The sequence below is a fragment of the Alexandromys fortis genome, unplaced genomic scaffold (assembly GCF_014885135.2).
Source record: "Alexandromys fortis isolate MF-2015 unplaced genomic scaffold, M_Fortis_MF-2015_v1.1 scaffold_27, whole genome shotgun sequence".
Taxonomy (NCBI): domain Eukaryota; kingdom Metazoa; phylum Chordata; class Mammalia; order Rodentia; family Cricetidae; genus Alexandromys; species Alexandromys fortis.
Window position 1 is genome coordinate 1,704,675 of NW_026067952.1, and position 72,089 is coordinate 1,776,763.

A 72,089-nucleotide genomic window follows, 5' to 3' on the forward strand; every position below is an offset into this window, starting at 1 on the left:
TCAGATTCAACTGCCAGGGCTGCACTTTCCCTCTTGTCTCTAGCTTCCAGGGCCAGCTTTGTTTCCCGAGCTCTAAAGCCTGGCACACAACTCGTAACTGACTCAGCGGCACTCACATGCTGTTGAGTAGGTCAAGGAACAGAGTGATGAGGCCACCTGTCCCATAGGACAGGTGAGAAAATCTGACAGGTGTGTACACGTGAGACACAGACTCTGCTCTCACATTTGGAAAAGCATTTGTTAAACACAACCAGCTTGCAACACAGCGTCCTCCTTTAACCTGAATCAGTCCATAGTCACTGTGTCCAAATGTCCATCTGGTCAACCTGCCTTATGCTATTTATGAGGTGCAGAAGTGGGTGGGGCCTGCTCAGGCACACAGACGACCTGGTGGATGTGAGGTGGGTGGAGGACTGGGCTTCTCTTGCGTCCTGCAGCCAGGCAGCTCCTCCCCATTGCAGGCAGGTGGAGGCTCCCTCGGACCACAGAGGATGCTGTAATTGGCTCCCAGCCCTGACTCCCTTGTAGTCATTAGCAAAGCTCCTCATGCTCTGCCCACGATGGCACCTGATACACCATCCCTCATCTAAATGTTTAATAACGCCCCATCCTCAGCTCACAAGGTAACCAAACCCAAGCCAGTGGATCCCCAAAGCCACGGACTAACGAGGCCATGAAAGGGAAGATGTTTCTGTAATGAAAATTTCATCAGTGCAGATTTCACATTGAATATCAGGGTCTCAGCGTGACGACGGCATCAGAGTGGACGCTGCTGTGACACTGACCTTCATCCCTGGAGACAAGAGCAAAGTCGGCAGCTTCCATCTTCGTGACACATAGCCACAAGGAAGGAGGCTCTGGGATGGGGGAGTCAGCGAGGCCCCGCCCCATTCCTTCTGAAGGGTGACTCCGCTGATTGGGTCTTGGCACCTCTGCTTTCCTCAGTTGTTCCTCTGGTCCCATCCCTGTCTAAGCCCCCTCTGTCCCCTCACCCATCTCTATCCTCTTGCTCCTCAGCATTGCACAGCCCAACCGGAAAAGCCACACTCCAGCTGCCTCCTCTCTCTTATTCAATTTGCTCCAGAACTTGCAAACCCCAGATCTTGTCTCAATGTCTTCTTACCCAGGAAGATTCCCTTGGTGGTCTTTTAAGAACAGCATTACAGCCGGTGTTCATGCGCACGCCTTTAATCCCAGTACTTGGCAGGGATAGAGGCAGGCAGATCTCTGTGAGTTCAAGGCCAGCCTGCTCTGTAAGAGCTAGTTCTAGGACAAGCTCAAATGCTACACAGAGAAACCCTGCCTTGAAAAAAAAAAAGGAAAGAAAGATAAAACAAGAAGAACAACATTACTAGTGCTACCCACCCCTTTCTGCTTGCATTTGCCTGTGCATGCTTACACACACACACACACACACACACACACAGAGAGAGAGAGAGAGAGAGAGAGAGAGAGAGAGAGAGAGAGAGAGAGAGAGCGCACAGTGACAGATGTATACAATGCATCGAGATCAGCTTTTCCTATGGCATCTGTATGCCTGTGAGAGCCGTGGGTCCCCTGTGAGCCAAGTGCAACCTTGGTGATTTTTACATCTCATCTTGAGATCTTATCTTGTAAGTTTAGTTTCTGGAAAGCCCTGGTTGGAACCCACGACTGTCAGAAGATCTTCCCTCCCCAACACTGTAGTCCATGGTGCCACAAGGGGTTGGGATGCTCAGGACCAGAGGCTGAGCACACACCAAGGGCAGATACACCGGTGGCTTCTGTTCACTTATTTATAGCCTGACAGGAAAGCACATAGACATTGCTCTTCCCTCTCATACAGCGCCTGTGAGGCTTCTAACAGCTAAGGAAATAAAGACACAAACAACTTTAACTCTAAGTCACCTTTCCTTAGAGAAACTCACAGACACAGAAGGAATGCACAAGAGGCCGGGCTTGCAGGTTCTGGACCTTTCTAAGGTCAAGACAGAAAAAAAAAATCTCCAAGCATCACTGGTGACCTTGACCATGCCAAGTTCTTAGACTCTGTAGTAGAGAATGGGGGTCATGAGAATTTAAATATTTAAGAGAAAATTTAAAGAATGTTTAGGCTTCTTTGAAGTCTCCAAACAAAGTTAAGATGTTTTTAAATTTTGATGTACCTCTTTCCTATTGAATTTTCACAAAGATGCATGAGCCCCTCTGTCTTTCAAGATGGCATGTGCATTTGTACATGTTTGTAAGTGCAAATGTGTTTGTACTGCAATGGATAATGGTATGATTTAAGTTTTAATTACTGCACTTGAGAGATCTATAAAATAAAATGCCTCTAACGTGCAAGGCCCAAGGACAGATAACTTCCTGAAATGCTAGAGGCTGTTGTTCACACACGATAACAAGCCCTGTGCTTTCACTTTTGATAACAAGTTTGGTTGCCCCATCTGAGAGGGTGTGTGCTGAATCCCACACAGACAGGAAGTACGCAGGCAGGAAGTACGTCAGGATGCATGCTTGCCTCTGATTGGACAAAGGCAAGAAATAAGTAGCTTAGTGAGTTTTGCCCTTATAAGCCCCTGACTAATATAATTCGGTGCCTTATTCTGAGCATAGGCGTTAGATATAGTCCTGGCCAGTATTTAATAAAGTTTGCTTCAAATTTGGCTCAAAAAATTGTGGTAGTGGTCTTATTCTTGCCTGCTGGGATTAACGTACATATGTGTGTCTAGACTCGGGCTCGTGGAAACAAGAGGAGGAAGTTAGGTGTCTTCCTTTCTTACTCTCAACCTTATTATTATTTTTTTTTTTTGAGACAAACTCTCACACAGTCGGCAGCTTGCTTGTTTCTAAGCTAGCTGGCACCCCAGAGAACCCGCCTGTCTCTACCTCCCCAGTGCTGGGGTAACAAGCACATGCCACCATGCATGACTTTTACATGAGTTCCAGAGATCTGAACTCAGGCCCTCTTGCTTGTACAGCAAGCACTTTACCAACTGAGTCACCTCCTCAACCCCAGAGGCCTGTGAGTTTTAGCGCTGGGATTATATATCAGGGCACAGTGCCAGCAGAAGCAGATGAACGCCCCCAGCCTGGCCCTGGAAAATCAGCTCTGGGCTTATCGATGAGGACGTGCTCCATGGAGTTTCATAGCCAAAGCCCTCAAATGTAGGCTCTCTTCTTTCATATGACCCACAATGCCCTCTAACGCTCTCTGTTTCTAAGGATGGTCTTGGACTTTTCCTCCTCTTGCCTCATCCTCCCAAGTGCCGGACTGGCAGCCCTGTGTCACCATTCCTGACTTCCCAGAATGTCACCTGTACCTGACGGTCTCCAGTGGGGCTCAGCCCGGCCACTCACAAGCACTCTAGTCTGCTACACAGAAATACTGCCTAGTTCACCTCAAAACTTAGTGGTGCCAGACAAGAACCTGCTGGATCTGCTTCTTTGGATCTAATCCCAGGTCAGACACGGCTGCACAGCTCCACTAGGAAGGACTGAGCCCGGAAGTCTGCCTGGAATGGCTCAGAAGTCAACCCAACTAATACCCTAAGCAGAGAGACTCCCTCATGCGGCTAGGTTTCCTCCCAGCATGGCTGCCTCGGGTTGGTCAGGTTCCTTTTGTGGCGGCTCAGGTTCTAACAAATGAGGTAGAAACTGAATGACCTCTTCTCACCAAGCCTTGGGAGTCTCAGAGCATAAGTTTCTCTAGCTGGATGTTGCAGGGATGGGCAGCAGACACAGATTCCATCTCTAGCTGGAGGCACGTCAAACATCTGTACTTGAATGATGCACCCGGAGTCAGTGGCTCCAAATGCATCCTGGGATTATCCCTGCTTTCTTTATTGGGGCAGATCCCAAGCCAAGACAATGCACGATGTCAGCCTCCAGCACCCTGGGACACACAGGAGAAACAGGGTCTACAACTAGCCCACTTCAACTGAAATTCACGATGCAGTTTGTAAGGACACTCCCCCAGGAGACATGTTCAGGCGTCGGTACGTACTGCTCTCTTCCACAGGACTGCTCACATCCCCCAGGTCCCATTTATTTCCCCCTTAGCGGTTGCCTGCTTTTGCTTCCACAGCACAATCTACCGAGAGCTTTGGAATGGGCTTTAGATTGCCACTTGATGAAGAGAAAGCAATGGTGGGATACACAAGGGTTGACAGGGGTGGCAGCTGCCCTCCTTTGACTGAGCTTCCCATGCTCCAAGACAACAGGCAGAATTTGGATAGATTCCCACTGCGCCACTGCTAAGTGGCTCCATTTAAGTAAACAGCCCCTGGGAATTCATAACCGCGCACTCTGCGGGTGATCCGTTTTTTTTTTTTTCTCCTACCCACTTCGAACATACAAAATTGAGAATATGTCAGACCTCACACGGGCTCTTTACAAAGTGTTCCCCATTAACCAGGGCCATTTCAGCCCCGTGTTCTTGCCCTCCTCTAAAGGCGGCCCATGGCATTTCCATGATAAAGAGCAGTTTATGGCTTGAAATCTTGACTGGTTGAAAAATGAATTCCAAAATCCCACTGGTTGATTAATTGCCCATATCCCTCCTTTGTTGTCATCACCATTGCTGGTTATAGATAGAAAGAATTATCTGTCAGAGCTGGAGAGATGGCTCAGCAGTTAGATGCACTGGCGGCTCTTCCAGAGGACCCAAGTTCAATTCCCAGTACCCACATAGCCCCTCAAAATCCTCTATAGCTCCAATCTAATGCTCTCTTCAGCCACCAAGAACACATGTAGTCCATAGATATACATGCAGACAAACACACATACACATAATATTTTTAAGAGAAAGTATTGTCACATCTTAACTCCTTAGTGTGAGTAATTATAATTTCAATTTCGTTGGTGGCTGTCTTAGTCAGGGTTTTTATTGCTGTGAAAGGACACCGTGACCACAGCAACTCTCAGAAAGGAAAACATTTAATTAGGGTAGGTAGCTTGCTTACACTTCAAAGGTTCTGTCCATTATCATCATGGTGGGACATGGCGGCTTGCAGGCAGACACGGTGCTAGAGAAGTGGCTGAGAGTCTACATCTTGCAGGCAACAGGAAGTGGTCTGAGCATCACACTGAGCAAAGTTTGAGCATAGATGAGACCTCAAAGCCCACCCCACATTGACACACTTCCTCCAACAAGACCACATCTCCTAATAGTGCCACTCTCTTTGGGGCCATTTTCTTTCAAACTACCATAGTGGATAATCTCTTGGAATCCTAATTTGAAACCCTTAACTGGCCCAAACCATCTGAACCCACGTAGGTGCTGTCAAGTCCACAGCAGAGGTCCTATCACGGGTCAGGGTATCTCTGAAGGTGATAAGTAGTTGCCATAGAGATCTCCATGGACGTGCATTATCTCGGTCCATGGGGAATACAATGAGTAGGATGGGTATCCAGAGTCTGTTGACCCTTAGAGTTCTCCAAGAAAGAACTGTTCTTGCAAGGGACCTGAATATTGAGTCCCCGCACCCACACTGAACTGTTCATAAACACTTGTAACTCCAGCTCCAAGTCCCAGAGCTCAGGTACATACCACCATGTAGACATATGCCTAATTTAAAGTAATAAAAATAAATCTTTAAAAGAGTGAAATCCCTCTCTGAAGGCACAACGGTGACTCCCCCTTCATGAGAGTCTGAGCCTTAGGATGCTCCCACCTCCAGTTTCACAGACACTTTCCTTCCCCCAGCAACTCAGGGCAGGCATGGTGGGTGGCCTTCCTTGCCACCTGTAAGATGGACCATAAGACCTCATATGCTTTTTCCAAAGTGAAGCAGTCAAGTTCACAGCCACCACCATGGGCCAGGCATTGTGCATGCAGTGACCAGTGTCCAGGAAGACAGAGATGAAGCCAGATCACAGGAGAGCCACCACACACCCCATTTGCCTTCTTCTCCGAGAAGAATAAATAACTCATTCGTCACTTCCATCCGTCATCTGAGGCAAAAACCAGACAACGATAACGATGTGAATATATTAATCAGCCTCCCTTGCAGATGAGTCCCCGCTTTAGTTAGAAGACAGCAATTTGGTGGCTGTGATTTTGAAAGCCAGTGAAATGCTAAATAGAAGTGTGTCAGCTGGTCTCAGACACAGCCCCGAAATAACATCCCCAGGAACAGATCCTTTGATAAAATATCCCCAAAGAATTTCAAGATATACATAATGGGTTTGGCTTTTTTTTTTTTAATAACCGATTTGGCAGATTTCTTTCCCCTAGCTTCCAGCTTTCTAAGGATGATTTCATTCCAAAATGCTTTTAAAGTTTGCAAAATGTGCCTGCCACTCACCCCCCACCCCACCACGTGCTGAATTGTCTTTTCTGCATTTTGCAGTTCATTTTAAATGGGAAATTGATGGCTTCTTTAGTGCTGAGTCACTGGAACAAGGGTGGCCCGGTTTCCAATTACACATGAGCAAAATGGAGTCTGGGGTGGGTCTGTGAGCCCCGTGGTACATACCTGAAGAGGCAAAAAAAAAAAAAAAAAAAAAAAAAAAAAGACTAAGTCTATGGCTAGAACCGGCTCCCTGATAGAGGCTCTCAGGGGTTAAGTTAGCATTGAGCTGGGAACTGTCTTCATCTCGTCTACTGTTTCTTGAGTCTAAGGACAAGATGTCCTGAGAAAATTCTGCCTGGCAGCTTGATTGATGGCTCTTGGATCCAGAGCCAGGAGGTGACTTGGTGTAAACTAAGACTGTTGAAGAAAAAGAAAAATGCCCGGCAGGTGTGGTGGCTCATGTGTGTCACCCAGACACAGCATGTGACTTTCCAGGAGTAAAACCCTGTCTCCTAAACCAAACCAAAATGGAACCCAAAACAGAGGGGCGGCTGGAAAGATGGCTTAGCAGGTACGAGTGCCCAACGCCTTTTCAGGGACCCTGCCCTGGTCACAGTACCCATGTCTGGCGGCTAACAACTCCTGTCCCACTATCTCGAAGGGATGCAGCTCTCTCCTCTGTCTTTGGCCAGTCCACACTTGCACACACCTGCACACAGTGCACACACATGATTCAAAATAAAACAGATCTTTTTAGAAAGCAACAGTAATAAAAAGGAAAGGGTTGAGATTAATCTTGGCTGGTAGGGTACTGGGCTAGTATGCACAAAGCCCTTGATCTGATTCCTTTGTACCACATAAACCCCTGTGTGGTGATGTGTACTTGTAATCCCAGAACAAGGGAGGTGGATGCAAGAGGATCAGAAGTTCAAGGTCATCCTCAGCTACTTAGCAAGTTCAGAGCAGTCTGGAATGTGTGAGATTCTGCCAAAGAGGGGAAAATATTTGTTTACTTTTTAAATGGAAAATAGATGTTATGGGGTTAGACTTTAGAGCCCCATCTCCCAATCCTCCTGCTTGTGACTTTGTTTGGAGACAGGTTCACCTTCTTTTTCAAAGTTCAATGACATAATTAGAGTGAGCCCTGGCCCTAAGCTTCTTTTCAAGAAGAGGATGGGGAACAGATGTGGGCAGAGAAAGACCACGAGAAGTGAAAGGGAACCTTCCTAATGCTGCCAGCCTTTAATCTAGTCCCTCATGCTGTGGTGACCCCCAACCACACAATGTCCATTGCTGCTTTGTAACTGTAATCTTGCTGTTATGAATGCAATATAATCTGATATGCAGGTTATCTAATATGTGACTCCTGCAAAAGGGGGTCATACCCACAGGTTGAGAACCACTGGATCAGAGGGACCCAACTCTCCCTGGGATTCTGGGAAGCCCTTAAGACCTTTTAGATACAAGGTCAACTGTAATGCCTGCATTACTCTCGGTACAGTTCGCGCGCCACTGTACCACTCGTGAGCTGGGCAAGGGCCTGGAGATTGAAAGAACACACAAGACACCTGGGTCATTTGAAAGGAGATCAGTCGAATGTCATTTATTCAAGCTTAGGAAAAGCCTTATACACCTAGCTGCTGCACAATGGAATTTCCCCCAGGCAGGTAGGAAATTACCATGCCCAAGATGGAGTAATATATAGCAATGTCCTATAGCTAATCACCAGGCAGGGCAGAGGGAGCACGGGATAGCCAGAAAATGCAACAAAATGTCTGGCCGGAAACTGTCCTCAAGATGAACCCCGGGAGGAGGGGTAGACCCGGGCCCTACAGTCAACCACAGTTAAATGTTACTGAGAATGACAGGTAAGCATTTGTTATGTCTATTTTCTGCATGCTTTGCTATTTTTCTGTGACTGAATGAAGCCATCAGGGTGGGTCATCAAACAGGCCTTTCCTGCAGTCCTGGCAGCCTTTGATGAATAACTGTCTAGAAGGGACAGCACTCCAATTACAGAGTCCAGGACATGACTCTGGTCACGGGCCTTTTCCCATCAGCACCTGTACCAGGACTAGGAAAAGGCCCAGGAGAACTTAGAAGGGCACTTGGACACCTGCTCCAGGGAGCACCATCTCGGCACTACGAACCCGGCAGTCTGTCTTCAGTCAGTCTGCAAAGCAAGGCCCCTCCTCAGCGACAGAGTCAAAGCCTTGGCAGAGAGGGACTGTGGTCTAGCTTCATTCCTGTCATGGTGTTGAAACACTCTGACCAGAACCCACACAGCAGAGGAGGGTTCCCTTGCTTATGATGGCAGGCACAGTCCATGTTGAAGGGCACAAAGGCAGGGACATAAAGGACCACTTCCCTAGTCGGGAGCAAGAGTGAACGTCCAGCCCGAGCTGCTTGTTTGCTTGTGTTAAGTCCTCCGTTGGCTGCAACATTTTCATACCGTCTGGGGCCAGCACTGCCCGCCTTCTTCCCAGCCCAGCTAACCGTCAAGACAATAGGCCACCGCCAGAGGCCAGCCTGACCTAGAAGATTCCTCAGAAGACTTTCTTCCCCATTGGACTGGAGAGACGGCTCAGTAATTCAAAGCTCTTGTTACTCTTGCAAAGGACTCAGGTTTCATTCCCAGCACCCACATGGTGGCTTGTCATCTGTAACTCCAATTCTAGCAGATCTCATACCCTTTTCTGACCTTCGCTGGTGTTTGGACCAATTAAGTCCTGGCCTTCAGCTGGATGTTGGGATTAATTGAGTCCTGGCTTTCAGCCGCTCTCCCCTGCTAGAACTTTCTAAGTGAAGTTACTAGAAGCTGTGCCTAGTTAGAGGATCAGAGGATGGGATTTTCACCTTTTGGCCATTGATTGCAGTGTATTTAAGTCTACATGGTGTTAAAAAAGGGAGGCTTTGGTATCAGTGTTGAAGGTCTGCGTGTTGGTCTGTCTCTGCGTCTGTGTTCTCAACCTCCAGCCCCTTGCCTGAAGCTCAAGAACTGGGGTCTAGCGCACAGAGTGCAGACACAGTCGCGCAGCATGCGGGCACTAAGCACACACATGGTACACAAATAAACATTCAGGTAAAATGCTTCCATATAAGACAAAATGAATACCTCTAATATTAATCTTTTAATTAAGCGACTCTATGTTGTGTCAAGTTGAATAGCAAAACTGACCAGAACAGGCTATATGCTTGGCTTTGATCAGTCTTGATAGTTTTGGAAATTAAGCTGTAACTGGTGATAGTCACAATGACCGCATTTCTCTCCCTCACTCACTCATTCTCTCTCTCTCTCTAATATATATNGAGCAGAGAAGGCAAACTGACATAGAGAATAGATATCCAATTGGGAAAGAATGAGCCACTATTTCCTTCATAACTCCCTTACCCCAGCTGACATCTTCCTCTAGTAAATTGTGCTATATGAAGGACACACACACTCACAAACACATGGCCAACTTGTCTTTCAGGCTAGACAGGAGATTGTCTTCTTTGTGGGCTCCCTGGGGTTGCAACATAGGCCACAATATCGCAGGCTCTTGGGTCGTCTTCTGCCTACCTGTGGTCCTCATCACAGTAGACTGGGCTGCACTGGTAACATGACGTGGTGACAGTGGCTGGTGCAACAGCAGAGCGGGCAAACTCCAGCATCGGTGGTGGCAAGAAGGCAGCTGGAGAGCTCCGGAGGGCACCTGGGGACAGAGGTGGTGGAGACGAAGGAGGGTGGGGGAATAACAGAGAAGAAAGGGAACAGGAAAACAGCCAAGATTGCTGAAGCCAGGAAAGGGGTTATGAAAAGCTGAAAACAAGGAGCCTGCAGAAATAGTCTCTAGAAGAGTTCAGAACTTTTGAGGTCCCAACACCCAGGGCCTGAAAGCTACAACACTCACTGAGGTCCCAACGCTCAGGCCTTGAGCGCCATAACCCTGGCCAGTAGCTACTGCTGAGTCCTGGATTGCTCGTCACGGAGGGCAGAGCTACTGACATCTAGACCCAGAGTAGAAAGCCCGCCAACCAAGTCTCTGGCCTCTACTGCTTGGACCCATAGCTTTACGTTCTCCGGATCCCAGTCATAACTCCCCGGATCTTAATCCATGCATCAAACCCTCCGTGCTCAGGAGCCTGGAGGCCACCACTTGTCTATATTGGAAATTTCCATCTGGATCTAGATAAAGAACCCTAGCCACGCAACGTCAGATGAAGATGCAGGGAGAACAGCACCCTACCAGTCAAGGACAACAGCTCGGAAGAAACCAACGCAGAATGACCTTGACTTTCCCTCCAGAACCCTGGGAACTAGATTTCTGTTATTTACCCCAGGCAGCCTGCAGAGGTTTATTACAGCCGTGGAAAGCTTACTCAGAGCTCGCTTCCCTTCCCCTGGGGTTTCAGAGTCTGGGAGCTGACACGGCTTATTTGTCTGCAGCCTGTGAGGAAGACGTGGCATGCTTCTATGTGAACTTGAGCTGTGTTCAGTCTGAAGCTGGCTAGACAGAGCTCCTGTCAAGTGCACTGTCTCTAAAGAGCTTGAAGTGATTTATGAGTTTCAATTGCACATGAAGTGGCCTTCTTAAACTAATATCTTGAACACGCCCTCTTCTCTAGCTTCCACTGAAGCCACGAGTGTTAGACCTCAGAGGTGACTCCAGCAAGAACACTCCACAGGGTGTTGTCCTCAAGGTCAGCTTGTCCATGAGGTAGCGTGCAAGAGGGCACAGGTACTTGTCACCCTCTCCCCCGTGTTCTACAAGTCTGCTAGGGGTGGGAACGTGACCCTACCATGAGACGCACAGACCAACCCAGGTTCAGCCCACTCTGTGTGGTGTCAACTTAGATCTCCTAAGTCGCCGCTCTCCTCTTCAGCTCCCGGTTCACAGCCCTCCAGGCAGCTGGCTCCCCATCAGCTTCTCCAGCTCTCCAGAGCACACTCTGCTCCTCCCCCTTGCTTCCCCTCACTTGTGCCCTTAGAGCTTGGGTTGGATGTGGAGAGGACATTATCCTCCGGGCACAAGTTGAAGGGAAAGCCATGGGTACCACAAGGGCTTCTTTTCCACCCTCCCTTCCTCTCCCAGGAATCTTCTGTGTTCTTTTTCACTCTGGGACCTGACCCTGAGGCCCTCCGAATTGCCTTTTCTCCTGCCAGTCAGTACTCACCTGGCTTCAGCAAGGAGGCACTGCTAGAGGTCAAGGAGAGGTCAAGGACAAGAGAGGAATGTTTCCAACCCTCCGCGCTGTCTGCAGTGGCCCACAACCCCACGGACAGCCAGTCTCTGCACCTTCTTTCCAACACACTACCCTCAGCTCCCAGTTGCCCTGTCCCCTGCTGCACCCCTTGCTTGATGCCCCTTAGCCTCCTTAGCCCTCGTCCTGCCTGTCCTAACTGTCAGGGTCCCTCCAGTCACATCTGTGTTCTCTCTTTCCTGGGAGCTCAGCCTCCTCGGATCTTAGTGCTACACTCACTTGGGAATGCCACGTTCTGTGGCTTCAACCCTGTGAGGACATACGGGGATCCCTGAGCAAGTGAGGTTAGCTCAATGGGGTCACTTTCTAAAACAACCCTCAGGTCCCCACGTAGTATCTAATGACCCTATCCATCCAAGTCAATGCCAAACTCCCAGATGGGTCTCCATCCCTTCTTCTCTGAAATACTATTGGACACTGGACGATTGCTTCCTCCAATGCTGTCATCCTCCTGGCTCAGGGGTTACGCTGGACTCACCTATCTTCTGAGTCACCCTCCGTAGCATACATAGTGACCTTCCCAAAGCACAATCATGTCACATCCTTGCCTTGCTTGCTGAAGCCTTAGCTTCTGAAGACACTTCCCAGTCCTTAAGATCCGTATTACCAGTCATCTTGCCCCCCCACACCACCACTAGCTCAGTCTAGAATGTTCTGCTAAGCACACCGACTGTCTCCTGTTTCTTGAGCCTGTAGTACCTTGGCCACCTGTGCACTCCCTGGCTGCCCTCCCTTTCCCAGGCTCCTTCACCTGCCAGCATCTTCTCTCATCAGATTTGGCCACTCTTCTAGAATCTCGCCCAGAACTGGCCTTCCCCCTACATCCCACATCCTGCCCTGAGCTGTCCAGACAGGCAAACCCATCCTGAGGAGTCATTGCTGGACTTCATTTTCATAAATGAAAGACAGTGACAACCTGGACACTGTCCTGGGACATGGCTTGCCCCATGGCAGGCATCAACAACCGTTAGAACTCTTTGATCATTGTATATTCCCAGTGGGATCTGGGAACACAGAACTCCAAACTCTTGGTCCCCCCCACCCCAGCTCCTGATCAGGGATGCTTGACTGAGATACTGGATCCGCCCAGCCTATGTCCTCCTGTGCCTGCTTCCTTTGAGCCAAACTGAAAGTAATTACCAAAGGCAGCCGTAGAAAATGACAGAATGGGAACGTGCCTCGGTGCCCAGCGAACGGATTAGGAGCAAAGCCCCGTGTCATCACAATGCCTGTCAGGCTTGGAAGCTACTTAACCAGCTGAGGCCTTAAAGCCAATGCTATGAGCTCAGGGTTTTCTCTTGGGACAAGGCTCCAGCAGGGGCTGTGCTGTCTCTCTTCATCGGTCTGGTCAGAGAAGACATAGCTCTTCCAGGATGTCATAGGACTTTGGAATATCTGGAAAGGATTGTCACTGCTGAGAGGAACATGGGACTATTCTACATTGGCAGAGCCCCAAAGCCGCTCTAGGTCTATCCTCACCAAAGCTGGATTGTGGGGACTTGAAGCACAGTTCAAGGGTCCGTTGAGAGCCTTTGTGCCTAATGGGAGCTGGCCTCCCTACACAGTTGCTGAAATCCAGGCCTGCAGGGGTATCCTTACACACCATAGGGGTAAGGGCTGACCAGGTGAGCACAAAGGCCATGGTGTCACGGTCATCCTGATGGTCAGGTTGCTCCATGTGGTTGGCCATCACCTGGAGTACTGGGTTCAGGCAGATCTTGAGGTCTGGGCACTCACCTGGCACCCCTTTATCTGGTGTCATCTAGAGCCTTTTCCCTCTCACTGTGATTCAGTCCTCTCACTGATGGACTCAGGGAACCTGCAGTCAGGGTGGTGGGGCAACAAGAAAGAAGGCTTCTGTTGGTCCAACTGTAAGCTAAAGAAGGGCGCTAAAAAAGAAATCCCACACTAGCTCAGAATTGAATATAATAAAAGGTTATTTATTTTATGTAGACTCACAGATCACAATCCTCTGCTGGAATGAGGAACAGCAATTGAATCCCACAGCAGGAAAAGAGGCGGATGTACACTTTACATAGGCCTATATGGTAGAAGAGACTATGCCCAAGTGGGCAGGTAACTTAAAGGCTATTGGTGGTAGGAATTCCTACAGCACCTCCTCCTTTTGTTTAAATAAGAAAGTTCTAAGCCTAATACAAAGTTATATACAATAAGAACAAGTATCAGGTATAAAAAACAATATCAAGCAAGAAATATGTGACAAATGTTTCAATAATTGTCCTATCCTAAGGAGTCTAAGTTTTGTATATAAATAACTTGGCCAAGTCATAAGAGGAAAGTAACTACAACTATCTAGTCTTCAACCCCATCAAAGACCCGAGAAGGGAAATAACCTTATTTGAGTAAGCAGGAAGTGCAATCACGCAACTTCCAAAATGTGCAACAAATGACAGAGATAACTGGCTACCTGGGCAATCACCCAAAGTCTCATTGCAACATTGGAACAACCAACTTTAGCTAAGGCCTAGAGTAACTGACAGACCATTTTCAGAGGCAGGAAATTTTTCAAAACCATCTTACCCTGCCTTGAAAAGATTTGACAGTTTTTTTTTCTTATATCCTGCTTGTCCTGTACAGACATTGTGCATTTTGTCAGTGGTTGATGCATAGGCAGTCCCTTGCCCAAAGGCCAGTTTTGCCAAGAAGAAAACAAGCTCCAAGTAGAACGTCTTCGGTGCTCAACATTCTCCCGGGAATAGATAGGTGCTGCCAGGAGCAATCATGTTTCACACCAACAGAACCCTAAGCTATTTAAATGCTGTATTCTACAGCTCTTTGGAGTGGTTGAAGAATACCTATTTATGCAGAATATAATCTCTATGTATCAAAAGAACCTGATTAGTCTAACTATAAGTATAACAAACATGGATAACAATTGACCTATAATTTTTAATAATTATATAACTTAAAGACTAAGAGGTCATATTAGAATATTAAATAATATTTAAACAACTGTGCAACAAATGAGGACAATGAACTCAAAACGTAAACAATCTATAAGTATCTTTATGAGAGGTAGAAATGTATATTGCAATATGATAAATATATCCTAAAATTGTATCAATATACAAAATGTCTTAAGCAGAGGTAGAAGCATGACTACATACAATATGATAAAATAACATTGCCTAAGTATACAAATATTGTAGATGAAAATAGGAACATATTCAATATAATTTAAGCTTGTATCAATATACAAGAATCTATACCAATATAAATTACCTATGAATAATAGCTCACAAGTATTCACTCTATTATCCACTATTATTATTAGTGTGAGTAACCCCATGCTAATCTATTAACCCATCCAATTTCCCCCTTTTTTTCAAAGAGATCCCTGATTCTACATAATTTCCCCCCCTCAATCCCCAACCCTATACCAATTATAATTAACCTCTAAATGATGTCCCTAACCCTAAGGACAAACTTTGTTGGGAGAGGGGATGTCGTCTTCTAGAATTACTTCCAGCTGTCATGGAGGTGATGTTCTTTCTATGGGATCCTGTGAAAGTAAAATGATGGTTAAGTTCCAAGATTACTGTCTGGAATTGCAATTAACTCTGAGAATTCGGTAGGGTTTTTCTGAGGTTCCTTTTTGGAGTTCTGGCCAGAACGTTGTAAAAAAAAAAAATACACCATTTTAGTACAAGTTGGAGCCATCTTGAGCAACTGGTTCCCAAAACAGGTCTTATAGTAGTGCTATCAGCATCATGACGTCATATCAACCAGGTGTTGTTGTTGTGGGACCCCATTTTCTTCCTGGAAACTTCAAAGTTTACTGCAGGAAAATTCTTTGTTCATTGTGGAAAACTTAAACATTACTTATGTAGACATATACAGGCATATATATTCAATGAAAGGTACGATAGAGACAAAAATAGGTATGAAGAGAAGTAAAATTTTTTCTAAATTCTTTCTTCTTTTTGTCCCATACCAGACGGCTCTTGACATGAGGTCTTTTCCTGCTCATCAGCTCCACTAATTTCCTCAATCGTTTCAAATCTTTTTACTGTTGTCTTTTGTAAAGCCTGAATCTCCTGGCCTGTATATATTTCTAGTGATTCCACTGAGGCACCCAGCCTCTGGTCCCCATTCTGCTCATATGATTTCAAGGTCTGAAGTTTTCCCTTTAAACATAGCATCTCATCCTTGGACATTAATTGGATAGCATGCAGACTGCCATCCTGGAGAGATACTCTATCTGCTAACCTATCATAACTTCTTAACAAATTTTGATTGTCAAATTCAACAGTATGAATTCTTTCAGATAATTTCTCAGTATTCTTTGACATAGATTCAATTTTGCCTGTCAAATTAATGTAACCATTTTCAACAGTATTAATTTTTTCAAGTAACTTTTGATTTTTTGATGGTATTAATCCTGTCAGCTAGCTGTTCATTATCAGTCTGTAACTGTATCATTTCTAAAAGTGCCTCATTCTTAGCTCTGTTATCAAACCTTTTTTTAAGATTTATTTATTTATTATGTACACAGTGTTCAGCCTCCATGTATGCCTGCAGGCCAGAAGAGGGCACCAGATCTCATTACAGATGGTTGTGAACCACCATGTGGTTGCTGGGAATTGAACTCAGGACCTCCGGAAGAGCAGTCAGTGCTCTTAACCTCTGAGCCATCTCTCCAGCCCCTCAAACCATTTTCTTCAGGAGATAATATGAAGAAAAAACTGAGTCCCAATATCCAATAAATGGATGTATTACCATAACCATATAAGCATTGCAAAATACAATCCATAGTATTAGCCAAAATGTTACTGAAATTTTTCATGGTAATATTGTCTGCCATGTTATAAATTACAAGTTTATTGATTTGTTAATTAATGAAATATTTACCTGGTGTGAGGTTCGATAAATTGTTTTAAGTGTAATAATCTTTATTGTCCAGCAGGTGTCATGGTTGCAGAGTCACAACTAGCGGCACAACTGGTGCCTCAAACAGTCCTGAGCTGCTTAGGTTTCCCTGCCTTGATGCTGGTTAAATACTAAGAAATATGCTTTGCTTGACAAATTAAAAGCAATTAAATCAATTCTGTACACAGAGCGAGAAGCCCAGAACTCAGGAGCTGGGAGTACAAACCAGAAGTTGTGCGAGTCACCATCCGGCAGGGAACATGGCAGTGGGGATGGAGGGAGTCGTGCACATGCTTGGGAGATTTCCAAGTCGCCACATGCAGTTAGCTTCGTTGTGTGTGTGTGTGGGGGGGGTGGTTACAAAAAACCGCTTAGTAGGTAAAAGCAAGTCAAGCGGGTGGGGGTGAGAGACTTTCTGGGCTGTGGACCATTTAGGCCTTTAAGGCAATTCACCTGGTAGGTGTGGAGTTTGGATCCATGTGGTAAACCAGATGAAGAAGGATGCTAATCCCACACTAGCTCAGAATTGAGTATAATAAAAGGTTATTTATTTCGGGGTAGATTCACAGATCACAATCCTCTGCTGGAACAGGGAACAACAATTGAATCCTGCAGCTGGAAAAGAGGCCAGACACACACTTTACAGGGGCATAAATAGTATAAGAGGCCACGCCCAAGTGGGCGGGTAACTTAAAGGCTGCTGGCTGTAGGGATTCCTACAGCAGCAAGCTGGTGGGTTAGGAAGTCAAATGAAGTGGAATGAGGTGCTTCATCTGCACCTTGATGTCTGGTACCATCCTGGAGAACGGGAGTCATGTCCTGCCATGACCATATTGTCATCACCTGGATGCATCTCTGCTTAGCTGGCACAGCAGGTGGCAGTCAGCTAGAGTCATAGCTCAGGCTATCGTCCTGAGCACCCACCTAGGCTTCTCACTTCCTAATGGCCTAGGGACTGAGGCCTCTGATGTGTCAGCTCAGGCTCAGACCAGTCCTTAAGGATGAATCGACAGCAGCCCTGCCTTTTCTGATCTGGCCTCAGAAAGCAAGGCCATGTCATTGTCCCCTCTGGTTTCTAGTGAGTCACACACTTGCTTGGGGTTAAGAAGAAGACACTGACCCACTTCTCAGTGGCAGGAATGTCAAGGTCATGAACCTGTGAGGTGGCAGATTATTGGAGCCACAAGTGGTGGATGATCTTGATTGTTGACTAGATTAAGAAATGTCCTGGACTGGTTAAAAGCCACACACCTCTCTGCAAAAGGATTGCACGTGAGACAGTGAGTGGAATAGAGAGATCTACCCTGGGTGTGGCAAACACCATGTAACGGTCTGGCATCCTGGATGGAAGCATGTTGGAAGAAGGTAACGTGTGTGCACACCCCTTCTCCTGAACATGTGTAGCCGCAGCCACTGTCTTACAGTTACAGAGAGGTAAATATATGATGGTGGAACAAAAAAAAAAAAATGCTGGCAGGACCAGGATGCTAAGGGCTCACAAGTTTGACCGTAAGCACAAAGTGGCAAGGATGAACTAGAAAGGCGGGTCTCTAAATTCTCGAAACCCACCTTCAGTGACACACTGCCTCCGCAAGAAGACCACCCCTCTCGGGCCTCAAACAGCAACATCAACTGGGAACCAAGTACCCCAATGCCAGAGACTATGGGGGACATTTATCACCCAAATCACCACAGTAACTCTACCCAGCATTGGGACAATTTTAGGCCATTGACATTGCTTGGAAGTCTTGGGTGACAAGCCCCTAAGAGGGATTCAGACTCACTCTGGGGTCTGGAGACATGGCAGTGGTTAAGAGCACTTTCCGGTCCCATAGAGGACCCAGATTTGGTTCCCAGCAACCACACCAGGTGGCTCACCACTGCCTCTAACTCCAGTTCCAAGGCATCTGCTGCCCTCTTCTGACCTCCACAGGCACTGCATGCACGCGGTACACATACACTCATGAACACACTAAAGTAACACTCTAGAGACCAAAGACAATTCCCTCTCTGTCTACCTTCCCTGACACTCCCCCCCCAGAATGCAGCCTTGAAGGGCCTTCGATGGGATCTTACTATACTTGTGCCAACCTATGCTTCAGAAGGCCGCTACAGATCTTCAGAGGATGCTGGGGTGGGTAGATTAATGCTAACTCCCCCCACACACAGCTGTTTCCTGTTGCTGAGGTCACAGCCCTCAGGAGCCACTGCTAAATGTCCAAGTATCTCCTTCTGTTGACCTTGTGGCTTCCTTAGAGGCTGCTCTGTGTGAGAGTCAAGAGGACACTGTTCCATTCTCAGAGGGTTGCAAACAGTCTCTCTCCCGTCCCCACATGCTTGAGTTAACAGATAAACCCATCAATTGAGAGGAAGCCCACAATCTCTCCCAGACTTTGGCACCCAGCACCTTCCCCAGCACGCTCCATTTATCCGTGAGGTTTGTCCCTGGAGGAAGTCACATCCAAGTTGGCTCCTTGGCACTCTCTTCCTTGTCTCCCTGAAGCTGTGCTACCAAATCCAATCTCAGAGCCTCTGCCATCAATTGTAACAAACATAAATTCTCATACAGTTTTAAATTGGCCATGGCCTTCTGGGATCCCAGTGTCCACATTACTGACATCACGGGGTTCCAAACTGAGCCCAGAGTTTCAAAGCCGAGCTGAGCCTCACTCTCTCAAGTGCTTGAGAGAAGCACCTCTCCCGGCTGGCCACCGCGGAGGGTACAAAGAACGCTGTGATAGTCACTTCATTATCTCCGCTGTGAGGGAGCCTCTGGGCTGATGAAACATTAAACCATTTGAAAAGTAATTTTTAACTTCTTTATGTGAAGCCCTGCTAGATGTGATCAAATGTGGGGGGGGAGAAGTGGGATAAAGTTCAAGGCTATGAAGCAGATCACCACGGCTCTCCATCCTTGCCAACAATTCTGCTGGCGCCTGAGCGATGCCAGTATGACAGAAGTCCCACCACGGCAGGTGGCAGAGTCAAGTAGGGCATTTACTAATTCCGAACTCTAATTAAGGCTCTGGACTGGGGCTCAGTTGGTAGAGCGCTTGCCTAACAGGCACGAAGCTGTGAGTTCAGTCCAAAGCACTCAGGAAACCAGACTTGGGGGGGGGGGAGTGCACGCCTGTAACCCCAGCACTCGGGAAGCTGGAGCAGGAGGATTGGGAGTTCAAGGTCATCTTCGCTCCGTAGGAAGTTGAAGGCCGCAGTTTCCCAGACTACGAATATTAACCCTGACACCTGGTTGCTTATGAATAAGACAGTGTGCATGAAGTGCTGCTGAGAGCCGGGCTCGGAGACGGCAGTGGGGGCGACTGCTACCACTGGGGAGCTCGCTGGGAATTGTGCTCTGCAGACATCAGTCGTGCCTTGGAGTCTAGGATGCCCTGCCAGCCCCAAGGACTTAGGGCCAAGCTCGCTCCCAGGCCAGCGGAGGCTTCTAAGGTGGGAGATGCACACTGCGCTGAGCTGTCCTCACAGGGTGGGGGGTCCTCAGTGGACAGCAGGTTATTGTGTCATCGTGGACACTCTCCCAGATGGCTCCTGCCCATCCCGGGGACAGGTATGTGTGTAAACGGAAACTGCTTGTTCATTTCCCAGCCACCCAGACCCAAATAATCACACAAAAATTATACTAATTACAACACTGTTTGGCCAATGGCTCGAGCGTATTCCTAACTAGCATTTATATCTTAAATTAACCCATTTATATCAATCTGTGTATCACATGAGACTGTGGCCTACTTGGTAAGGTTCCAGTGTCCTTCTCCTTTGACAGCTACATGGTGTCTGCCTGACTGCTCCTTCTTTCTCTCTCTATCTCTGCTTTCCTAACCCAAACTCCCAGAGTCCAAATTCCTCCAACAAAACCTTGGTCAGGCCTATCACAGCAATATCTCAGTCCCTGGTACCAGCTTCTGTCTTAGGATTTTTATTGGTGTGAAGAGGCACCATGACCGTGGCAACGCATATGAAGGAAAACATATAACTGAGGTGGCAGCTTACAGTTCCGAGGTTCAGTCCATTATCATCATGATGATGGTGGCATGCAGACAGACGTGTTGGAGAGGTAGCTGAGAGTCCTACATCTTGCAGGCAACAGGAAGTGAACTGAGACTCTGGGCAGCATCTTGAGTATATATGGGACCTCAAATCCTGCCTCCACGGTGATACACTTCTTCCAACAAGGCCACACCTCCTGATAGTGTCACTCCCTTTGGGGGTCATTTTCTTTCAATCACAAAAAGACCTCTTCTCCCCTTGGATCTTCGGCCCTCTGTCCACTTCCTGACTGTGGGCTTAGCCAGCTTGGGAAGGCCCTGGACTGTGTTATAGGATGAGCATCTTCCTCATGGTGCCTCCTTAACAGTGGCCTGGCTCTCCTCATCACCACTGAGCCCTGTGACAACTGCAGCCTCAGCCCCTCGTTGCTGCTGTTCCAGAAACTCCAGAGAGCTTTGGGACCACCATAGGAGAGCCTGCTGAAGCTCCATCCTGAGCCTGTGGCACATGGCTCATGAGCTTCATTTTTGTGCCCCCGCCCTGTCCCTGAGCCTGGTCACAAGTCTCCAGCTACACCGCCTACTGCTGCTTCTCCTCCCCCAAGGATCGCCAGGATCTCTCCTCTTCCAGGGCCTTTGCACAGAGGTTGTCCCCTGCTCACCTTGGTCTCTCCAGGACTCACTCACCCTCTCAGGCAGACCAGACTCTCCATGACTGCTCACACAAACTTGACCTTGACTTCTACTATCCTTTAGATCACCTGTCACCTCCGAAAGGCCCTGTGTTCAATGGCCACAGCCTGTCCTTCGTCATAGGAAGTAACTGGGCAGAGGGCAGAGCCATTATTAGGTCCCTCCTGTCTCTGCACCCAGAGCAGAGGCTGGTGAGCTAGGGCTCTGTGAACACCTGCTGGTAATGTCACAGGAGCAGAGACCATGTCCCAGGCTCTAGATCTACCTCCCCCCCTCACACATACAGACACACACAGCAACATCTTGGTGACTGTATCTCTCACTTTGCTCTTGCCAACAGCTCTCGACTAGCCTTAGAGTCACTGGGAGAGAGAGAGAGACTTGCAGGTCTTGTGGGGACTGAGCCCAACCCCATGGCATCCTGCAGGGCTATGCCTGTCTGTTCTTTTTCCTCTTCTCTGGCTCTCAGCAGGAGATGCGCCCTGCTCTTCCATTTCATCCATTAAGATGGGAAAAAAAGGAAAATGAAAGACAGGCTCTCAGAAGAGCAGCCCGAGGAGGTGGTGGCTGCCTGCAGCAAAGGGGACTCCATTCAGGGTCTTCACTGACATCAATTATTAACCAAGCCCTGATTGCGTTCCTGGCGCCACCACCAAGACAGAGAGGACACAGGGTCCCTGCTCTGGGGCTTCCCGTGGAGGGTTCCGAGTCTGAGGGGCTGCGTGTCACCCCCGGACACCTCTGCTCTTCTCTTGGGCCGTTTGCTTTCGGTGTTATCCATCTGATTCCCGACTTTAAAAGCAACAGAGTTGAGAAAATGTTTCTCGAAGAGAAAGAAAGCTGACGTCCATCTCCAATATTTTTAACACACAAATTGACGTCTACCCTGGTTATAAAAGAAGCAGCTAGAGCGGATGAGTGTCCTTCAGAGTCTGCATGGAGTTTTTCTCCACAGGACATAGATGCATTCTTTATTGATCTTCGAAAATTACCCATTGGCTCCAGAATGTTCTCCTCTGCTGCTGGATTCAGGCACTCTTCCCTTGTTTTGTTTTCTTCTGTTTCTTCTTTGCCGCGTCTGTTGTTATAAAGGCCCTGAAGTGGACCAGGATAAGGATGCTGTCTTTCTTCCGTCATCTCAACTCACGCTGGGAGGAGGGCAGAGATGACCCTACCTGTGAGACCCTGGTCCTCAGTCTTCCTGGGATCCCCACCTAACATCGTCTTTCTCAAGAGGGGAGCAGGTACAGGGCACTGCTGGGCCTGCCCAGTACACACAGTGATTCCCTGAGTCATGGGGATGCTGGATAAATGAACTGAGTTGTAAGGCTGAGTCAGCGGTTCTCAACCCACAGGGGTTGCATATCAGATATCCTGCATATCAGATACTTACATTGCAATTCATAACAATAGCAAAAATACAGTTATGAAGTAGAGGCAAAACTAATCTTATGGTTGGGGTCAGCACAACACGAGGAACTGGAAAGGGTTGAAGCATTAGGACGGTTGGGAGCCACTAGGCTAGGATTCCCCATCTTCCTCCTGCTGCATTTTAGTTCAGTACAAGACAGGGTGTTCCAGGACATATCAGGAGTACCACTGAGGCACAGTCAGCCCTGCCTCTGCTACATCCAAGAGGACGAGAGAACACAAGGCCTCTTCAGACCCTCTAGATGGAAGTGTGTCCCAAAGGTAATGGTTCTCTCCACATCTCTAGTCTCTAGCATCAGATAGAGCAATGATACTCACTGACACCTGCAGTTTTAGGGTTGATGCGTCATTGTCTCTTTGTCCTAAGGAACCAGCTACTATAGTCTTAGCTCATTTTTTAAAAATTATTATCTCTCTCTCTCTCTCTCTCTCTCTCTCTCTCTCTCTCTCTCTCTCTGTGTGTGTGTGTGTGTGTGTGTGTGTGTGTGTGTGTGTTTGCGTACACTGTGTACATGCAGATGCCCTCAGAGGCCAGAGTAGGTTAGATCCTCTGGAATTGGAGTTACTGAGAATTGTGAGCTGTAGGGCGGGGTCCCCCGAGGATATTTTTTACTTATAAAGATTGCGGGCGTGCTCCTGGCCGCCCCTTCTGCTTTCCTGTTCTCCGCTAGAACCTCTGGTTCTGTAAGTCTATTTCCCAATTAAAGCTGTATATATTTATTACAATTTCTGTCTGCATTCATTTCCGCCGGTACAGTGAGCTACCTGATGTAGGTGCTGGGAACTGAACCTGGGTCCTCTGCGAGGGCAGTAAGTGCTTTTAACTGCAGGGCCATCTCTCCAGCCTCCGGCACTCAAACACATTAACACTGAGTCACCCTGTTTCCCCACACACAATTTTCACAAGTACCTTGTTTAGTTGTTTTTGCAGGGGTGAGTGAGGGAGCATTGTTTTTGCTTTTTTTTTTTTTAAGGAAATTTTTTTTTCTCCCATAGTTCAGCCTACCCTTGAACTTGCCATGGTAGACGAGACTGGCTGGGCTCAGTCTCCTGACTCTTTAAGGTGAAACCTCCCAAGTGCTGGGGTTACCGGCATGCAATGCAACACCACACATCTCAACAAGTGCTATTTTTACCTCTTGATTTTTTTTTAAGACCCTCTGAGGGAGACCCACAGAGGTAAGCAGCTCCCAACTACTCTGGCCTGTGCATGTCCCCAAAAGCCCTGTAGTAAAGGGTTGGTCTCCATCCCATAGTGATGACTGGAAACAGTGGGACCTTTAATAGGTGTATCCCAGTTGGAAGCCCTCTGTTGATATGCAGGCAGCCCTGGAAAGGGATATTGAGGCCCCACCTTCTTCCTTCTCTCTTTGCTTCCTGATGTCAGGAGGTGAACAGTTTCCTACTCCGTGTATTCCTACCATGATGACTTTCTTGCCACAGGCCCCAAAGCGATAAGCCACCTGGCCACAGAAACCTCCAGAACTAGGAGCCAAAATAAGGTTTTCCACTTTTATAGCTGATGATCTCAAATGCATCACTGTATTTTGTCACCATGATGCAAAGTGGATTGATTGATTCTCTCTCCTTTGCCTCTGGTTAGTATGCACCAAGCAAATCTTTGTCCTCATCCTTCCCATCCTTAAGATATGCATGATAATGATCGTAATGATGATACCGATGATAGTGATGATGATGATGATGATGATGATGATGATGATGATAATGATGTTGATGATGATAATGATGTTGGTGATGATGATGTTGATGATGATGATGTTGATGATGGTGGTGATAGCAATGATGATGATGGTGATAATGATGTTGATGATGATGGTAGTAATAATAATAATGATGATAGCAATGATGATGATGATGATAATGATGATGGTGGCGGTGATGGTAATGATAACAATGGTGGTGATAATGACGATGGTAGTAATGATGATAATAATGATAGCAATGATGCTGCTGCTGCTGGTGGTGGTGATAATGATGGTGACAGTTATGCCGGTTACTTGATGGTAAGCCCCACAGATGGATGCCCTCCAGAGAAAATGTCAGAGTGAACAAAAGCACCAGAGAATCCAGAACATGCAGACCACCAACACTTTTCATCCCCAGGAAGAGGCTGACTCTTGTTTAACAAACAGAGACAGAAAGATTAGGAAGTGTGAGGTATGAGCCAACAAGCTGACATTCTCATGGGCTTTCTCCATAGCGGAGGAAAGTGGGCTGCGGGCTGTCTGGTGAGAGAAAAGCAAAGCAAACACACACAGAAACACAGGCCAGAGGAGCATGGACTGACCCCGTGGGAATGCACGCACATGGAACTGTTGCCAAGACAAACGAGTAAAGTGCGGGGACGCCATCTGGATGCGCTCAGACGCGGCTCTCACAGGAGGAGACAGGAGGATTCTCTGGGGCCCTGGCTCACAGGCCCAGGGGCCTCTGAATTTTTGTTAGTTTGAAGTTAAAAGTCCATCCCTACAGCCAAAACTTCAGCCTCTCTGCTCATGCTCTGCTCAGGCAGAGTCAGTGGTTCTGCTGAAGGCGGCATCTGTGTCAGGGCCTGCTGTACCACACTGTGTCCTGCACAAGGACAGGCCTGAGCCACAGCCGACGGCAGGGGTTTCTGCGCAGGGAATTACCTCGTCCATCTGCAGGACAAGCTTCCTCCGTATATTCCAAGCTCTTGTTAGAACTCAGGTCTCCATCAGTGGCCAGTCAGCTGTTCCTGGAGCACCTAGGAACATTATTTCCAGAGCCAACATGTCAGATATCAATGCTGAAAGAGAAATGGCAGCCTGTGTCCACATGTCACAGGTTCGGATAACCACAGACTCAGCTCTGCTCAGCAGTGGTGTGGTGTTGGGGAGAGGTGACCACGCCTCTGCCGAGTGACACGGCTGGCAAGGCATAGGTTCTGGGTGACTGTTACCGGAGGCCATGTTTAGTGGCTGAAGCTCTCTGTGTGACACACATTGACACTGACACTACATGGAGCGACCTGCACAGGCTTCCCACAGAGTCATCGTGACTCCCAGGGGACACTTGGCAATGTCCAGCAACAGTTTTATTTTCATATTAGAGGTGGGGTGCTCAGCTGTTGGGTAGGAGAGGTCATGAATGCGAACAGCCAAACCTCCTAGAGTACACAGAGTGGCCCCCAAACAGGCTCATCTTTCCTCCAGAGGTCAAGAGAATTATATCGGTTGCTTCTGCACTGTCAACAGAGTCTGCCAGATTCAGTTTAAGGCAGGAAGGATGTATGTTGGCTCCACTGCCTGGTCCCATGGGCCTGTGCTGAACCGCATGGCAGTAGGCGTGGTTATGGCAGCCAGACCATGAGACAGCGGGTGTCTTCACGTTGTAGTGAACAGCAAGCAGGAAGCAGAGAACAAGAAAGTGGGGCCAAGGACAAGATACACCCCTCAAGGACATGCTCCCGGATACCTACCAACTCCAGCTAGGCCCTGCCTCCTACAATGTCCGGTACCTCCTAAAACTGTCACCAGCTGGGACCAAACATTCTGCGCGTGAGCCTACAGGCAGATAGTCCACATTCAAACCCAAGAAGCAGCCCAGGAGGAGAGACTCACTGAGCCTTGGTGCCCATTCCCATCCATCACCTGGGCATCTCTGGGGAGCATACGGTTCTGTTGGCTTCGTGCAGAGCCAGGCCTGCTGGGGGGAGGGGAAGCCACATAGCAATTGCTCTCCCACAGCCTTCCTCCTGCAAGCATTCCACTTGGATTTTGTTTTCTGTAGCTGCAAGAATAGTGGAGAAAAATAATGACAAAGTCGTTAAAAAATGTTCTCCAGTTAAAAAAAGAAGCAACTTGAAGTAACACGTGTGGCCCCGAAATTAACAAAAACAGAAGACACGATCAGCATCCAAAAGCTGAGCAACCAAAAGTGAAACAAAGAGGGGTGTCCAGATGCGAGCTGGCTGGTGGCAGGGAAGTGCAGCTGAAACTGTGGGGCTGTGGGCCAAGGCTGCAGGGAGGCCCGGCCAACTTCCCAAACTAAACCCAGTCGGTGCCTATAACCAGCATTTTACAAAATGGAATACTGGGATTGGGTAGGAAACATCTAAAAGCAGCATTTGAAATGAAGACACGAGTTTCTCTGTAAAGTTTTATATCGTATGTACTTGGTGTGCTTACATATGTATGCCTGTGTGCATTTGCTGGGCTCTATTATTATATGCATATGTATATACATGCATGTGTATGCATGTGTGTGTATATGTGCGTGCGCACATGTATGTGTGTGTTGTAGTGATTTGAATAAGAGATATCCCCACTGTCTTGGGCATTTGAACACTTGGTCCCTAATTGGTGGCATTATTTGGGAGGTTTAGGTGGTTGCAGCCTTGCTGGAGGAAGTATGTCACTGGGGGTGGGGTTTGAGATTTAAAAGTCTCCACCAAGTCCAGTTTGCTCTCTCTTCTTCAGGCTCCAGATGGTTCAAGGTGTGAGCTCTCAGCTCCCCGCTCTTACTGCCTGGGGCTTGCTGTCATGATATCCCACCATTGTGGACTCGAACCCTTCTGGGACGGTAAGCCGAGTCAATTCTTTCTTCTGTAAGTTGCCTTGGCCATGGGGTTTTGTTCCATCAGCAGGAAAGTGACTAAGACAAAAGTGTTCCTTTGTGGTGCCCAAGATGGAAGCCAAGTTCTTTCATGAGCAAGTTAAGCACTCTACCACAGAGCACAGCAACCACCCTCTCTGAAGAGGGAATTTCTTCTGCTGGGTCATGGTTGGCACAGCGAGAGAAACACCGCAGCTGACTAAATCACGACAGGTTTAGAAAGAACTGTCGACAGATTTGCAAGGGAAGGAGCAAGGGAACAAACTGGGCCAAAGGGAAGTGACGTAAGAAAGAAAGGCTCTAGCTTCTGATGCTTACCTGGCTTTGCCGAGGAAGGCATCTCCCTGCTGTAATGACATACCCACCTCCCACCTCCAGCTGCCCACAAGCGGTCCTTTCTCCGTGGAAAGCTCAAAGCGTCCAAGACAGAGAAGTAGCCTCTGGCCTTCTACTCTGTTGGTACTGTAACTCCCTCGCCAAGCTGGTGAAATTATGTGCCAATAAATACGTGGAGCCTATTCCTTTATTTTACTGGTCATTTAATAATCATCATTTTAATAGTCTCGTAGTTTAACGTGTCCTAGGGAAAGGACCAAAGCTGTGGTTTCAGGAAGGTGGCAGATAAGGTTGTGCCATCACGAGCAGAAGAGTTCAGTGACCTAGGCCTCTTTTTAGCTGAGAACACACCAACAGAAGACAGCCGCCTGGGCTCCACCAGCCTCTGCATATCAAGAGATGGCGCTGGTAGGAACTTGGGAAATGCTGTGGCCAATAGGACTGGCCTCCTTAGAGCTCTGCAGAAGTACCATCTCCTTCACTATCCATGCCCATTCCCTAGGGAAAGGTAACACAATGCAAGATCTCAGGATTGCAAAGTTAACAGGTTGGACACACTAAAGGTCTGCCTAGAAAACACTCACGAATGATGAACAGTGCAGAACTCATGATGATTCCTCCACGGAGTCATGCTCCTGAAGTTACACACACACACACACACACACACACACACACACACACACTGGGGACCAGCAGAAGATGCTCAGATGGCCCCTGGCCGCATGAGAAGTGGGCTCTGCACACGCAGCAATTGATGTTATTTGACTCGTTATAGAGATACTTATTCCAGGGCCCTTGTACTGGGCTATGACATGACCTCTGAATTTTGCTCACTGTGGCCTGTGTAACACACAGATGGATAATCAAGTTCCTGGATCCCCACCCCTCCCCAGCTGCGGTCACACACAACCTTCCATTGTTCCTCATAAGGGGACCTAATTCTGACCTGCCCTGGCTTCCAATCTCTGTCAAAGCTTACTGCCTTCCTGAGATCAGGGGTCACTACAAGCATCCTTGACATCTGGAGTGGGTCATAGCTCAGATCCCTGGCATCCCAGCACATCCACGAAAAGCCCAGCCTAGCAGGACTAGACAGAGGAGCCTGGCGTGAGCCAGGTGCAGCCCAGATGGTATCATATTGACTCCAGTATCGCCAACAATGGAAAAAGGAAATGACCTGTTTGTGACCTGCCAGTCCCCCTCTGCCTAATTATAAGGGACCCAGTACTCCCTGGCTGTCTCTGCTCCCTGGGAATGGTCTGGAATGCATTGACTTGGAGCTTGGCTTGCCTGATCTCATGTTTTCACATCAGCCTAGAAATCTGTACAGTTCAAACTCCACCCACTCCTCAGTCACCCATGTGACCCCAGGCAGCTCCCAAGCTCGTGTCTCTCTGTGGAAAGTGGGAATAGTAACTACATGGGTCTCATGTGCTCACTGGAGCCAGACAAGTCACCACAGGGAGGCTCCACCAGATCCTGCATGGTGCCACTGTAGTCTCTAGGGAGGAAGTCACAGCTGCTGGAAGAAAGTCCAGGTCAAGAGGGAACCATGAGGGCATGCCTGTGTGGAAGGAAATGAGCTGAGTCTATGGGCAGACAGTCTCCAGAGCAAGGCCGTGGGCAGTTCACGTCTGTAGAACCAGTCCCCAGTGCAGCCCCAGGCTCTCTTGCCTGCCACAGGGCACTCAGATAATAGCCAGGACCTGAAAAGTTGAAACCCAGGGCAGATAAGATCAACTTGAGAGACATCAGCACCAGGACAGCCACCATACCACCCAGGGCACAAAGCAAGATTTGTAAGAGCCTTGGGTCAAACTGACTGCCAAAGCCAGCATGGAGCTTAAAAGAGGCCCAGACGCAAGATCTGGAACACAAGAGAAAGTGGATGTGTTGGCAAAAGGCCAGGAAGCTGTCCCAGCTCTGGTTTTGCTTCTCTCCTTCTCCTTTCTTCTTCCTTCCTGGCTGCTCCCCCAAGGTGCTGTTCCTCCCAGTCTGTGGCTGAGAGGACATCCCATCAGGTCCAATGTTAGAGCTCCCAACCACTGCCGCCACCCAGCTTCCTGTGCGTGAGCTCCACCTCCAGGAAAAACCTCCCCCAGCTCCTCCATGGTGGGTCCCAAGGTGCAAAGTGTCTTCTGCCTGTTGCAGAACCCTGGACACCTGCGCTTTTAACTTAAAAGACGTAGCTCTGATCAGGTGAAACGACTCAGAAGGGCAAAGGTGCTTCCCGCCACGCCAATTAACCCCAGGTTGTATTCCTGGGACTCACATGGTGGAAAGAGAGAACCAGCTCCTGCAAGCTGTCCTCTGACCTCCATACATGCGTGTGAAACACACACACACACACACAATGTAACAACAAAAAAGAACACTTTTATTTTTTTTTTTTTTTTAAGATTGTGTCTTAATGACAGGCCTCTAAACTGGTTTATAATGAAGGATCCAGAGGAGTTGGCCCTTCCCATTGTCTCTGTGTCACAAGAACCAGAATCCTCTGTGCTATCACGTTCCTGGTTCCTGGACTAGACAGAATGCCTCTCATGGACTCCGGCTTTGCTCAGCGTCAGAGAGCAAGAAGAGGTGCCAAGGCAGAAAAATCAGGCTGGAGCCCTAGAAACCCTGCCCATGCCTCTGCTTACTCCTTGAGTGGCTCCAGTCCTCAGGTGTTCCCTGTGGGGCAGCAAGATGGGATCCAGCCTGCAACCTCTGGGTGGAGTTCTAGAAACTTAGACCTGGCTTCCAAGGCTAACCTCAGGGCTCAGCCATCTCCAGCTCTGGGGCTGGACTGGTTTCCATGGTTCCCTGGTGTTGGGGGGGGGGGCCTCCAGGAAGCACAGGGCCTCGGGGTTGCAGCATTCCTGTGATCCAGGGGCCGAGACCTGCCTGCAACACTAAGGCGTTAAATCAGCAGCCTCAGCAACATTAACAAGCTCCTGGCTGGGCTGTGATGTTTGGTAAAGGGATCATTAGCTGCTGGCAAACACCATGCGCTGAGGAAGGGCCTCCGGCTCTGACAAATGATAAATGAGAAAATTAGAGGCTTGGAGAAAATGTAAATATCATCCTTTGTAAGTCTGTCCCTTGGCAGGGAGCGAGAAGATGTTTCCTCGGAGCGCTGAGCCGGTTCTTCTATTCTCTCCTCCAGCGGGAAGACGCGTGGATGTTTTACATGTGTTTAAATATCTTGATTTGTCTTCTAGCTCCCAGCAATAGGTGGGTAACAGGCTGCAGTGTCTCTTTCCTCTAATCCCGTGTTTCAACATCACCCTGGAAGGAAGGCATTTAGACACTTTCTTCTTCCTTGGCCCTCCTTGTGAAATTTTAACACCACAGAGATACTATACACACGTGCTTTTTTTCATAAAGCAAGATCTTGTTTTGCCACTTGCCCTGTCTCTACTCTTCCTTCAGAGCCCACTTTTTCCCATGATTTTTTCTCATTCATTCTTTCAATCAGTCATTCATGCATGCATGCATGCAACAGAATAGTGTCTGGGGACATGGCTGCACACACAGGAGGACCTGAGTCTGGATTTCCAGCACCTATGTAAACACTGAGCACGGCATCATGGGAGGCAGGGACAGGAGCATCCACGGGACTTGCTGACAGCCAGTCTAGCCAAATCAGGGCGTTCCAAGTTCAGTGAGAGACTCTGTCTCAAAATCAAGGGGAAGAGCCATTGTGGAAGGCGTTCAGTGTTGGCCTCCGGCCACCATACACTCGTGCACACAAGCATGCACACGTTTACATGAAGCATGATTAACAAAAACAGCAAAGCAACCAGCCACTGGCTCTTACCTCGACCTCAGTCCGAATTGGCAATCCTGGCTCCAAGAACCTCAGAATGAGACTAAGCCTGAGAGCCCTCCTCTCCTGATTTATATTCCTCTCTAGGCTGGGATTAAAGGCGTGCACCACTGGGATTAAAGGCATGCAACACCCGGTTTCTATGGCAACTAGTGTGGCTGCTGGGATTAAAGGTGTGTGTTACCACTGCCTGGACTGTAAGGCTGACCAGTGGAACTGTTTTACTCTCTGTTCTTCAGGCAAGTTTTATTTATTAAAATACAAATGAAATGCCACTACATTCACATATACAACACGCACAGAGAAGCAGCCATACCCGCCTAGGACAATTTCTAGGCAGTTGTGTGCAGGGCACTGATCAGGGAGCCTGGTTTCCATAGTTCTGGCACTGTTGCGAGGTCAAAGGACAGTGACAGGTCAAAGAGTGACTATGAAGTGCACCCGTGCAGATGGATGGATGCAGCTGAGGATGAAGATGCATACTAGGAGGACCGGATGTGGCCCAGAAGGGCTTTGCAGGAGGGGTGGGAGGAGGTGGGAAGCTGTCTAGGTTGTGGGGTTACGGGGGGCACAGGGCTGTAAGGAGAGAGGATGGCAGGACATCATTTGAGAGGGATGGGGAAAGCTGACTTTGAGACCAGCGTGGCTGCAGCCCAGGGGTAGAGGATAGCATGGGAAGATGACACCTGAGAGGTGATGAGTAGGGGCTGAAGCCAAGACTCAGACCTGTGTGGACTTGGGGAATGAGAGCCCTGGAGTCTGAGCAGGGAGGGGAGTCACATGACCTAGATCACTTAAACAGGATTAGCTTTCTGAGAACAGGTGGGGCGTGCCCCAAGGGCTAGTCTGGGAGACCTGCAGTGAACCCACAGTCCCGAGCCAGGGGGTGGAAGAGAGGAGGGGCCTGGTGCAGCCATCCCTGCAGGATCTGCTGAGAAGCGAAGCTTAGAGGGAAGGCATAGAGGATGCCTTCCAGACTACTGCTCGGACGCTGGGACAAGGGTGTACACGGGCACATGAAGGTGGGCAGGAGGTGATGGAATAGTTCTTCTGGCTAACTGTGCAAGGGTGGGCAGCGTGTTCAAGAGACTTTATGGTTCTACGGGCACTGCAGCTGAACACTTCTTGAATCTGTATCAATGAAAATGTGTGGTCCACATATCACAACGCAGGAAGAGAATCGCATCAAAGGGGCTGCACAGGGCTTTCTTCTGCAGTGTCTCTGGGCCTGGAATGCCTCTTGCTGTTCCTGTTTGGTGCTTGTGCCACTTCTTCATAGGCTCCGCTCACACAGCAGGACGGACCCTCACAGGCGGGGATCTATGGGGCAGAAGGGTTCTTTCTGCTGAGCTGATTCTCCAAGGTGGAGTCTTCTTTTCAGCCATGGGTTTAAAGGCATGTGTTGGTGTGTCCGGTTCAAACTTCAACAAAGGCCGACAAGGTAGCTCATTAGTTAAAGATGCTCGTTGCCTAGACTGACGATTGCCTAGATGCTTGCTGCCCAGGTGATGAGTTAATTCCTAGGACTCAGGTGGAGGAAGAACAGAACTCACTCCAAGCTGTCGCCTGACCTCCAGTCACATGCACACATATGTGTGCATGCACACACACAAACACACACTAAATTACCATTTTTAAAATGTACAAATCATAAAAAAAAAAAAAAAAGCTGTCAGGACTCTCTGTGGAGAAACTCCCCTATGGAGCAGAGCTCCTGCAGACTCAGCAGCTCAGGCCTGCACGACCCCTCCCCACTAACAGCACCTCACTAGGGTTCCTACCCTGCGTGGTCTCACCTACTCCTGGCCCCTCTCCCAGCTTGCCTTGCCTTGTCCCTGCTCTTCTTCCTCTTCTAGCTTGGAGACCCAGCCCTTCCAGGCTCCAAACCACGCAAACCAACTCGTCCCTTTCAGACCCCACTGCCACCTCTGATGTACCCTCCACTGTAGTCCAGTCTCCTAAACTGATCTTGCCCTCCTTCTCCTGGCCTCACCCCTGCTCTGGCCACGCCCTCCCTTCCTGGTGCATCACTGTGGTCTTAGCTAAGGCAGAAAGTGCAAGGTGGTTTTCTGGAAGCCTCACATCTACAGCCTAATGCACTTGGAGCCTCTGTGCTCGCTCACATCTGAAGCCTCCTGAGACTACTGTATGTGGTGTCGGGCCTAGGCTCTCATTGGTGGTGACAGACCCAGGAAGTCCCTCCCCTGAGAGGACCCTAGTGAGCTGTGCACAGGATGCCTGTGCACAGGATGCCTGTGAGACCACTCTGGGGGCTAGCCCCAACCACATAATAAGTTCCTTGAGCAGATGCAGGCTCGGTTGTGTCTGTCTGCAGGTTAGTCTATAGCCAGGTCTGTGGAGCTGGGGGATTGGTTATCAAGCAACGCCCCTTCAGTGGTTTGGGGACCAGCACCTTTGCTGACCCAGGGATGACAGACAAATCCCATGACACTCCCAGCTGCCTCCTGTCCCCGCATCTGCTATGACTACTAATCCACCTGATATTTTATTCTGATCAAAGGCGCGCACACACCTCAGTCCCTTTACTGTGAAATCAATATTGTACAACCTGAAGTGTGCACGACCCCGCCTGCGGGAACTGCAGAGTGCAGAACGGTGAAGTCAATATATGCACACGGGTGCACGCAGACCCTGTGAACGCAGAACAAAGCCCCGAGGGCCGTGCCACCTGTGTGTGAGTGTATTCAGATGCGGTTTTAGACACATGTGGATTGCCTCTTGAGTCATGGGCCCAGCTGCCGCTCCGGCCTGTGGGCTACCCTCTCAACCCCACCACCTGTTTCTCCCTATTCACGGCCCACTTCATGCTGCTCACAGCCATACCTTAACATGTTCCAGTTCGGGCCTTGGCCCCAGTACCCCTGTAGGGAACCAGTCCCACCCTCATGCCCTGTTCACACCAGCCTCTGCTGGAATCCCAGCCGGCTTCCCTGACTAGCCCCTCATCTCCCACCTTGCTTTGGATCCATCGCCCGCCCACCCCAGACAATCTGCTCCACAGAGACCAAGCCAGGTACCCAGTGGAGGTTTGGTGGGCATTTGTGCAAGGACTCGGTGTTTGTGTGTCTGGCATGAATAATGACACGGATGCTGAAGAGCTTAAGAACAGGCCTGTGCAGGGCTCCCACCCAACCGGCAGGGACTGGACAGGCAGGGACTGGAACAGGCATGGGGCAGTCTCGGGAGAGGACAAGAGGCCTCGACTCTGTCAGGCTCAGGTTTCACGGCAGGGTGATGTACTTGTGTAACAAGAACTAATTTCAGCTAAATCAGTTTCAGGCAATATCTGTTTCACAGCGAAGGAACAGCAAGTGTCTGTCCCTCGCTTGAAACGAAACAACTTCTGGAGCCTTAAAATAGCCCCAGCCATAGCCACATTGGCCCTCTGCCTCCAGGGCTCACCTCCCAGGATGCTTAGCCTCCTGCCTCATCTGACCCTCAGGACAGCAAAGAAAAATTATGGGAAGAGTGGTCATGATTCCTCCCATTTGACAGCTGAGTGACTTTCCTGCCTTGGGCACCTGTGGGCAGATGGCAGGCATCCACTCACCTGGTCCTTCTCCACCCCCCTACCCAGCAGTCCCTGGGGCTGACCCCACCTCCAGCCCCAGGATCAGGCTGTGATTGGCCAGATCCAGTGAACACACCCCATCCCCCCCACAGAGAGTGGTTCCCAGGGACTCAAAGGCAAGGGGCAAGGAGCTGCCCCTGTGTGAGCCAAGTGAGCAGGCCACAGCATGCAGCCCCTGACACCTCCTGCTGTCACTGGGAGAGATGAACCAGGGCTGACCTGAGAGAGGAGGTGGAGGCCACAGGGAGCCGATCCTACCTGATCCCACCATCCCTAATGCCCTCCACCCCTGGAATCTTGAAGGCTGGAGCCTTCGGAAGGTTGTTTACAGAGATCTCTGTCCTTTCCAGCCATCAGCCACCTGCTTCTGGCTCTGGGGTCACACAATGTGACCCGTAGACTACGGCCCAAGTCCCCCTGGTCATCTCTGGAAATTTGTACCTTTCCCAAAGCCAACCTGCCCCTTCCGTATGAACGTCTCAGTTAGACCAAAGACCACCAAGGTCATTCTCAAGTCATGCTACCTAGGACCTAAGGGGACCCATGGGACAGAGAGGCCCTGAAGGAACAATAACCCCCATGATAGGGAGGGAAGCAGGGTTACTCTGCCAGCAGCTGCCGATGCCCTAAACTATCAGAACACAAAAGAGATCTGGCAAACTGAGGCATCCGGGACTTCCCATGTTAAAGCAGAGTTCGTGTCCCCCACCTACAGCGAACTTCCACACAGGCACATAAACCAACCTTCGAGAAGCCTCCCCCGCCATCGCCCCAACAGCAGAACAGTCTCGTTGCTAATTTAACCTGAGTTTCCGGTCACCTGGAGTTTCGGCTTTTCTCCACTGAAGGAGAGGGCTTTGGGGAAATTCTATTTATTTAGTTCCAGGGCCTTCAAAGAGAGTGGTCACTCATGCCCATCGTGACAGGATCAGGCATGGAGCCAAGCTCATCAACACACATCTGACCATCTTCACTGTCCCATTCCCCAGAGTCCTGCTCTGGGTTCTCTCTGTGGTCCTCTCTCCCACCTCTAAGGAGACCTGGGCACTGGTGTCATCATCCTGGACCCATCGTTTGGCCATGAGAGACGCAGCCACAGTGGAATTTCGAAGTGTGTTGCCAGTTCAAGGCTGAGCTGGCCTGGCTCGGGGTCTGCATATAAGGAGACATTCCATCTTCAGTGGCACCTGGTAGCAGCAGGTAACAGCAAACACTTTAGGCCTGTGACACTCTCCGGCAAAGGCAATGCTGAAACCAAGAAAATAGCTGCAGTTTGAGGCCGTGTAAAGTGCTTTCTGGTTTCCGCTAGGCTATTAGCGGTAAGAGCTCGTGTGATGGACGCTTGGCATCCACTCTTTCAATAGTCACAGTTGCAGCGACAGTCTCTCACTTCAGCTCACTTCAGGACAGGCTAACACAAGGTCAGTGTTCATAGCCCAGGGTTCCTGAAGGAGAACAGACCTCATAATTAATTTTTAATAATCTTACAGCCAAGATTAATTACTGAGGCATAATGAAAAACACTAAAAAATTATTGGAAAACCATCTAGGCGGTGCTAGACTGGGGACTTTGGATCTGGGGTAGTCTGGGGTTAAAGCCTGGCTTCACCATGTGCCTGCCAGATGGCCCTGGAGATGGCTCCTACCCAAGGACATTTCACACCTGACAGTGTCACTTAGTGAACAGTCACTGACTGGAGAGTTCACTCACCCGGGAAGGGTGCAGGCCTGAGAGCGAGCTCACCTACAGAAATGACTGCCCTGAGCGGTTACTCACCCAAGAGCTCACTCACCTGAAAAGGTCACTCACCAGTGGCCAGTTTCTCTGATGCACTGGCTGCAGAGAGGACTCCAGGTGACCTCCAAAATACTCACTTCCAGCTAATGGCTTCTTCATCTCCATTGTTATAAAGGTGGTTTCAGTTACCACCCATTTCCTCCTGAGCAGAGTCTGGGATTTATCAAGAGCCATGTGGCTCTGGAGGGTGTCACAGTGTGGAAGTGCCACCGTAAGGCAAGCCCACAGTTTGGTGCTTGATGCACACATGAGGCAGGCATACATGTGGGGGGGGGCGTGTATGCACACATGGGGTAAGCATACATGAGTGTGTGTAGGGGTGTATGCACACACGAGCTAGGCATACATGAGTGTGTGTGTGTGCATGTGTGTGTAGGTGTGTATGCACACACAGGATAGGCATACATGAGTGTGGGGGGGGGGCGTGTATGCACACGTAGGCTCTCTTACCCTTGTGAGCACAGGAAAGCAGGAACCTGACTCAGACCCAGCCACTGAATATTTTTTCCCTAAACTTCCTGTGTAGAATTAGAATCAAACAGTCTTCACATTCACAATGTTGTCACGCAGATTGTGTTCATAACTGAAGAGAGGACTCTAGAGAAAATTTGATTTTGTGTTTTCCAAAGTCTGAGTCTTCCCTTGCCTGCTGCTGCTAAAGCCCTGTTAGGTTCAGGAAGCATGATCTATGCTGGTCTAACATGGGGTGGTTCTGCCTATCAGGGACCCCAGGGTGGCCTCCTTGGGTGAGTCAGGCTTCTTTCTGTACCAGGGAGTACCTTGGTCCAGATACTTCCCTCTGAGCATGGACAGCCTCACAAGGCCCAGGCTCCTATTTCACCCAGCGGGAGGCTCCCATCCACTGGGGCCGCTGGGGCTCTGGGACATGTTTATGTGGAACCATGAGGACAGGGAGAAAGGTGGGGAGTCAAAGAACCCCACTTTTAAGGGCTCTCCCTGAATGCTACAAGATCTTGCTTCTCTTTCTGTACATTGGAAAGAACAGAGTAATGTGGCCACACTGAGCAGCAAGGGAGGCCGGGAAGGGCAGGATTTATTCTGAATATAGTACGCTACGTGCGCTTAAAAACTTCAGGTCCTGAGCTGGAGAGAGCTGAGCTGACAAAGTACACACACGTGTACACACTCACATGCAGCCACACACACACACTCTCACACACAGGCGAATTTCAAGAAAAGACGAGAAGCTCATATCCTGTTAGCTAAGAAAGGCAGGGAGCTGAGCAAGCGCAGTCGCTGACACAAAGACATAGGTTCGTTAAAGCAGCCACTACCGAAAAGCTGGCTGCACCAAGGTCAATGGAACCACATAGAGGTAATTCTCCATCGCATCAGCAACAGAACCCTGATTCCACACAGACTGTTCATCTAGAACATTCTCTGTGTCATGTTGCATACCCTTTCCATTGTGAAGCTGAGGGCTTCTCCTTTGAGACCTGAGTGGTTTGTTTACAGAAAGTTTGCTTTTCCACTACTGTGATAAAACACTGACCAACAGCACCTGGGGGAGGAGAGGGCTTGTTTGGCTTACAGTCCACCATTGAGGAAAGCCAGAGCAGGCAGGAGCTTCAGCAGGGAGCTGGGCTGCAACCTGAAACAGAGACCATGGGGCAACCCTGGCTGTTCACCAACTCGCTCAAGCTTAGTTAGCTTCCTCATTCAACCCAAAAGCACCTGCCTGGGGAAGGCACCGCCCACAGTGGGCTGGGTCTTTCTACATCAATTAGCCATCCAGAAAATAACCTACAGGTGTGGCCTGGAGACAGTTTCTCAACCGGAGCTCCCTCTTCCTGGGTGTGTCAGGTTGACATAAAGCTTAGACATCATGGTACCTTTACACAGAGGTTCTGGTGTCTCACTCATGTGGAGGCCTCTTGGATGGACCGTGGGAAGGGAGCCGTGATCTTTCATTTAGAACCCGGGGCTGACTAAGCCAAGACACAGCCAAGCGGGCTCCTTCCTCAGCGGGCCTCCCGTTCTTTGCTTGTGGTATCCCAGACAGAGGCACAGGGAGTGTGGCACCATCGGGAACACCTAGGCAGGAGGCGGGGCCTCTTTCCCTGAGCAAGTGGAAGAACGGGTGACATTGAAGAGGCTGCCCTCCGTTTTGAGTCCCTCCTGGTTCTGCCCACGGGAAGCTGGCTGTTTGCCTGAGCCTCTTGTTTTCCTCTATTTGGTTTTTATACTTTCCAAATAAGATGTAAAGGCACACACAGTGCATAATTATAACACTTGCGGGATAAGGGGGAGCTGTTTTCTCTTTTAACCACATCACTGCCGTCCCCAGTGTTCTTACAATTAGAGGGCACAAAAAAGGCCTGTTCTGGGAAACGGAGGTGATGACTGCTTCCAGGATGGGGAAGACATTTGAACTCAACTGTTTATACAGGCACGTGTATGGGTGCATGCATGTGTGTGCATCTGCATGCATGTCTGTATGTGTGCATGCATGCACACGTTTGCATTTAATCAGGTCTTTTATGCTCTGTTTTCTGGTATTTCAGCATCTAAGGTCCTTGCTAACCATGGAGACCTGCTTTTGCCAGGGTGACCAGCCTCCAGACACAGGAAGCAGCTTGCCTGCAGTCTCTGTCTGAGTGCAAACCAGCCCCAGCCCAGAACGCACATTCAGCACATTCCTTGTTGGGCACCAGGTCACTGCATAACTGCCCTAACCACCCCTAAGGTCAGGGACAGCAAGGGACAGCCCAGAGTCCTGCTACACCTGCTTGGCCTGCCTCACCCTGCCCTTCCTGCAAAGGCCACCCTAGTGGCCCTTGTACACACCTAGTCCCTCTGCCTGCTCCAACCCTAGCGCTTTGCTGGAGGTCCTGTGTTGTGTGCTGGTTTCTGCTTCCAGGGATCAGTGAGAGTGACCTCTTCCCTTGTGACAGTCTTTGAATCCATGTGTATGTCTCAAACCTCAAAACACGCAGTTCCAGCTCAGCACATGATGGAAACCGTATGTTTCTAGGTCCCATTCAGCAGGCCACACAGGACAACTGCATGTCCCTTGGCCCCTGGTGTGTGTCTAGACAATGTTTGACTTTGCATCACAAAAGGCGCCCTGTGATGTCAGAGTCGCCATGAATCACAGTGGCAGCTGCCCTGGTATCCAAGAGACCTCCCCTGGCTGCTAAGTCACCATCCCCCCAATCTCCCTGTGAGAACCAGTCACTGTACTGAGCCTCAGCTGAAGGACCTGGATTCCACATGGAATGACCCACATTGTGTCCAGCTAAGAACTAGTCAGCCTCTGGCTAATTTCCTGCCTCTCGCTGCTCTGGGAACCTGTGCTGTTTGCTCCTGTCTGGAGCCTCTGTGGCTATGCTGAGCACTGGCTGCTCTGGCCAGGGTTTCCATAGCCACCTCTAGGCTCCAGGACCAAACTGCTGCAGTCTGTGAATGCAGCCTCTCCTCTGTCCTCTGTGCTCCTGCCATCTGCACGACTAAGCTCCCCCTGCCCTGCTCTTCAGATGTGTTTGTTGACATTTCCGCATCTCTAAATGGGAGTGGACAAGTGACTTGCTCACTGAGACCGAGTGAGGCTCAGGTCTGCTTCTCCTGCACATGGAGAGATGAATGGCCCTACTCTTCTTGGTAGAGACTGTACACAGTCCCAGCCAACCTATTTCATGAGAAAGGGGTGGGGGCCAGGTGTGATGGCATACATCTTTGATCCCAACAGGGGCATGTAGATGGATCTCTGGAAGACTACACAGTGAAGCCCTGTCTCAAAACAAAACAAAACAAGCAAACAAACAAAAATGGCGGTGGTGAGGTGAGGTAAGGAAGAAAACCCGGAAGTGAAAGCATAGGCTTGACCCCACCCCCACCCCACCTCCCCTCCAGTCTCCCTTTCTGCTTTCTGGCTGCCATGATGTAAATCTCTGAACCCGTGAATCAAAAGATGCCCTTCCACCTTGAAACTATTTCCCACCGGTGTTTGTCCCAGCAACAGAGATGTCTGGCTCCCACACCCGGCAACCGTAGTGGAAGCTCTCTGAAGACAGGGGCTTTCTGCCTTGTCCATCCTTATTCCCTGGTGCCTGGAATGGTTGATACCTCAGAGATGCTTCTTGAAGAACTCGGTGAAAGAGAGCGTGGGTGAGCAACAACCTCTGCCCTGCTTGGCTGTCTGACCTGGTCCCAGCAGCACAGTGCATCTCGGGCACAGGCACATCCTTGGCCATCTGCCTCTCTGGTCGGTAGGCACTTCCCTATTCCTGCACTGTGGATAGATCATTCGTTCTGTTGGCAGCAGGATCATTCTTATGGATACATACAGAAGCAGGACTTCCTAAGACAGAGAAGCCAGCTGCGCAATCCCTGGAGAAGCCAGAAGCAGACTTGGAAATGAGAAAGCCACAGGGTTTAGGAAATGGCCCAGTAGATAAAAGCACTTACCAAGCTTATGTGAGAACCTGGGTTCAAATTCCCAGAAGCCAGGAGAGAAATGGGTCTGTAATCCTGACATTTCTACAGGAAGCTTGGTGGAACAGGAGCTGAAGAGATGACTCAGCGGTTAAGAGTACTCCCTGACTGTTCTGGAAGAGGTCAGGGCTTGGTTCCTGGCACCTACACGGCAACTCATAACTATCTATAACTCCAGTTCTAGGGGACCCAACATCCTTTTCTGGCCTCTGTAGGCACATAGTTATACATGCAGGGAAAACACTCAAACACATACATAAAATAAATCTAAAAATAAAACATGGCAGGAATAGACGGGTAAATTTCTATATGGGGGTAAAAGAAGACTTAGGCCAGGTGCTGGGAGCACACGGCACCAAAACACAAAAAAGACCCTGACTCAGAGGAGAAGGGAGTCAGGAACAGAGGCCTGGATTGCATTCTGACCTGATTGCTACATATCCTTCATGGCGCAAGTGCACACACACTTTACACACACACACATATCACACATACATACATATCACACACACACATACATATCCACATCATACTCATACACACACATATATACACACATCACATACCACATGCACACACATCATTTAAAGCAGTTATACAACCAAACAGTCCAAAGCTCTCAGCCCACAAAGCTGCTCACATGGCCAGATCACTCTCTGGACACCAATACTGACACCCCATTCATTACCCAGAGCATCAACAGAGGGTGCTGACATCTGACCAAGACTCCTTCATCAACTGATCTCTGGGCCAAATGTGGGTCCTCCAGTCATGAGCCATTCCAACCTCTTATTTCATGAAGTTCCTGGTCCTAATGTCACAAGATTCTGACTGAAAAGTGTGTGTGTGTGTGTGTGTGTGTGTGTGTGTGCCCATGACTAATACCCTCAGAGCCCCTAACTGGTCCAGACATGACCAATGGTAGACAACACCTCGGACCCTATGGTTAGCGCAGCTGCTTCCATGGTGTGGAGTTAATGTAAGTTTCTATGTGGTTCCAAAGAATGGCAAAGCCAAATGTGTTGGCACCCCTGAGAATCAGCACTGCAGACGCTGAGGCAGGGAGATTACAAGGTTGAGGCAGCGTGAGCTATAGAGCAAGATTCCGTCAGAGAAAAGAGGAAAAGGAGGAGCAAGAAATGAAGGGGGGCTTACAGGAGGAAGAAGAGGAGGGGGCAAGAAAAAGAGGAAGAAGGGGAGGAAGGAGATGAGGAAGAACAGAAGGAAGAGGAAGGTGAGAGAGAAAAGGAAAGGAAGGGAGGAAGAGCAGAAGAGGTGGACAAGGAGGAGGGTGAGGAGAGAGCGGGAGGGGTGGGACACTCCCTAATCTTTAGGCAGGTGGCCGTGGTTTTAGAGCTGGCTTCTGCCTAAGTCACTAACTGCAACACCAGATGTCTGCAATCTATCCCTTTAACACCTCTGTCTCTGGTGGTGATAGACAGCATTGTGCCCACAACCACGAAGGCCTTTGGCTGAGTGCTCGCTCACAATTGGTTACTTGTTCTTGCTCAGCACAAAGTCACCTCCACGCTCAGTGCGGTTGCATGCAGAAGAGCTCTTCTGCTGTCCGAAGTTAACACGCTCTCTGCAGATGTGGGGCTCCCATTCTCAAAAGCAGACACAGGACGAGTCCTGCGTCAAGGTTAACCCTTCTTCCCCTTCCTCATCTCTGTCACCAGTGTTCATATAGCACCATCACCACACCGAGCAACGGCGAAGAAACTTATTATGGTTCCTATGTAATGGATAGTTCTTCTGAGGACAGGTTGCAGGGAGTGTATTAACCAAATAGTCACTCAAACAAATGCAGAAAGGAAATGAAGGCCAACATGACTCTAAAGACAGCAAGATCCCAATGCTTTCCCTCTCCCATCCTCAGTCACTTTCCCTCCCCACAGAGTGAAACCCAGCGTCCCACAGACTCAGAGAGATACAGGCCCTGGAGACCCCTCTGATCTTCTGACATTGCTTACTGACTCGGGCCCAGCCACACACACCTTTCTCTGTTTCCCTCTATTGAGTCAATTGTTACTTTAAGCATTGGCTCCACATAGTCAAACCCCAGGGGGGAATACATGCTCAGAGGCTGCTATGGCTTATGTAAGAAAAACGAGGCAGACAGGCAGACAGGCAGACTGACAGACTGGCAGACAGGCAGACTGGCAGACTGGCAGACAGGCAGACAGACTCGATCTCTACAGGCTGAGACTGGTGATGTATCGGAACAGGGAAGGACCCCAACCTTTCTGTGGGTAGCTACACTTCGACGTGGGGACTTACCAGGAAGTTACAGCTTTTCCTGTGTGGTTTGAGTGGAAACAGAATGAGCTGTCTTCAATACCGGGTGTATTGTTTCTGCAGTGGAGCTGAACCATCACGGTGGGGATGAGCCATTCTTTATGGCTACAGAATATTGCCTGGCTCAATTCCTCGTGGCAATTCTCCAACAGCTTGAATCTTAAATGTCCTCACAGGCTCATACATTGAACGACTGGTCCCCACCAGTAGTGCTGTTTAGGAAGGTTCTGGAACCTTTAGGAGGTAGGGCATAACCAGGAAAACAGGTCACTAACATGACCTTTGAAGACTGTTCTCATTTTCTCCCCCTTCCTGCCCCCTGCCCCCTCATTCCTATCTGCAATGATGCCCTGTCTAAGTGAGAGCCCAGAATCAACAGAATTGAGGATCGTATACTGAAACCTCTGACCATGCCAAAGCTTCTTCCCTTAGGTTCTGTGTCTGTCAGGTGTTTGTTATGGCCGTGAAAAGTCTAACGTGGGAGCAGCTGTCTGTCTTGGGGGCAGAAGTTAAGGCAGCACGTACCAGCAGGCTCCATGAGTGAATCTGGAATGTGATATGGTTCACTGACATCGCTGTTGCCAGTGGGGCACTGTCCATAGTAGGGGACACAGGACGATGGGTTTGGGGGTATTAGGAGAGGTGTGATGGAGCCTGTCAGTCCTCCCAAAGTGGGAAGGACTCCAGGATTCTCCTCCAATCTCCTTGAGACACAGAGGCTGCAAGAGGAGGGTCTGTGTGGCTGGAGGCTGAGGTCAAATGGGCCCCCAAATGTCCCCATATGGAGTCCCTGGGTTACCCACAGGGTCACATCTCCAGACCCCAGTTTCCTCATCTTGGAAATAAAACCATTAAACACTGGAGTTTCAGACTTCACAATCCACCCCACCCCAGCTCTTAAGAACTGGTACCTCTGCCCCAGGTCAAACAGCCTGAGGAGGCAAACCTGGGACACATCCATCTCTGAGTCTGGGCTTCCTCTCCAGGTTTGCGGCTCCTTCATCTATCCCAAGAAGGAAAACCTCATCTTGTCAGAGATGACTAAGAGGCAGGGACATGTTTACAACCAAGATGCATTCTCCGACAACGGCAGACAGTGTTCCTCCGTGTCCATCCTCCATTACAGTCCAAAGACCACACTCTCATAGCAGGACAGTCACAGGAGAACAACATTGTGGGGCTGAGGTTGGGCTTCAGTTGCTAGAGTGTTCACCCGACATTCACAAACCCTGGGTTCCACCCCGGTGCCAATGCCGTGTAAAGTAGGAGTGGTGTCTCACACCTGGAATCCCAGCATAGGACACAGGAAAATCAGACGGTCAAGGTCATCCTCAGCTGCATGGCCAGCTTCGGCTACAAGATACCCCGACTCTAAAGAAAAGGAAAAAGAAAAAGGGCCAATGCCCAAGAAAGCGCCTTAGGAACTTGAAATCGACTCTGGCGGTGCTAGAGGGGTTGGCACAGCCCACGTGTCCTGCACAGTATTTGTTAGGTGGGCATCTGACCATAGCCCCAACTTCTCCCTCCTGGGGGTCTCCTTTGGCCTGGGGAAGCCTAGAAAACTGACATCCAAGACACAGCCTCCTGCCCATGAGAGCTGGGGACCACAGGATCGTCAGACAGCAAGCCACCCTGCCTTCCATCCAATAACCCCTGTAAAGTATTCCAAAATCACCTCAGAAAACAGACCCCTGCCTTTAACCCCAGCACTTGGGAGGCAGAGGCAAGTCAATCTATGTGAGTTCGAGGCCAGCCTGGTCTACAAAGCAAGTTCCAGGACAGGCTCCAAAGCTACACAGAGATACCCTGTCTTGAAAAACTAAAGCATGCAAACAACCCAGACCCCTATTTCAGCTCCTCCTCTCTAAGGGCCCCTCCCAGGCCTGCGGCTGTCAAGTGTGATAGCAGAACAGACTGGGGCCCAGGTGGGGGATGCTTAAACCATGGGGTTACGCTCGCCTGAGCTCTTGAAATAAGAAAGTAGACAGGACGTGAGAGCACGGGGCAGCTGTGTCTCAGTAATGCTTTGTTTATGAAAGCAGGCAATGTAACCCACGTGACCATGCTGGCCGGAGAGAAGATGCTCTGAAGAGAGACATCTGTACCTTCAGATCACGGGGACAGTGGACGCCACAGAATTAAACTCTCTCCAGAAATCCCATGCTGGGGAGGGCAAGGCTGAAACCCTGGTGCCAGACAGAGGAGGGACCTGCCTCTGGAAAGAGTTCCGCACAATTCTAGCAGCTCACCAGACTGCTCTGTGGGGACAGGCCAGAGCCAGAACAGCTGTGGGTCATGATGGACAGGGCCTTCCAGTCCTTGGCCAGAACTGCTGAGCTGCACAGACCTCTTGCCACTCTCTGGAAAGATAAACTTCCTATCAGGGCCCGCCAAAACAGACATGGGGGTCACTTCCCAATGCGGCCACAATGAACACATCTCCCTTCTCTGCTTTTCACTCCTGCTCGTCTCCTTAATCCGTGTGATGAGGACAGGTGGCCCAACCTGGCCTGTCAGGATTCCCAGAGCTTGGGCAGGTGATGGCATCCGGCTGCACCTGGAGGGTGCTGATTGTCAGCACAGGGGATGACCAAGAGCTGCATCAGGCTGTCTGAGCACATTACACACTCGAGGAAGGGTCCAGGGGAGGGGTCTTGCAGCAGGAGCTCAAGAACAGAGCCTGGAATAATGAGTTGGAAAATGGGTGGAGATCAGAGAGGCGAGGTGAAGCACGGTTAATAAAAACTCAGAGACAAATATTGGGGTTCAACCTGAAGGTCAGAAAAACACAGCAGCCAGTCACTGGCTCTTACCTCAACCTCAGTCCAAAATGGAGATCTTCCCTCCAGGAATCTTGGAATGAGACTGTGAATGACAGCTGTCTCCTCCTGTCTTCTATCCCTCTCTAGGGCTGGGATTAAAGGCATGTACCACTACTGCCTGGTTTCTATGGCAAACAAGTGTGGCTACTGGGATTAAAGGTGTGTGTCACCACTGCCTGGTCTGTAAGGCTGATCAGTGTGGCTGTTTTACTCTCTGATCTTAAGGCCAGATTTATTTATTAAACTACAAATGAAATATCACTACACTGAGGCACACTCCAAGTGCTCACTCCCCACTGGCTTCTCCCTCCCTGTAAGCAGACGGTCAATCCCATTTCTTGGAAGAGGAAATCAAGGCCCAAGGAGGTGACACACCTGTTCAAGGCCAGCCAGCTTAGTTGGGCCATGATGCACCTCCCTTTCTCCTTCATAGGAGCCAGATACTCACGGCAGTCACTCTGGGAATAGAACTGTGCATTCAGGGGACAAAGGGTCACAGGACCCAGCACTGACTGATGTTTGCCCAGCACTGATCTTGTGTCAAACTCCCCCTTCTCCGAGTGTCATGGAAACAAAGCATCTCCAATTAGCCCTGTGAGGAGGGACATGATGGCTACCATGGGACAAAGGAGGACACAGAAGCATCCAAAAATTGTATCATTGACTTGAAGTTATGGGTTAGCCAGTGACTGATCTGGGATACAAATCCAGGTTATGAGGCCCCAGGAGCTATGTGCAAACGTTTATACACACATACAAATACACATACCCATATATGCGAATACACCTTTGCACCCAAATGTGGTTTCTGCGTACATACAGACAAACACACATGCATACACCTACCGTAGGGAACAGAGGCTTTAGCAGAAGGTTTTAAGCCTCAGAGGCCAGCATAAGCCCCATCTGCAAGGCTGCTGTCCTGGGCTGCAGTCACCAGGTATGTGAACTGACCTAAGAAGATGCCCAGCCTGGGATCTATAATTGTAGCAGAAGGCTGTCCACCCTGTCCCACTAATACTGGGCTCCTCGGATGCAGAATGCGCTACCCAGCACAGGCTGTGATTGACAGCTGGTAGTCACATCTCTTAGCAAACTGTGAGGACCAGCAGCACGCTCCAATAACCTGGCCCTCCATTTCTTACCTGCGAACAGTGTGAACATTCTGCAGGGCTGCCGAGTGAGGCCGCACCAGTGAAGTGTCAAGAGCCATGACCAGCACACAGCAAATAGCAGGCACAGCGGTAATGCATGCTTTGTGAGCACATGCTTCCTTGACTCCAGCGCCAGGCTGACCCTCGGTGCCTCCACAAGCATCACTCGGTTGTTCATCGTTCATCGTCTTGAAGCCTCGTTGACCCAGGCACTCAAATGGAATGTCACCATCAACCACAACCATTATTCCCCTGTTCTAGCCAGATTGAACAGAGGTCACACAGTTATTTCCTTTGTCCCTCCTGTTCCTTCGCTGTGGGCGTTGACAAGAGATGACAGCTGCACCTGGGCTTGTGTTTAAATCACCTCAGAAAGGCACAGGAAATTGTATGGGCTGGGGACACGGTGTCAGAGGGGCAAAAAGTTTATAAGGACAGGCCAAGAGGAAGACCAAGAAACAGGAGAGAGACCAAGGTGGGATGGGGACCATAAAAAAGCTTCAACAGTCCAAGTGAAGCTAAATGCTCTCCTGGCTTTATTCCTGTGGGATGTTTCCAGGGTGCTACAGGATGGCCCCTCCCAGCAGCCAGTGGGAGATGAGGAGTTGAGCCATCGTGTCCCCATCAAGGCCTTCCTCTGAACCACCAGCCAGGTCCTCCTACCTGGCTCTGCTCCCCATCATGGAACAGCTGACCCCAACCTTGCTGTTCCTGAAGCACAACCAGAAAGCAGTCCCTTAAAGCCCTGCACTTACTGTCCCTGCCCCAGTCTCAAGCCTCTGCATGCAGGTCTCAGTCCTAACTGAGGCCAGAGAGCTCTGTCTCCAGATACTGAGTCTAGGAAGCCACAAGCTGCTGTCCACCTTCTGTAGACTACTCCCCCACCCACTCCCTCTCACCCACTCCCTCCCACCCACTCCCCTACCCACTCCTCGCCACCTACTCCCCCACCCTCTCCCCTCCTTTGTGTTTGACCAGGGCTAGCCTGAGCTGGCTATAGCTGAACTGGGATGGGATGATTGCATTAGGTGGGGGGGGGGGTGAATTGGAGTGGGGTGGGTGGGATAGGGTGGAAAGGTCGGGTGGATTGCAGTGGGTGGGTTGCAGTGGGCGGGTTGCAGTGGGTTGGACTGGGGTCATAAACTCCACAGAGCAGCATAGAAACAGAACAATCCTCAGAGTTCCCTCCCTCTCCAGCTTTTCCAGGAGTCACGAAGGAAGCTGATCCACCAGTTGGGCAGTCTCCGTTCTCTGCATCCACTGCTCTCCTTGTCCAGGTGACTGTCCCCCCCGGTTTACAGTGAGCTCCTGTTTGCCCCTTTATCTGCCCCCCTTTAAATGTGACTGCTCAGTGATTTGCTCCCTCATCACCGTGTGTGAGTGCGTGTGCGGACGCATGTATGTGAGAAGGGCAAAGGTCAGAAGCTAACCTCAGGCATCATTTCTCAGGAGTGTCATCCACCTAATTTTTTAAAACTTATTTTTGTTTCACGTGCATTGGTGTTTTGTCTGCGTGTGTGTCTATGTGAGATCTTGGAGTTACAGACAGTTGTGAGCTGCCATATGGGTGCTGGGAATTGAACCCTAGTCCCCTGGAAGAGCAACCAGTTCTCTTAACCGCTGAGCCATCTCTCTTGCCCCCCTCGTTTTTTAAGGCAAAATCTATGGCTCACAATACGCAAGCCATCGAGCCCCAGGGACCCTCCTGTCTGCAGCTCCCCAGCACTGAGACGACAGGCCTGCCCCACTGCACACTGCACCCAGCGTTTCTGTGTGTGTTCTGGGGATCTGAACTCAGGCCCTCACACCCACACCAAGCAGGCAAGCGCTTTGCCATCGGACCGTCCTCCCAGCCCTCATCGTTTCTTTGGAAATCCACGATGTGCCTTGCCGTGGTGCCTACCCCACTGCATGCGTCTCCTGGAGGTCTCAGGCAGGTGACTTCTGAGGTCTTGCTACCTTAGAAGTCACAGGAGCACACGTTTCTCAGGGGCCTCGTGTCGCGTAGTGGCACAGCTGTTCAGACACGTATTTATTGAATGCTAGTATTTCAGGGTTCTATTGTTCTTTTTTATTACAAACAGAATTCTAAAAGCCAGTCCCTTTTATCTGTCCTTGAGGACAATGGTGTGATTTTAAGGACGTCTAAGCTGGCTGCTCTGTTTACAAACCTCATTCTGGAGTAAGAGAGCTTCCTGCGATAAGCTAAGATACCAGAGGAGGGTGGGCTTAGAACTAGTGTGGGAGGGCAGGCAGCCACGTTCCCATGGTCTACCCTTCCATGCTTTCCCCATGATAACAACAGCCCAGTTCTCTTCAGGGGAACAAGGCATTCCCACAAACACCCAGGAAGGCCTGCCAATCAAGGTGTCTGTCCCCTCACCCAGGCAATATGTGCTTTCTTCTTGGAAGTGGCTCGTTAAGTGGGGTGATTAAACCATCACAAGCAGCTGAAACTGGTCTCTCTGTGCCCAAATTTGTTCTTGTCACTCAACAGAGAGCCCTGACCCAAAGTGAAAGAAAAGAGACGGGGCACAGAGCACAGAAACAAACCCCATTGAAAAGACTGAAGACATGGCTTGGGGATTGGGGGTGGGAAGAGGGGAGAGGGGATGCTCCACCAGCACGCAAGGGTCCCAGGTTCAATCCCCAGTAGAGGAGGAAGAAAAGTCTATAAAGAATGTTAGCAAAGTTCACTCGAGGGGCTGAGGGGATGGCTCAGTGGGGAGGAAGTGTGAGGATCTGAGCTAGAATCCCAAGCACCCGTGTGAAAAACCAGACAGGGCTGTAAGTGTTCCTGTCACCCCAGCACTGCGGCCATAGGAGACAGGAGGATCTTGGGGGCTGGCTGGCTGTCAGTCTCACCCCGAGTTCACTGGGAAATAGAGTGATACACTCGACGTCATCCTCCCCTGGCCTCGGCACTAATGTGTGCACTCTCTCAAGCATGTACAGGTAACAGAGAGAGGAGGGAGAAACAACTTCTGATTTGGGGTAAAAGGACATTTAATTTATCCTTGGACAAACACTGTCCTTTGCCACCAAATTTCAGGTCCTCTAGGCTTCTTCTCAGCCAGGCTTCAACTTTGACCCTGTCCTCACCAGACCCGTACAATCCAGTCTCCACAAGAATCCCCACCTCATAGGCTTGCTGTCAATCACCCTGGCCTATCCCCAGCAAGGACCCTGGTGATCCATCAGGAATTGATCCCCAGCAATTCTCCTCCCCAGGACCTTCCAACCTGCCCCCAGCTGTGAAATTTGCCCACCTTGCTCTTCTGCTGTAATAAACAGTTGGCACCTCCGTGACTGGTTGTGACCTGTCACCCACGATCTCTCACATGACCACATGTTACATGTATTCATGTGACCGAAGCACAGTCCCTGGTGTGGTGATGGCTGAAGGTAGCCGAACCTCCAAGAGCGAGTGGGAGGCTGTCACCAGCTCACCTCCTTTGTCTGGCTTCTTGTTTCTCCTTCTCAAAAGTGTTCCTCCCATGATGCCATCTGTCACTAAGCCACACAGCCAAGCAGCCCTCACCAAAGCCAATGCTGTATTGGACTTTCAGCCTCTAAACTGTGAATTAAATAAACATCTTGTTTTTAGTGATCCAGCCTCGGGCGTTTTATTACAGTAACGGAAAACAGACAGATAAAACATTGACTGCCATAGTCCTAAATAAAGTCTTCCTTACTAGTTCAACAAGAACCAGAAGGTTTTTCTTTTTTTCTTTAATACTTTTCACTTAAAAATGTGTGACAAACCCTGTATGTGTAGTGGGGACAAAATGCAGACTGACCTAAGAACAATTCCTATCCCTATGTAGAATGTGCATAGTGGGTGCCGGAATGGGAACAGAACCTTGACTATGGGCAGATGTCTAGTGTACAAGCAGACGGACAATTCCCCCAGTGGTCTGTGCTGGGCCTTCCAAACGTTCAGGTCACATGGAGAAGTTTGCCCAGGAAGGTGATCCTCCTGGCTGGGGGAAAATCAAGGACCAATCCTCCAGGGCAGGATTTCCCCTAGAATTCTGGACCAGAGTTCACAGTTTAAAAAACAGAAATTGTTTTCATCAGAACATGATCAGAGTTCACATGAGCGTGCGCACACGCGCGCGCGCGCGCACACACACACACACACACACAGGAGTGGGGGTGATGTCAAGAACACTGCAGATTAACAACAGATGGAAGAGATAAAGTACAGACCTGGCAGCATAGCCCCAGAAGCAGGAGGGGCATTGCTATAGGAGGAGGCGTCCAAACTGAACTTCTGCAAAACAAATCTCATGTAGAAGCAGCCTCCCAGCCCCAGATGTCACTTGAAACTTTATTAAAAATAAAACAAAACAGGGAGGGGTATGGCACATGAGATCATCCCAGAAATTCCAGCACCGAGCAGATACTTGATCATGTCTAAGAAGCTGTTGCTAATTGTTCTCAGACCAGATTCTGATATTCTGTCTGTACTTTGAAAAGAAGCCCTTGCCTTTTAGAGACGCATTACTGAAGTATTGTAAAATGATGTCAGGTCTAGGATTGGCCTGAAGATAATCCAGGAGAAAAGACACAAAAGGAATACAGTGTAGACAAAACAAGATACGCGGGGAACGTCAAAGCTGGAGATAGATGGACGCTGGATGCCTTGCACTGGCTTCTCTATATGATTGAAAACACACAGTGTGGAGTGGAGTTGAGGGGGGAGCCTGAGGGGAACCCCTGGGAGAGACACACAAGGGAACTGTTCATCGACTTCCACGGCTATGACAAATTACCTGAGCAGATCAATTTACATAAGCAAAGGGTGTGTGTGTGTGTGTGTGTGTGTGTGTGTCATGCTAGGCAAACACTCTACCAACTGACCAACTGAGCTGTTTCCCCAGCCAAATAAATACTATTTTAATGCGACTGATTAAAAGTCAAAACCAGTACAGTAAAGAGAATGGGTTCCAAAAAGCCAGTACACACAGTAGGAATAAATTCTGGTTCCACTGCCAGTGGCCCCGCAGTCTGCCCCAGCCATACAACTGTCACCACCACCTCCAGGATCTCAGTATGTAGTCCCAACCGGCATCAAACTCACAGCAAGCCTCCTGCCTTGGCTTTTGAATATTTAGATAACAGGATGGAGCCACAACACCATACTTCCACGTAGATGTTTTCGTGGGAAAATTGGCTTTGGTGGGAATGGGGGTCTGATCTTACTTCCCCTTCTGGGTACACACCAGAGACTGGGGACCCTGCTCCGGACACCTGTGCTTGGTGTGACCCACAATGGCAGCCTGTAAGTGGGCAGAACTTGGCAGACAGATCCCCATCACAGACCCCCTCTGGAAATCCCAACCCACTCCCACCAAGATCTGTAAACTGCCTTCCCTCACAGCTCCACACTCCAGGGGCAGAACTGTGACAGCTCAGAGCCTGTAATTCTCGTCCTAACAACCATTTCCTTAACCTTAGCAACCCTCTCCAGGAGTCTTTTCCATCTTCTAAAACATTAAAAGGTTCTATTCCTTTAAGGCAAAGCCTCCTTGCCGTTCATGTCGTCGCTTCTTTGCCGGCTTGATTTCAAGAATGGCAGAAACTTCCTCCGTCTCCAGGTATTTGGTAAAGCCTTCTCGAGCTAGGTAGCTTTTTTATTTTTAGTGTTTTACATTTTTATTTATTTTGTGTGTGTGAGTGTGTGAGTGCACATAGCCTGCAAGCCACGTGTGTGTGGAGGTCAGAGGACAACTTGTGGGAACGGGTTCTTGCACCGCGTGGATGCCAGCGACCAAGCTCAGGTCACCAGGCTTGATGGCAGCATCATCGCCCACTGAGTCATCTTGATGGCTCCCATTTCATTAAAAAAGAAAAAAGCCAAATAAATCGTCCACCACGTGTTCTCCATCTGCAATCCCCTGCATGCAGCTTTCTCCTTCTTGGAGGCTCCTCAGATGTTTTTGTGATGAACGCAGATGCCTCGAGTCATCCGCCAAGACGTGATTTTCATCCCGCCACAGATCTCAACAGGAGTGCTCCTCAGGGCTCTACTCTGCTCTTTCTGAAGCATTCTGGGCACGTGGGCAGAGTCCTTGGGACAGAGGACAGGTGAGTGACTCAATGGAGTTGACACAAAGAGGACCTAACACCCCAAAAGGGTTTGTTTGCACAGGGAGTTGAAGTGTTGTCACGCCTTTCACTCTTGTTGCCAGGCAACCAGGACGCTCCATCAATGACTCAGACACAGTTTCTACCTGTAAAATACAGTATTGGGAGTCTCTGGCTCAATTGCCGTAGGAGGCAAAGCCTACAAATTTGTTTCTGCTACACACTGATTCAGGAAAGGATTGTTTTGGTTTTTAATGGTGGTTTTTTGGTTTTGTTTTGGTTTTAGTATTTTTAAATAAAGTTGGTACTTATATATGAAATTCTCCAATTTTTTAATTACAAAACTCAATAAAGTTGCAGGATACAAAGACAAAAATATTCTTAATTAAAAATAAAATTGGTTTAGTACTCAAAAAATTAGAAACAGCTAAAATTTTGATTTCTGACAAAATAATAAATATAGTATTAACATTTTTGATGCTCTAAATTTTGTAGACTTTATTGCATTTGGTTTTTATTTTTAATCAGTCGCATTAAGATAATATTTATTTGGCTGGGAAAACAGCTCAATTGGTAGAGTGTTCGCCTAGCATGCATGAAGTCCTAAGTTCTATCTATGCATGAGTGTGCATGCACACACACACACACACACACATTGCTTAAAGCTGGCATGGTCACACCCATCTGTAATCCCAACAGAGTCAGGAAGATGCCTGTGAGTTTCAGGCCAGTCAGGTCTACATAGTGAGACCCTCCCTCAAAATAAAGAACAACAACCAAAATGGTGTTCCTCCCTCTACAGTTCATCAGTCAGGGCACGCAGCTTCACCCACCATCAGCACAACTCTGACATACTAGAATGGGGCAGGAAGCAGGAAGACTCCACTGGCTTTGGCAGTTCAGGTCGTGAGGGCTAAGCTAATGAGGCCAGTTCCCTCCATGACTGTAGTTGGAGAGAGAGAGAGACACTTAGGGTGTAATCAAGGCGGTGACACCAGTGAACCCAGGACTGGACTCTGGGTGGGCAAGGACAGCCTCAGCCCATCTGAGAGGGGCAAGGAGAGCTGGTTCACAGCATTCAACATAAAGCTCTGAGAAATAAAAGGGTGTTGGTGAACTGGCCAGGGGCACAGCTGTGAGTCTACAGTTGGGTTTTTTTTGTTTGTTTGTTTGTTTGGTTGGTTGATTTTCTTTTTTTTTTCTTTTTTTTTTTTTTTTTTTTTTTTTGTTCTTTGTTAGGTTGGAAAAAAGAACCACAAACATGAACAACATAGAAATACCTCCCCCGTGTTCCCCGAATACAGATGAACATGGGCAAGAGAATGTATTCCTGGAAAGTGTAGCAGACTCTCCAATCACGAGAATGAATGACCGCCCTGATGCTGGAACTGTTTAAACACACTCTTCCCCTGGTCTGTTTCCATGGAGAGATCACGATTTGTTTACCTGTATTTAAAGTTTAAAGTTTTCCCATGGTGCCTTAAGAGAGGCCTGGACTGGGGAGGCCCGTGAGATGGAGTGGAGGTGGATTCACCAGGGGAATGGCAGGCAGCTGAGCACCTCCTGGATGCAGAGGCTTAAACAGCATTGCATTAGTGCTGCCTACTCCTCTTCCCGTCCCCTCGACATCGGCTAATATGTGTCCAGACCCCATCTCCCACCACCTCCCTCCTCTTCAGATACACTAGCATCCCCACAGGTCCCTCAGCTCTCTGCCCCATCCCCTCCTCTGAGCTGTGATGTGTGCTGTCCTCCCAGATCCTCCCTGAGTCTTCAGGAGTCACCTCCTCAGGGAGGCCCTCCTGCATCACACAGTGTGAGAAGATAGCCCTACCCCAGGACCCCCTCCCCCATCTGCACCTGTTCCTGCATCCTCTCCCCCTGAAGCTGCTGGCTGATGTGTTTACCTGCCCCTGTCATCCTCTGAGGCTGGAATCCATTGTCAACAGATGTATCGCATTCACTGCCACGTTCAGGCGGCCAGCACAGCAGCTGTGGGAACAACAGAGATGTCCCCAGCCGTATGTTAAGTGAAGTAACGGGTTCGTATGTGGATGACTGCCTTGACAATCTTTGTATGGGGACGTGTTGTTTTACATCTGACTTGTTCTGTTTTCTTCTTGTGTACAGTGCAGGCCTGCCGGGGAAGAACTGGCACCCAGCCATCACAAGGAAATGTCATGTTAGGGATGGACAGATGGCTCCGAGGTTAAAAGCACTGGCTGCTCTTCTGGAGGACCCAGGTTTGATTCCCAACACCCACACAGTGGTTCACAACCATCTGTAACTCCAGTTCCGGGGGATTCGATAGCCTCACCTAGCCTCTGTGGGAACAGGCAGACTTGTGACACACAGGCATAGATGCTGGCAAAACACCCAGACACAAAATAATTTTATTATTTAATGTCACATTATTTATTAAATTATTTAATGTCACATTGCTTGATTGCATGCTATCATATGTTCATTTCCTATCATCATGCAGAACTAACAGATTAACATCCTCACAGGTCCCTCGGTTCTCTACCCTGTCTCCTCCTCTGAGCCTTTAAATGTGCTGTTCCTCCCACCTAACGTTCTAGCCCCCCCAGAGCCCATGTCAGCTGGAAAAAAAAACTGTTAAAAGCAGTACAAGGCTTATTGTTTACTGGGTCCAGACTTCTAGGTCTCAATCCATTGCAGTAAGGACATCGCAGGTAGCCAGGAGCTTGATGCAGCTGGTCACGTTGCATTCAGTCAAGAGCAGAAAGCCAAGGATAAATGCAGGCATGCCAGCGCTCAGCCAAAATCCAGGACCTTTTGCCAAAGAATGGCACCATCCACAGTGGGTGAGCCTTCCTTCTGATCAAGACAGTCCCTCACAGATATGCCCACAGGCCATCGCAATCTAGACAGTCCCTCATTGAGACTCTTTTCTCCAGGTGATTCTAGACTATATCAAGTAGACAGTCACAAACCAATCATTACAGACAACAAAGCAGGTAGACTTCCCTAACTGAGAGCCCTCATTTTTACAGGTTAGTCCCTCCCCTGCCTTTTGATGGAGAATTTTGATATTCGTTCTTTAAACAAATTGTTAAAGTTGACAGGGACCCTCTAAAATAAATGCCTGGACCTCACTCATTCTAGGCTTGACCCCACGGTCAATGCTTGAAGGCACTCAGAAGCCAAGAAGGCCGTTCAGGCTGTGATGAACAGAGCCAGAACTGGGTTGATATCCTGGACGCATCAAGCCTTTGGATACAGGAGTTCCCAGGACAAGCAGCTTTGCACCAAGCAGCGACTGGTGAGGTGGCAGGTGAAGTGATGTGGTTGGTGAGGGTCAGGCATGCTTGGGTGTGACATGGGAAACAGGAGACATCTCTTCTGACTCCTGAAGGAAGAAGAGGTACAGAGCCCAGGAGTGGCCACAGGATGGGACTCCTGGCAGAGAGGTCAGCAAGAATGAGGCCAGAGTTAACGTCCTGGCAGGAGCCCAATCAGACCACTGAGACAATAACCCTCAAAGAATTGATGCTCCCAGAATCAGATGCTGAGGGAAGGAAACCACAGAAACCCAGTAATAGCCAGAGAAGGAATTTGTCCCCAGAATGGGATTTCACAGAGTTCTGACTTGTCAGGACACCTTGCAGGAGAGATGAGCTGAGAAGACAATTGATCAGTGGTGAGCAGGGCCACATCTTGACCAAGTGGGTGGGACCGTGTGTGACCATGGCCAAGCGGCATGGCCCAACCATGACCAGTTATGTGGGATTCCCCTCTGTATGCTGTGAATACCTTTGATTAATAAAGAAACCACTTTGGCCTATAGCAAGGCAGAACTTAGCTGGGCGGAGGGGGGAACTAAACTGAATGCTGGGAGAAAGAAGGTGAAGTCAGAGAGAAGCCATGTAGCCCCATGGGAGACAAAACGTCAGAACTTTACCAGGTAAGCTACAGCCTCGTGGCGATAGATTAATGGAAATGGGTTGAATTAAGATGTAACAGATAGCCAATAAGAAGCTAGAGCTAATGGACCAAGCAGTGATTTAATTAATACAGTTTCTGTGTAATTATTTTGGGGCTGAGCAGCTGGGAACAAACAAGCAGCCTCCTACAACAGCAAGGACTGCTTAGCTCCGCAGGCCTCTCATCTCATCTCCTGTCAGGACCTAATATGATCCAGGGGTCCCCAGGCGTCTTTATTTGTTCTTTCTCCATACAACCACTGAATAAACAGTCTTTGTTTTTCTGCTATTAGTTGTCTCTTTCATTGGCATATTGTGGACAAGTGGCCAAACCTACCTTGTTGGGCTTCAGCCACTCAGGCTCGACCCCTAAAATCTGCTAACAGCCTCACTACCTTTCAGAGGCTACAACAGAACCTCTGAGAAATTCCCTCTGATGGCCAAGAGTTAAATCTGTGGCCACTTACGAGGTTCTTAGCGAGTGTCTAACATGGAGCCCCAGTCCCAGTGATACCACACTTGAGCTGAGAGACTCCAAAATGGTTAACTCCATGCCTGTCTCCTCATCGCGAGCACAGGGACACACTCATGGTCCCATCTCATAGAGCTGCGGTGAGGACTGAGAAAGTGGAGATGCTTAGCTCAGTACCTGACATACGGTGAATGTGGGCTCTCCTGCTGGTGTGTAGGTGGGGACAGAAGATGCGTAGAACTCCTAGCCATCCACTACGATGTTAGCACTGACTCGTGAATAATCCCAGGGGCCCTGGAGAATCGGTTGTCCTAGGGTCGGCCATGTGCTGCCCTCCTGTACCACTGAACCTGCTCTCGAGGAGGTGGAAGCCCCTGTAGCGATATTTTGTTTGTGTTTTAGGGCTGAAGATCAGAGTGCAGAGTTGAGCCACTAGAGATGAGGCAGTGGAGGCAAATACCTTTAATCCCAGGACTCGGGAGACAGAGGCAGACAGATCTCTCTGTTAGTTCAAGGATACCCTGGGCTACACAAAATTGATCCAGTCTAACAAAGAAGCAGCTCACACTAAGGTGATCCTAACACTTGGGATCAGGAACCTTAAAACCCAGCACTAAGGAGGTGGAGATGGGAGTGACATGGCTGGGCAAAGAGAGGAATATAAAGGCGAGAGGAGACAGGAGCTCAGTGCAGTCAGAGGAAACAGTCTGAGGTTTGGCAGAGACAGATGCAGTCCGGAGACGCAGTCTGAGGATTTGTAGAGACAGGATCACCCCTTTAGTCTGAACATTGGTAGAGGTAAGAACTCTCTAGCGGCTGGCCACTCTGCTTCTCTAATCTTTTAGCATTAACGCCTATAGCTGACTCAGGTTTTTATTATTAAGAACAATTAGAATTCGTGCTACAGGCACCTGCTGCATACACTATGCCCAGTCCTCATGACAGTGCACCTCACCCCCTTCCTGGGCTCCTAAAGAAGCTAGAAGGTGCTTCATGAGGACCGCTGGGGTTGTGTTATGGCAGAAGGTCACCAGGAGGGTAGGTCTCAGGTGCATTGCGTGGCTCTCACAAGTGGCTTCTCTGTGACAAGCCGTGTGTTTCCATCAGGAAGGGGATGGGATTTGGAGCCTGCACAGGAGAAGATCTGAGTGGGGCTTGGTTGGCCTTGGTGACCAGGTTGAAGCATCTTAAGAAGGGCTTGGATGTCACCAGGGACTTCTGATGAGATAGGAAAGACTCAGGTAAGAGTTGGAGGCACACAGGAATAGGAAGGAAGAGAAGTGAGCTCCTCCGCCCTCCCAGTCCAATTCTCTCAGCCCAGAGCCAGTGCCTTGCACGCTGGGCTGTCACTGCTGCCCAGGTGCCACAAGCCACAACAATAAACCACGTCATAGAGCTGGGACAGTGACTTGTCCCAGAGAGGGAGCAAAAAGGGTTGCCAGTGTTTGCCTGACAGAGACTGAAGGGGGACGAGTGAGTGACAGGCACCTGATGCTCAGTGGAAGCTCCTCCCCTTAAGGTCCCAGGGGGGCAAGAACTGGGACAGAGAGGAGTAACCTGCTTGGGGAGTTGCGGGGCGCATCACACATCATAATTCATCCTTCTCTGCCATGGCAGCCCCTGGTGTCCCATGCACCAGCCCCCACATACAACCCAGAGCCCCCTTTCAAGGTCAGGAGGGTGGAAGCACAGCCCACAGCCTCCTCCTGATGCCTCAAGGAACATAACTCACACTCCTCGTGTGATGCCGGACGCCTGGGTCCTGGGGTGGTCCCGGAGAGGAAGCTAAAATTGGAAGAGAGCTCATTCAACTGCAGCAGCCAGGGTCCTGAAAGAGCCCCAACCCAGCCCAGCTGAGAAGAGTCAGGAACTGGCAATCACGGCGTCAGTGGCTCACAAGCAATCTCTCGCCCCATTGAGCAACTGGCACAGTGGTTGCTTGGCGATTGCTTCGGACTCTGCTCTCCAGCTGGAGCCAGACTAGGGCAGAGCCCCTCCTCAGAATCAAAGTCAGCCCAGCTAGAGAACACAGGCTGATTTCACGGGTGCTTATGAAGCCACGGCAGAGTAAGTCCCCTCCCGGCTAAAGGACTGCAGCCGGTTGCTCTGTCACCGCTCACAAAGAAGGTTTGCTCGGGTCCCCACAGAGCATCAAATGCTGAGCTCTGGTGCTTGCCACTTAGCATTCTCTGCAAGTGACCCTTAAAGCGGGGACAACAATGTGAGGACACAAACCCACTGTGTCCCACAGCCAGAGAGCGCAAAATGTAGAACATAGAGCCTGCCAACTGGCCTGGGTTTCCACGGCCCTGGTCACCTCCTGTTACTGGAGAGTACTGTGTGGGCACACTCAGAACCCCCAGCCACCTCCTCCCCAACTGAAGGGGGGCTGCTTGGGGGAGGGTCCATCAAGTTGGCAATTGTATGTTTTACCCACTTCCTGATGGACACACTAGACGTCACTAGGTCTTATATAACCTTGGGGGTCAGTGCTTGATGACTTTAGTGCTGTGAGCCGCTGCCAAGGGCTGTATTCACATGAATTAACCCCCCAACCTCAACCTAATTGTACTGAACTCCCACGCACACACGATGTAGCAGGTGTCAGTCATGAGCCCCCCGCCTCAGCTCACAGGACCGGGTAAACTGTTGATCAGCTGACTTACATGAATTAACACGAGAGATCATGTCAGCCCGTGGCTTTTAACCTGATAAACAGGTGTCAGGCTGGTTGCCATGGAGAGGTGAGGGGGGTCACCGGGGTCAACCAGGACTCCCTCCAATGATGAGCAGTTCCTAGGGGCTCTGTGAGGAGGCCCCGGCATGCCTGGCATTTTAATTAGGCCTGGCTTGCCCATCTGTGAGTTCAAGTGAGTATGATGTGTTTATGTGTAAGAGTATGTGTCTGTGTATGTGTGTGAATGAGCATAAATATGTATGAGTATATGGGTGTGTGTGTAAATGTGTATATGTGAGTGTCTATTTGAGAGGTTATGAATGTCAGTGTATGTGTGTGCATGTGTGCACTCACGTGGGATGTGCGTATGGCCGTGTGTGCATGTTTGCATGGGTAGACAGATGTACAAGAGTGGACATGTGAGTAATGGGTGTGCATATGGCTGTATGCACGAGTGTGTGAGTGCATGAATACAAGCCTATTAATCAGAATTCTCCAGAGGAACAGAGCAATAAAAATGAAGATCTATTAAAACGGGAGTTGCTGGGGTTGACTTATGTACCATCTGCTCTAGTCTGACAATGGCTGCCTTCCCGCTGGAGAGGCTGAGAACTGAGTGCCTGCTCAGCCTGTGAGGTTTGACACCTCCACAGTCTCACCCTCACGCAGAAAGAGGACTGCTGGAACCCTCTGGTCTTCAGGACATTTTGGGAACACAAAGAAACTGAGTACCGATAGCAGGGCTGGGATGCAGCGGCAGCGAGGTGGCGTCAGCGGCAATGGCAGAGCAGTTGAACTCGCCAGCGAGTTGCCAAGTCGATGAGCCAAAAAGCTAAGGTCTCAGATCCCCCTGTGTGGGGGCCACTGTCGGAAGATGCTGCCCAAATTTAGGGTGCGTCTTCCCACTTCAGTTAATATGACCAAGAAAAGTTCCTCACGCACATTCCCGAGAGCTAACCTCAGTCTAGACGATCCCTCACACGGAAGCTCAGTGCCTCAACTGGCCCTAAAGTCAGTCGGGTTGACAACCAACATAAACTATCATGCAAGATAACATGTGTATGTGTGACTGTGATACAGACATATACATGAGTGCACATGCATGTGTGTTGGGGAAATGGAGGCCCAGGGAGGAGATGACCTGCCCGTGTCCCTGACTATCCTCCTTTGTCACTGTGGCCAAGCCTTGTCTCATTCAGACTGATGACAACTCTGATGGTTTTTACCTGAATCAAGGTGAGGCCTGGTTGGCTTGGGACACAGCAGGGCTCTCTAGTGGTTGCTTCCTTCCCCCAGGTCAACAGCAGCCAAAACTTACACCCTGAGCACCTAGGTTGAGCTCAGACACCCTCCGCCCAGAGGCCACCTCTCCAGGCTGTGGCATCTGCACAGCCCTCTCCACACAGCCCATGCAGCCAAGCAGGACTCTGGGTTTGGGCTCCTGTGACCCACTGCCCTTCCCTGAGCAGATTATCAATGGAAAAACACAGCTCGTGAGGGGAACGATAGTCTAGCCCCAGGACACTGTGGCTCCCAGGCTCCTTGGTAAGCCAGTCGGGTATCTGCCAGAACACTAGACTCTTTATTCTCACTTAATTGAAAACAGTACAACCATCACAGAGCACATCCAATCACGGCCCCCTCTTCCCTCAACCGCCACCATTAACCTTTAAAAAGATGCTTCACGAGCCATTTGCCTGAACCTCTGTCTTCGTGCCCGGGTGTAATGAGGCTCAGAAACAGCCAGGCACAGGAAGGGATGGATGTGAGGGATGTCACAAATGTCAGCGGGGCAGAGCAGGTCCCAGGGCTGCCACACAGGGGCCAGGCGTAGCTGCGTACATGACCATGTCAAGGCCTGGGTCTGAACCACAGGTCTCCGTGATGGCTGAGGCCGAATCGTCTCAAAGAAGTGAGCTCCCCTGAGCCAAACACAGCAGCGAAGTCCCACACTGCTCTTCAACTCACAGCCATCTGCCAGTCCCTCCATCTCCCGGTGGTGCTCAGTCCCTGGGTGCCAGCCTCCGCTGGGCCCTGGATCGCCTGTCCTCTGCCCCATTCCCCTCTGTCCATGGACGTCCATAGATATCCATAGATATTTGACCCTGGAGGGATAGAAGCAGGCACCAGAATGAACATCTAGAATAAATAACAAAACCCTCAGAAAAGAAAAAGAGCGGAGGAGGAGGCAGCCCGATAGAACGGGACACAGGGAGGAGCCAGAGCCTCACTAAGATGACCTGAATAGCCTGCGCACACAGAACAGCTCCGCCTCGGGCAGGAAGCTCACTGACGTAGCCCAAGCATCTGGAAGGGTAGGACTGTCCCTGGCTGCTGGAGGGACACTGGGACAACCACTTTTATTTAGAACACGTGACTACTTGGTGGTTCTGCCAATTGCACCGTTTGGGCCATTCCATTCCTCAGTAGGTGGCTGAGGGTGAGCTTCCCAGGTGCCGTGAGGAAAGGCGAGCCAGTCACCCCCCACTTACAGGACACGGCTGCCGGTGCAGAGGAAGATGCTGGTTTCTCGTGTGTGAACGGGGGACAAGGGTTAAGGATGAAATGCCATTCCTCACCCGGGCTGAAGTTAAACGCTGCACCCCCAGAATGGAAGCTACTGGTTGGAAGGACTTCCGCTTGTACCCAGGAGGGATGGACATGAACGTTCATGGTGCTTCTTCGTGACTCAAAGCCGGACTGTTTCAAATAGGCAGCACGGGAAAATAAAGACACATCTCATGTCCCCTCGCCCCAAGGGACACCTCGAAGCTGGGACGGTGGGCGCACTAAAGAGGTGAAGCTGCAGCAACAGCGCAGACACAGAGCAAACACAGACACCTGGTCACTGCCGGCAGCAGGTGTGCTGGCCAGGGCACAGCCACAGGGTGATTGCTTCCTAGCACGGTTTCAAAGCCAGGGGCGGGGCTGGGCAAGCATCAGGACTTGAGTTCAGATTCCCATAAGTCACATAAAAAGCCAAGCATGGGGCTAGAGGGTTGGTTCAGCAATTCCAGACACACAGTGCTCTTGCAGAGCACCTGAATCCAGTTCCCAGCACACAGACTGGTGACTCAACGCCCATAGCTCCAGCTTCAGGGGATCCAACACTCTCTCCTGGCTTCTAAAGTTGCCTGTACTCACATGTACAAACCCATACACAGACATGCATGTAGTAAGAGGCTGCTTGTTTGTTTCCTGGCCAGCCAAACTCCCAAAATAACCACACAGAAACTGTATTAATTAAATCACTGCTTGGCCTATTAGCTCTAATTTTTTATTGGCTAGCTTTTACATCTTAACTTAACCCATTTCTATTATTTTATGTTTTACCACAAGGCTTGTGGCCTACCGGCAAGACTCCAACATGTCTGTCTCTGGTGGAGGCTCCATGGCTTCTCACTGACTCTGCCTTCTTTTTCCCAACATTCAGTTTAGTTTTCCCTGGTAGCTCTGTTCTACTCTATCAGGCCAAGCCAGTTTCTTTATTCATTAACCAATAAAAACAACACATATGCAGAAGGACCTCCCACACCACACGCATGCACACATATACTTCTCAAAAATAAAATCTTTTTCTAAAAAGTGAGGTATTTTGGAACACTCCTGTAACCCCAACACTTTAGAGAGATGGGGGACAGGACGGCTGGGTGTTCTGATCACCAGCTTAGCTCCGGTTTCAATCAGAGATCTCATCTCAAGGAAATGAGGCAGAGAGAGATACAGCAGGATGCCCAAAGTCTTCTACACATGTATATGTCACGTTAAACAGGGTGTCTACTGCTGCAATGAAACACCATGACCAAAAAGCAAGTTGGGGAGTGTACTGGCTGGTTTGGGGTGAACTTGACAGAAGCTAGAGTCAGAGAGGAAGGAGCCTCAGTTGAGGAAATGTCTCCATGTAATCCAGCTGTAAGGCATTTTCTCATTAGTGATCAATGGGGGAGGGCCCGGCCCATGGTGGGTGGGGTTATCCCTGGGCTGCTGGTCCTGGGTTCTATAAGAAAGCAGACTGAGCAAGCCATGGGGACCAAGCCAGTAAGCAGCACCCTCCATGGCCTCTGCATCAGCTCCTGCCTCTGGGATCCTGCCCTGTGTGAGTTCCTGTCCTGACTTCCTTCCGTGATGAGAAGCAGTGATGTACAAGTGTGAGCTAAATAAGCCAATAAGCCAAGATATGAACTGGGAAAAGGACACCAATGGCTCTCACCCTACAATCCCTCCACCTTGGCTTCCCCAAAGCCTCAGAAGTCTCTCTCCTTGGCCTGATTCAGCCACAGTCCCATCGCCAGACCAGTCACAGTGGCCAGGAGATGGTGAGGAGCCATTTGGTTCAAGCACTAAAGCAAGGCCCGTTCCCAGGATGCCTCTCTCGAGAAATGGCAAGAAGAAAAGGAGTTAAGTCCTGAACTGGGAAACAGAAAGAAGAATGAGCACACACACATACCACCACGACCAACACACATACACAACAACAACACACACACATGTTCACACAGTAAAGTGTTGACAATCTGAACCCATGCGAATGGGTAATTCTACGAGTCAACATGCCTGGGCCATGGTGCTGACATGTGGCTAAACATTGTTTTAGATGGCTCTGGGACCCTGGGCTTTAAAGGGAACAGATTGCCTTCCATACTGTGGAGAGGCCTCATCCAATTAGCTGCAGGTCCTACTAGAAAAACAGACTGAGCCTCCCTTCCTCAGGATTTGACTTTGGATTTGAGCTTGGCTGTTGGATTGTCTCTGGTTCTCCAATCTGCCAGCCCACCCACAGATTTTGGACATGGCACTTTCCATAACCACACGAGCCAGTTTCCTAAAAGAACCCTTTGTGTGTGTCTCTGAAATAGGCTCTCTACCCCATGCTGGCTTTGAACATAGTATGTAGTCAAGGATGACTTTGAACTCCTATTCCTCCTGCTAGAATAAGGGATCAAACCCAGGGCTTTGTGCATCTGGGAAAGCACTGTACCCACTGAGCTATATCCCCCACCACCTACCCATAAAATAAACACACACACGCACGTGCACACACACACATGTATGCATGCACACACACACATGCACACATGCATACATGCACACACACACACATGCATGCATGCACACACACACGCACACTGCTGTGGGTCAGCCCTCCAGAGAAGTCCGTTTAGTCCACTATGCCCTGGGTTCATCATTCACCAGTGTCTTTAACAAGGCAGTCTCTGGGCAACGGTTGCTCCAAAGCCCCTCACCTCTGGCTGCAACCAGCTCTGTGACAGACTTAATCCATTCCCATCCGGTAGCATTTTCCGCAGGGAAAAGGCCATTTGACAGATTGAAGCTGCCACCTCCCCCCCTCCCCCCAATGCACTTTTTCTTTCTCTAATGTTGGTTTATGCTCATTTTAGAAGCCCGGATGCAGAGAGGAAAGACAAGGCCAAATAGAGGACACAAGAAAAAATTGTATTAGAATGAAAAGAGCTTGTTTGTGTTTTAGGGTGTGTGTGTGCGCGCGTGCGTGCGTGCAGCATGCTAATCAATACAAGACGTTGATTCCTGACAGAGCTGTGAGGAGGATGACCCAGAGAAGACCCTGGCGTGGATGCTGATCTGGCCCTGCTTCCTGTGAGGACACCACTGTCAGTTCACCCTGGGCTCTGAATCCACCTGACAGGCTGATAAGCGTAGACAAGCTCTCTTGATCACACCTGCTACCCTGGGCTAGTGCTTGCACCTCAAGGAGATCCAGGATGCCCCAGTTCTTCTGTTCCCACCTCTGCACACTCCTGCCTTGAGACTGAATACAGAATTTATCACCTGGGAACCTGAACAGCAACCATGACCCAGGAAGGGCACATAAGTCCAGTGCTCTAGAAGGGTTCTTCTGGGACATTGTGAGCTGGCAAAGCAGCCCCAAGGAGTCCACACAGGACTTCAGAGGTCTTTGGAGTATTGAGGGGAGTGTAAAGGAAGCCCCTTCAAGTCCAGGACATAAAGATTTGTGGGGGCATGGAGAAGGATGGGAGCAGTCACTTGGGCTCTAGCCCTGGCACCTTGACTCGGGTTCTCAGCCGAGATACCACCTCCCAACATCTCCCCCAATGGTCTTGTCACCAGCTGCCCCTCTCCTGCCCTGGGCCTCCTGCCCACTGTGACCTGAGGGCTCATAAGGTCTGCCCTCCTGAAGCAAGGAGTGTTGGCAGTTGGGCTGATTTGCATATTTGACAGGAAGGCCTCTGGGGCTGACAAATGGGCTGCAGAGAGCATCCTTCCCAACCCAGGTCACACACCCCCCCAACTCTATGCCCTGGAAAGTCATCTCAGAGATTAGATTCCCCACACCTGCAGGGTCATGTCACGCATCAGTTCCCTGAAATGAGAAAGGGACACTCAGGCCCCAAACCCACTGATCAGCCGCTAGAATCCCACTGTTGCCTGGGTGGGGGATGAAGGAGTTGTGATCAAATGGTAAATTACATCTGATACAGGACCCAGCCTGATGCCTGTGACTTAAACGTTTAACACAGAAATGGGAACAGCTCTAATCGGCCTCCTGAGAGCCGTGAAATAGGCTTGGGACACTTGGGACAGCCATGGAGAGGGAGCTGAGGGTGAGATGGATTCAAAGTGGGGGTGCCACAGACACAGAGTGCTGTAAACATGCCTGGGCCTGCAGCACCCCACACTCAGGAGGCTTGCAGGGTGAGTCTGGGACATCTGGGAGCCAGATGCTAGCCACCTGCCCCCTCAGACTCTGTCCCAGAATTGCTGAGAGCCAAAGACCAACTTCTGAGTCCCAAGAAGGGCCGCGCTTGGGGTTGGCACAGAGCAGCTGCGGCCACCGAGTCTGGAAAGCTCTACTGGGATGGCTGCCTGTCTGTCACATTCTGTACTTCGAAGGCCTCTGGACAAATCCCCATCTGTTTCTCAGGAAGTGAAACAAGGGGCCACTTCCTGCAGTGGAATCTCTGAATCTCAAACTCCAGAGTAAATCAGATCAGATTAGCAAAGGCCAGTGTTTTGTGAGACATGGTGAGCACATGGGATGACAACAGACCCAGGCTCGGAAAATGGTGTGGTGGACTCCTCATCTAGAGTCTAGAAGGTTCCTACTCCTGACTCTGGGGGCTCAGGATGTTGAAAACCTTTTGCTGGCTGTGGTGGTTCACACCTGTAATCTCAGCAGAGACAGGAGCTGTAGCTGGAGGACAGCCTGGGCTACATAAGACCCTATCTCAGGAACAAAGAGAGAAAGAAGAAGAAAATGAAGAGAGGGAGGGGGACATGGGGAGACATCTCAGTCAAGTGTTTGCTGTACAAGCATGTGGAAAAGCTGGGCATGGCGGCACACACCTATAATCCCAGGGCTGGGGAAGCAGAGACAGGGGATAGCTGGGTTTGTTGGACAGTTGGTGCAGCCTAATTGACAAGTTTCAGATACCAGGGAGGGACATTGTTTCATAAATCAACCCTGTAGGAGTGTCTGAAAAATGACACCCAATATTGACCTCTACAAGCATTCGCATGTACCTTGCACATGCGCACGCGCACACACACACACACACACACACACACACACACACAGAGACTCACTCCTCACTGATGTCATATAGATATCCATTGCGGCATTATTTATAAAGCAAAATTGCCAACGTTGAAAAAAGGGGAGTGAAAAGAGAGACAGTGCATATTGTTGGTCTCTTGGAAACCTACTGAGTGAGTGGCTAGCTACTCAGGATCTGGCCACATTTGTAACTTCACTCACTGCTACAACAAAATGGCCAACAGACGCAAGGAAGGAAGGGTTTCATTCTGGCTCCTGGTTGAGAAGGTACAGCCCATCGTGATGAGTAGGTGGTAAAGTCTGTGGCTGGAACTCCTTAGACCTCAGCAGAACAGGAAGCAGAGAGCCAAACCAGTAGCAGGGAGATTTGTGACTCCACACCCTACCCCCCCCCCCTCGTGAGGCACTTCCTCCAATTAGACTCCACCCGAAAGTCCTACTGCCTCCCAAAAGCAAGCCCATGGGAGGGCAGGGGCAAATGTTCAAATGTGTGAGCCTATGGAGGGCACTTCACATCCAAACCATAGCATCGAGCCCTGGGAGGTAGGCTACAAAATACAGGGCTGTTCCCTAAACACATGGCTATTTTAGTGACTGATACTGAGTTTTTGTTGAATTTAGGAATTTTTTTTAAAGATAGAGTCTCATGTAGCCCAGACTAGATTCAAACTAGCTCTGTAGCTGAGGATAACCATGAACTCCTGATCCTCCTGCCTCCACCTGCCTCCACCTGAGTGCTAGGATTGCAGGCATGTGCCTCCACACCCAGCATGAGTGGCCATTTTCATTGCTATGAGAATAATGACGTCGTGGCAGATCATTTTGGAGGGGATCACTCATCCACCTTCTCTTCTTGTGAAGCACGGTAGTCGAACACGGAGGAGGGTCTAGCGTGCATTTTGCTCTCAAATTGAGGTCTCCTCCCTGCTCATGTGAGTCAAGAGCCTTTTCTGCACTCCATCAGTCCTGCCACCAGCCTGCTCGCGAACGCCAGCTAGAATCCTGCCACGCCGAATGACCTTTAAAAACTTCATAATGAGTTTTCTTTTTCCCCGATTTTATCACAGGGCTACACATGCATATTCAGACTACACTCTGCCTGACTGATAGGCTGGAAGATGCACGTGGCCTCCTAGCTGGTCTGGTGGCACAGTCGTATCTGATGGGGATGGCAGAAGTCGTAAAGCCAGCACAGCTGTTTGACAAAGATCCAGCAAAGCTGAGCCACATGGTGGCCGCCACGCCACCTTTGCCTTTCATCTCCACCTGTTGCGTACTTGAGCGAGTTTCAATATTTGTGCAATATGGGAATATTGGATGGATGGAAAACTCCTTATGAATCATTTATGCCTTCTCCCAGGAATGCTATCTCCAAGCTTCCCCAGGACAGACCTGAACATATTATTCCCCCGCTTTAGGGAGATATCCTTATCTGCTTTAAGGTCTTCCTTACACCTTGGAGGCTGTGACACACGTAAAGAAGCTAGAGGCCTCTTTATGAGGCTATGAGACATTTTTGAAACATCTGTCCCTGTACTTACTCAGGAACAAGAAAATCAAAACAAAGTAAACTTAAAAAGGTCAACAAGATTCGGTGGTGGCACACGCCTTCAATCCCAGCACTCGGGAGGCAGAGGCTGGCGGATCTCTGTGAGTTTGAGACCAACCTGGTCTACAAGAGCTAGTTCCAGGACAGGCTCCGAAACCACAGAGAAACCCTGTCTCGAAAAAACAAACAAACAAACAGAAAAAAGATTCGGTGGGCTAGAGGAGCTGGCCACAGTTCAGAGTACAAGCCTCTTCCCACTGTACACCCAGGAAATGATGTGGCGTATACAGCGACAAAGTCAGACTAGCTGGTCACCTCTGTCCTACATGGAGACTTACACTAATGGGCAAAGAATGATGTAAAAAGATGAAGGAAAAAAAAAAAAACATTCTATGAAGTGTGTGGCCTGCAGTCTCCCTTCCTCTTGAGGCTGCAAGCCTGTGTCCTCCCCACCCCATCCTCACTCTAGACCCAGGCCTAAGGCAATCTGAGTTAGAACATTTTTCTAGTGCCTTCCCTCCTGGAATGAAGGCTAAGTCACATGGTGTGGGACTGACTTCCCTTAAAAATGAGTAAATAAATAAATAAACAAACAAGTGATTCCTTCTTCTCTGAACAAGGTCCCCATCATGCGCGCTGTGTTGGCTACCTCTCCTAATGAGACTCATTTCCAGACCTGAGGTTTCGCTCTCTCTTCAGGGCCCCATCATGACCGTCTGTGGCCATGATGCCCTAAACACTCCTAATGAAGTCCTTCTGGGGGTAATTTGTATCCACTTCCTTCCTACTGAGTCATTTTGTATTGTTTATCTCTTATTATATGTACAGCAGCTTTTATTATTTATAACACTTAGTAAATAGAGCTCAATTTACAGATTCAATCCTGGCATTGACGGTTACAGCCAAGGCAGCCTCCCATATCCCAGTTACAAAACTCCTGGAGCTAGATAGCAGCTTCCCCCAGTTTCTAGTCCAAAAGGCCTGGGCAAAGAATCTGGGGTTCACTCGGCTTCCCTGAGTTCAGGCTCCCTGACCACCCAAGCTGATGACAGCTGGGGGCGGGGGTGGGGGGGGGGAGACACTCAGGGAGTTTGCTTGCTTGTGTAAGGTAATTTAACATATTGCTCACTTAAAACTAAAAATTAAAAAGAGGATGTGCCCATCACCAAAAGAGGTGAAGGACTGGTTCGCGTCCTTGGGAGCCTCGTGCCAAGTGAAAGAGGCCACACACAAAAGGTCATGCACGTGTGTGATTCTGTGTCTATGACACCTCCCAAAGAACCATGTCCGTGGGAACAGGAAAGAAGCTGGTGACTGTGTAGGACAGCAGTGTGACAGTGGACAGTCCTGATGGGCACAGGACGACACTTGCTCTGCAGCTAGAAAAGTGATAAACTTACAACCCACGCAACGCTGGTGTGGTGGCACGCGACTTTAATTCCAGCACTCAAGAGGCATCGACCAGTGGAGCTCCGTGAGTTCGAGGCCAGCCTTGTCTATGGAGCGAGTTCAGGACAGCCAGGACTACATAGTGAGACCCTATCTCAAAAAAAAAAAATTCAACAACTTCAACTATATTCTTTTATAGAGTGAATTTTATATTAATTTTATCTCAGTACATTTTTAAATGTTTTCTAATTCTTTTATTTTTATATATGTATTAGTATTTTGCCTGCGTGTGTGTCTGTGTACCACAGGCTCGCCTCAGAAAAGGAAGTCAAATCCCCTGGAACTGGAGTTACAGACAGTTGTGAGTCACCTTGTGGGCACTGGAAGTCAAACTCTGAAAGGGCAGCAAGTGCTCTTAACCACTGAGCCATCTCTCCAGTACCTAGAGTCATGACGTTAAAGTTTAAAAAGGAGTCTAAGAAAACTAAAGATTTGGTCTAGTCTAGAAAAGTCAAGCTAATTTGTGGGCTTTTTTTTTTTTTACCTGTGTACCCTGCCCTGCCTCAGTACTGTGGCAGGAATCCAGGGCTCACACACTCTAGGCTCGGCTCCACCACTCGGCCATGCTGGGTTTGGTGAGTCCTCTTTCTGTATGGAGAAGTGGCCTGGGCCACAAGTCATGCCGTTCACACACTCTACAGTTGTCCATGGGAGTGTAAGGTGCCCAGGGACGTTCTCACTGGCCAACAGATGGGTTGAGGCAGAGTCAAGGTCCCAGTCACTAGATAGTGTGTGAGCGTGGGCTCTTCTCAAAGTGGCTGACGGTGGGGATACCATGTTGGAAACACAGAAGCCACGTTGGTCAGGGTGCAGCATCTCCTACCCTAAACTGGGCTGTTGGGACACGTCCCCTGGAGGACTGCCACCCTCCGCATTCCCTCCTTCCCTTCATTCACTCAAAAATTCAGGGCTCCAGGAAAAAGCATGTGACAGCCCAGCTCCACACCA

General features: G+C 49.5%; 1 long non-coding RNA gene across 6 annotated transcripts; it reads right to left on the reverse strand.

The window, feature by feature from the left end:
- Positions 1-30,228: 30,228 nt before the first annotated feature.
- Positions 30,229-49,414, reverse strand: LOC126507140 (uncharacterized). Of its 6 annotated transcripts, none has more exons than XR_007593433.1 (4): positions 49,303-49,414; positions 45,673-48,110; positions 43,406-44,794; positions 30,229-30,739 (listed from the first exon to the last, which is right to left on the reverse strand). It is a non-coding gene; the product is annotated as an uncharacterized lncRNA (long non-coding RNA). The 6 variants fall into 6 exon arrangements; XR_007593429.1 differs by lacking the exon at positions 30,229-30,739 and adding an exon at positions 31,521-32,701; XR_007593432.1 differs by lacking the exon at positions 30,229-30,739 and having other exon boundaries at positions 40,563-44,794; positions 45,673-46,103; positions 46,237-48,110.
- Between the last annotated feature and the right edge of the window lie 22,675 nt (positions 49,415-72,089).